Source organism: Pinus tabuliformis, chromosome 8, assembly GCF_031772625.1.
Source record: "Pinus tabuliformis cultivar Carrire ecotype Pingquan chromosome 8, CPIR1, whole genome shotgun sequence".
NCBI lineage: Eukaryota > Viridiplantae > Streptophyta > Pinopsida > Pinales > Pinaceae > Pinus > Pinus tabuliformis.
This window is the reverse complement of record NC_142294.1, coordinates 271,335,819-271,407,907: the sequence shown is the minus strand read 5'-3', so window position 1 is coordinate 271,407,907 and position 72,089 is coordinate 271,335,819.

The following is a 72,089-nucleotide window of genomic DNA, read 5'->3' as shown; positions in this document are numbered from 1 at the left end:
AGAGTAAGAGGAAGAAGTCCATCAGAGGAGCAGAGAGGAACACATCATCGTAAGAGTAGTTATCGGAAGTCATAAGAGCAAAGGAAGCCAACAAGAGAAGAGAAGAAGGTTATCGAAAGTAGTTTAATGGAAGCAATTTATAGGAGTAAAATAGTGTTATCAAGGAGTTACGATATCAGAGGAACTAAGAATCCAATTCGAGAAACAAACTGTGGAAACCTCTTAACAAAATTCCACAACGCACTGAAGAAATTATATTAGAACTTTATCAGAGGCTTTATTATGAGCCACATTGATATCTCCTATTGCGATAAGCGCATTACGGACCTAATAGGACTATCGAAACAAGTTCCATGTGATATCGCATCTGCCTTAATATAATACACCTCCACCTTAATATAATAGGCCTTAATATAACAATGATATTGAAGGATTATTGTACACTCATTGGTTCCATTACAATATGTCATACTACAACATCACATCGTCCACATCGAAAGGTATCGCGAAGTCTTAAAGGTATGTCCAACCAAAATCTGCAATTGCGATATGATTGCAAACTCGAAACAGGTTATAGTAACAACCCTATACAATATCACATCCATTGCATAATCGCAAGCCATAAAGGGATGTTTTGTTCAAATATGCGGATTGTAATATATATGTGAACCCGAACGCTCCATTAGAATACACCCTTATATCACGTCCACCTCATTGGGAGTCATATCGCAAGTCTTAAGGGTTGACATGGCCAAACTGTCGATTGCGATAAAGGTTGTGGACCCGACAAATTTGTTAACGAATTTTTAATATTATATCACATTCGCTCCATCAAGGAATCAACTATGTTATGTGTAAGCCTCTGAAAGTTGCGATTGCAATTAAAACTATGACGTGGCATGTGGAGACCTCTATTAATGTGGATTTTCGTAAGGTTGTGATTGTGGGAGTCTTATGAAATTATGATTGCGATAAGGTGGTAGACCCAAAGGAGTTATTAAAACAATTTTTTAAGTATCACATCCACTATGGGGTGATACTTGAATGTCGGTAATGTTGATATCTGAAGACAAAGCATGTGCACACTTGAAAAACATTTGATTGTCATGAAGTTGTGATTGTGGGATTAAGGGAACGACTGTGATTCTCATGAAGTTGTGATTGTGGGATTAAGGGTGATGATGTGGCATGTGGGACCTCCATGTGGACATATCCTCTCTTATATGGTTTCCATGAATAATAAAGTCCATGGATGAAAGACTCTCCGATATATATTTTTAATATACAAGTCGACATCCCTCTAATAGACATGTTTTTTTCGTATTGGTGAAACCCATATAAATACAAGTCAAAAGGTTCACCTCAAGGATCGATCTGGGGTATTGAACACAGAAAGAATATTGGCATCAATAATGGAGAAGAAAAATAGTGAGTGTAAGCCGAAGGTTGAATGAGCTAAAAAGAAGCCGAAGGTCGAGCGAGTGTAGAAGGAAATCGGATGTCCAACAAAGGAAGAAGAATGAACAAGGTCGAGCTTCTATTAGATGTGTTATTCATTAAAAGCACTGGACTTATGATGAATCAATTAAAGCATAACCCATGATCTGTTACAAGGACTGTATAGACAAGATTGTTTCTAGTTCAACACAAAATGTGATACCATGAGAGCTAATCCTTGTAGTAGTTACCATGACAATAAGAGAAGAGGCTTGAAACAAAGAATTGTTTTTGTGTAGACATTGAGGCTTAGCATAAATATCTTGTTGAAAAGCTTCAACAAATATTGGAGACATTATTGAGATCATGATTCCTATTTGAAATCATCATGAGGTAACTTTGCAAACTCTGTTTGGGAAATATGAAGAGTTGTGAAGACTCCTTCATATGAAGGCAGGTTGTCATTTATGTAGCAATGAAGTTGCAAGTAGACAGAATTCAGTGAAGAAGATTTTGCGAGCAAAGAATTACTATCAAAGATATCTAGAAAAAATATAAGGTCTAAGCCCTTGGGGTTAGTGCCTCATAATTGGAAGGATTGGTGTGCTTGGATTTGGCACTCCGAAATCCAAGGTTGGTTCCTTGAAAAGATATGATCAGAGCCCTGGAGGTTGGGGCCTCAAAAAAGACCAGGTTGGTGCTTGGCAACAGGTTGGAGCCTGCAAAATTGAATATCGGTTTTTAATCAAGCATTGGAGCCCTATAAATTGTACTTTGTTCATTGTAAGATTATATTAATAAAATAATTTATTCCTTTTTCTTATTTTGTGTTCTAAATATATTTGATTTAACTAGTATAAGTAACAATTGAAAGGGAATACTGATTCACCCCCCTCTCAGTATTTCCAACAATTGGTATCAGAGCTAGTACCTTCACACAAAGCCTAACAGCTTGAATGTTGATCAATTAGAACACAAATGGAAAAGCCAAGGAAGAAGCTCTCCAATCCTCCTAAAGATGTGTCTCCCTCAACTACTAAAGTTGAAATCAATCAATTTGTAAAGGCTCCATATCTCAATGGAAACTATCATATATGGGAAGCAAGAATGAGTAATTTCTAAAAGACTTAAGGCATTGAAGTTTGGAAATTAGGAAATCAGTGATTGTTGATAACATGATGGATGAAGAATCCAAGGAGTACAATGAGAATGCAAGGAAGGCAATCTTGAATGGGCTACCCAATTCTATAAGGGACAATTTAGAAAAGTGTTCATCAACAAAGAGTATATGGGAAAAACTTCATTACCTTCACTCAAAAGGAGCATTGACCATCACCACTAGTCAAGAAGATGAGGGAAAGCAAGAAGGAAATCGAGAACCCATCTTGGAAGCTGAAGATAAGAGTGATAACATCAAGGCTAAAGAAGACCTAGAAGATGAAGAGAATGAAGAAGATTTTGAAGAAAATATCTTCACTAAATTTATGGCTTCCATGGAAGAGATTATCAGTTTGAAAAAGGAAAATGAGGGACTTAAGAAGAAAGCACTAGCTGGTGACCAAGACCAAACAAGGAAGGAAGTTGACCTTGCCAAGCTTCAAGTACAAGAGAGGGATGGAGACCTTTCGAGGCTTAAGAAGGAATTTGACCAAACAAAAGAAAGTATCATGCATAATTCATATGGATGACAAATCAATTGGATAAGGAAAAAAAACAGGAAGATAACTTGTCAAGCCACCTTGAACAAAGGCACAAGATCTTGAACAAACTTGAAGCAAAGATTGGTTAATACAACAAAGAGATCTCTTCCCTTAGATCATAACTAGAAGAAGCAAGGAAACAAGCACAAGGAACTGAGAAGACAATGGAAGGATTAGTAATCATAGAAGGACAGGTTGATGAAGTAGAAAGGGATAGAAACACCATGATATGCCAACTAAAAGCAAAGGATGAAGAAATATTAAAACTAAAATCTGACCTCAACCTTCTCAAGGAAGAAAGATGTAAAGCTAGAAGGATCATGGAAGAAATGGAGAGCAGTCTAGCTAAGGAAAATGAATAATTTTTCATAATGAAATTAGATATCATCTCTCTTAAAATAGAAGCAAATGAAGCAACTTTTGTCAAGGAAGATATTGAGAAACAACTTACAAAGAAGAATAAAGACTATGAAATATTGGAAGAAGAAATTGTCTCCCTCAAGAAAAAGGTAGAAAGGATGGACAAAATTTTGAAAAGCTATGAAGCCTTGGATCAAATTCTCAGCCATCAAAGATCCTCATTTCATAAATCAGGTTTTGGTTATGAAGGAGAATCCTCAAGAAAGAACTATAATGCTTCAAACAACAAGAATGTGAGAAATCCAGAAAGAAATATTAATGCTCCCAGTTCCAACAAAGGCAAAGATAAGAGTCAGGAAAACAATGAACTAAATCCTATTCCAAGAAGAAATGTAGATGATGTCAAGGATGCAAGAAGAAGTGGTTATAACTAAAGGATCTCAAGGCAGAAAGACTTCAGAAATACATCAAGGAAATCTCTGTCTCCCAGGTACCAATTTTATTTCTTGGTTATTCTTATGCTTATACAAACTTTGGACACATGGAAAAATATTGTAGGGCATATCACAAAGATAAATATTATGGTCCCTGACAATCTCTGAGGAGCAATTTTGCAAGAAATCATGAATTATTATTCATGAATAGCATAGAATGCTTCAAGTGTCATAACATTGGTCATATGGCATGTGATTGTAACTTGACTTGGCCACCTACACAAGATAGAACCATGCCAGAGAAGAAATTTACACATGTATGTAGAAGAAAGCAAATACAACCTGAAAATTTCCTGAACTCTCCAGCCAACAACACATGTTGTTGATTTAATATAGATATCCTTGATATTCTGGGTGTTTGATGATGGGATTCTGCCAAAAGGAGAGCATGCATACAGTTAGGGGGAGCTTGTGAAGATTAGGCATTTTTTCAGAAGTTATTCATGAATAGAGCCTTAAGAAATCCCTGATGAGCTATATTGATAATCATTATTTGATAATGTCATTTCTCAGGAGCACTCCATTGAATAAAATGATCTCCTAACTATCCAATGGATTGGTGTTGAAGATGTTTTCCATTTAATCACTAATTGAAATTGGAGCAACAGTGAAGGCGATCTAATGCTAATAAGGAAAATAACTATGTTGTTGTTATTACAGAAGTTAAATGTTTCAACTTAGGGATTTTATGTGATAATTATGGACACAAATAGAGGCAACCTTAAAAAAAACTGATACATCTGGGAATGGAGCTTGAATTAAGAGAAGTTGGTAGCATCTAACATAATTCAAGCATTGCAAAAAAATTTCAACCTGTAGAAAGAATTTAAAAGACAGTCACAGATTGGATATCAAAAAAATACGAAATCTTTAGCAGAGATAACTTGCAGAGATAACTTGCAAGAACACAAGGAAAAGATGGCTCATCAAAAGAACTGTAAAATAAAGAAGAATGTTGTGCTGTCGAATATCGCTCAACAACTTAAGTAGAAGCACAAAGATACAGAGGAACTCATATTTGAAGAAAGATAGCGAGAATGAAAAGTTTATTGGCATTTTTCTCTTGATTCAGACTATGAAGGCCTCTTAATTCTGACTATTGTGACAACCGAATATGGTAAAAACTTGGACTTGGAAATTTGGTGTATGACTATTGGAGTCTATTTGGAAGCATTGAAGTGGAGCATATTTGAGCATTGTTGGAGCCACGATATAGAAGCTTTGAGACATGAAGAGGGGATAATCTGCTAGCTAATGTTAAGGCAATAATCTTTTTATCTTGAGCAAAAAGAAGAGCACCATGACAAGAGGAGCAGTTTGACAGGGGGAGTAGTTCGACACGGGAGTCCTTGTGCACTCCTTTCCAATTGATGTCAAAGGGGGAGAGAAAAAGAATATTTCCATCAATGACAAAGGGGGAGATTGTTGATCTAGATTTTCATTGATGTCAATATGGAAAGATTTTGGATGCTAAATGATTATGTGAATCCAAGCAGAGCAGATCTGTGAAACAACATGGGCAGGAAGCCAAGGAGGAAATCCATCAGGGAAGTCATTGGAAATCATTATAAAGCCAAAGAGGAAGAGCAAGAAGTTCATCGAAGGAGCAAAGAGGAACACATCATCGGAAGAGTCGATATCAGAAGTCATAAGAGCAAAGGAAAGCCAGTAAGAGAAGAGAAACAAGTTATCAGAAGTAGTTTATCAGAAGTCGTTTATAGGAGTAAAATAGTGGTATCAAGGAGTTAAGATATCAGAGGAACTAAAATATTGGAGGAAATAAGAATCCAATTTTAGAAACAAAATGTGGACACCTTTTATCAAAAGTCCACAACACATCTGAGAAATTATATTGATGCTTTATCGATGGCTTTATTATTTGTCACATTGATATCTATGATTGTGATCTGATTATCATGGACCCGATAGAAATATTGACACAATTTTAATGTAATATCACATACGCCTTAATATAATATGCCTATGTCTTAATATAATACGCCTTAATATAACAATGATATCAAAGGAGCATTGTGGACCTGTTGGTTCCAATACAATGTGCGGTAATACAACATTGCATTCACCACATCGAAAGGTGTCACGATGTCTTAAAGGTATGTCACACCAAAATCTACTATTACGATATCCATGCGGACTCGAAACAGGTTAAGATAACAACCCTATAGAATATAGCATTCTTCGCGTAATCGCAAGCCATAAAGGAACGTTCCATTCAAATCTGCAGATTGCAATATATATGGGGACCCACCACTCCATTAGAATACACCCTTATATCATGTCTCCCTCATTGGGAGTCATATCACAAGTCTTAAGGGTTGAAACAGCCAAACCGCCAATTGCGATAGAGGTTGCGGACCCGACGAATTTATTATCAACTATTTAATATTATCGCATCCGCTCCATTGGGGAATCAACTATGTTATGTGTAAACCTACGAAAGTTGTGATTGTGATAAAAACTATGACATGGTGTGTGGGCACCTCTATTAATGTGGATTTCCATAAAATTTCGATTGTAGTAGTCATATGAAATTACGATTGCGATAAGGTGGTGGACACAACATAGTTATTAAAATAGTTTATTAAATATCGTATCTACTATAGGGTGATATGCGAATATCGGTGATGCTAATATTAGAAGAAAGAGCATGACCACACTTTTATAACCTTTGATTTTCATAAAGTTACGATTGCGGGATCAAGGGAATGACTCTGATTGTCATGAAGTTGCGATTGTGGCATTTAAGGTGATGACTTGGCATGTGGGACCTCCATGTTGGTATAGGCTATCTTATATGGTTTATGTGAATAATCAAGTCTATGGATGAAATACTCTTTGATATATATTTTTAATATACAAGTTGGCCTCCCTCCAGTAGACGTGTCTTTTGGGTATTGGTGAAACCCGTATAGATACAAGTCAAAAGATTCACCTCAAGGATGGATCTAGGGTATTGAACACAGAAAGAATCTCGACATTGATAAGAGAGAAGAAAAATAGTGAATGTAAGCTGAAGGTTGAATGAGCAAAAAATAATTCGAAGGTCGACCGAGTGAAGAAGGAAACCAGAGGTCGAGCAGAGGATGAAGAAAGTCGAAGGTTGAGCTTATGTTGACTGGGTTATTCATTAAACAGATCGGACATATGATGAATCTATTAAATCACAACCTATGATCTATTACAAGGACTACATAAACATGATTGTTTCTAATTGAACTCACAACATGATACCGTGATGGTTACTCTTGAAGTAGTTACCATGACAATAAGAATAGGGGCTTGAAACAGAGAATTGTTTTTTTGTAGACATTGAGGCTTAGCACATATGTCTTGTTGAAAAGATTCAACAAATCTTGGAGACATTATTGAGATCATGATGCCTATTTTAACTCATCATGAGGTAACTTTGTAGACTCTGTTTGGGAAATATGAAGAGTTGTGAAGACTCCTTCATATGAAGACAGGTTTTCATTGATGTAGCAGTGAAGCTATAGATTGAATGAATTTAGTGAAGAATATTTTGGGAGCATAGAATTACTATCAAACATATCTAGACACAATATAGGGTTTGAACCCTTGGGGTTGGTGCCTCAAAATTCGAAGGATTGGTGTCCTCGGAGTTGGTGCTCCTAAATCCAAGGTTGGTGTCTTGACAAGATAGGGTTAGAGCCCTTGGGGTTGGTGCCTCAAAATTGGAAGGATTAGTGTCCTTGGATTTGGTGCTCTTAAAGCCAAGGTTGGTGCCTTGACAAGATAGGGTTAGAGCCCTAGAGGTTGGAGCCTCACAAAATACCAAGTTGGTGCTTGGCAATAGGTTGGAGGTTTGGGAATTTAAGATCGGTGCCTTCATCAAGGGTTGGAGCCCTATATATTGTACTTGATTCATTATAATGATTATATTAATAAAATAATTTATTCCTATTGCTTATTTTGTGTTCTAAATATAATTGATTTAACTGGTATAAGTAACAATTGAAAAGGAATACTGATTCATCACCCTCCCAGTATTTCCAACACACATGCTATAAGAGACCATGGGAGCTAGGAAGAAGGCTTAAACAATCTATTTTGTGGTACTAAAGATTGTTGGTATGAAAGAAATGGATATTTCTCCTTATGCAATTCTCACACCATATAACTATTCATAATGGATGCCAAAGATTATACTTAAACTCATAAGTAAAGGCTTAAGTCAAATAGCACTGACAACATATTTTGAACCAAATTCTATACTTGAAAAATCTAAATAGTTCAACTAATTGGAGGAGGCCTTCAGTCTCCATAATTATTGCTTCATGTTGAAACATGCACCACTTTTGAGACACTCTTTGGAAGTAGGATAGGGTCACATCCTAGAAAATGAACTCAACTCATTAGATCCAAGCCAATTTTGAAAACAATCAATATTTATTGACAAGGTTCAAAGCCTTGTTACTCGAGTTTAAAAAATGCAAAATCGATAAATCTAAACAAGCAAACAAATTAATACTTACCATGTCAAAATTGGGTCAAGAGTATGTTATATTTGTCTACACTTTTCACATAGCTAAGCTTCCAATAGGTGAAACTTGGAGGATAACCACACTCGATTCTCTTATTGAGTGCCTGATACATGAGGAATATAAGCTCATAATGATTGGCACAATGAAAATTTCCAAAGCTAGTGCATTTGATGTGCATGAAAGGGGGAAGGCCAACTTGAAATCCAATCGGCAATACAATAGAAAAGAAAAGGAAATATTGTTGAGCAACTTGTCATTGAAGTCAAAGGAGAGTTGTCATTAATTTCAAGAGTGTGACGACTGTCATAAGTATTTGACATTAAAGAATCATTATGCATGTAGTGGATCAAGTTATGGTGCATAATTGTATGATGGTTGGATAACTCTTGTTGAGTCCTTTCCATCCATATGTGGTACATCACGTAGTTCCTCATGGTGGAGGAGATATGCCCTCCTAAAGTTAATTCCCTAAATCGTGGTCAGGGTTGCCCAAATGAATGGTAGAGGAAACACTATATTTTGTCCAAAAATGTGCCATATATCTTAATAATAGTAAATTAGGCATGGGATAGACCTTTTTTAAAAAATAATGGTCATTTCCACTATATAAAGGGCCTCCCCTTCAACAAAGCATTCTTAAAATGTTGACTAAGTCAACTCCTTAAGAAGAAGAATTTTCATTTTGAAAATGGTTTAAAAGGTGAAATTAAATCTTGTGTATAGGTCGGCTCCATAAAAAGGGGCTTTAAAATTATTTGTTTGGGATAGGTCCGCCCCCGTTAGTCCATTAGTCCCTCTTGATAAATATAAAATGATACACCCATCTAAGCATCAATATATCACACATTGTAGCCTTGAATTTCTATGGTCATGGACTATCATGAAAATGTAATGCAAGACAATTATGGTGACAAAGAAGCTTCTCCTTTTTGGTTTAATTTTGTTCTAACAGAGGTGGGCATAGTTAAATATGAACCTACTTTCCCCAAATGCAATGGAGACTGCTATTTATGGTGTGATTGGGCATAGTTAAATATGAACCTACTTTCCCCAAATGCAATGGAGACTGCTATTTATGGTGTGATTGTGATGCATTATGCCTTAATTTTATAATAGTGTGCGAGCTTCTGTATATCCTTTTGACAAATTATGACTTACATATTACCTGTGCGATTAAGTCGAGGAGAAATTGGAATTTGGTGTGCATTCTATAGCCAATTAAACCTGTAGCACGCAATTTGGAGTGCACTATTCAATAGAATGTTTTCTTCAAATGATTTAGTCTCATTATGAAGAGCGAAAGACTCGGTTACAAGTGTTGTGCAATTTGATGCATAATCCGATGCGTGTAATCTTAGTCACTTGGATAATGGATCGGAAGTTTGAGAGTGTTGTGCATGAGATATGGCTACCATATTGTTGTGTGCTCCAATATAATGCTTGCATATTATTGAGAGACTTTCTTATGGATCCATGAATATATAGTGTGATCGAAGATTAAATGATTACCCATATGCACTAAATCATTAACGGGTGCCTCTGTGCTCTGGGGTTGATGTATCAAATGCATTGAACATATGACTATGTTATAATGACGAAGAAATTTTTTATTGGTTGCACATTGGGGATGTGACCAATTTGTTGGTTGATCTGCGTTTTAAAAGAGGCACGATTGCATAGACCCATGTGATGTTAGAGTGAAATCCTGCATATGGAGTGATCATGGGAATTTCTTATTGGCTTTGCGTGGAAGAGTGTTCATCCAAAAAAATAGACTGATTAGTATCCAACGTATACATATGTATATGGAGTGTGGTTTGAAGAATTAATGTATACACATGTAGCTGGGATGTAATAGTAATGCACCGGAGAGATTGGATCCTCGATGTATTTTCTCTGCATGGAAATTAATACACCTATGGCCTGGGATCATAGTTCTTTATGAATGGTAGAGTATCAAGTAGATCAATTTTAATGTTCACTCTTGAAGTGTGATAACGAGCCAAATGCACTTGTGTGTTAGTTATTAGATCTAATGTATTATACAATTGGAGTTGCTTCCTGTATAATTTTGTAGAGAATTAATTTATCTTCAATATCTATAAAGGGTTGATTGCATTATTTGTGTGACAGCGAATTAAGATTAGAGGACATGGTTTATTGCTGCTAGAATTAGTTTGAAGGGGTTGGTATGCATATCATTGTTACAATGGATAGCGCGATTAACATTGTTGTTTTAATAGAGGTTATAATGTCCATTATGTTGATATTAGATTGTATGCTCTTGTACCTATTATACTATCAGAAGGGTTTCTATTTCCATGTCTATGAATGGCTTATGTATTGATTGTATAAGCTTTGTATTCCATGTAGAAGTGTAAGAGAGTGTTGTGTGGTTGTAGGGTTGATGTATGTCAACATTTGTGAGGATATTTTTCTTTTGTATTCAGTATCTTGTTTTTGCAGAGCTATTGATGATGAGTTTGTCAGAAATGTATTGTGTTAGATGGATGTTGAGGTTTTTTGTTAGTGTTTCAAAGTGTTGATGTATTAAGCAGGGGTTTATGTGGTTTTATTTTTTTTTATTGATTTTGAGCAGTGGTGGATCGAGTATGAAAATAGATGAAATGAGGTAGGTCAATTATTTTAGGGAAAGTGGGGGATTTCTAGTCGAGGAGTAATGGCTTCCTTCAAGTGGGTTCCTCAGAACAACTTCTGGTTGGAACCTCCATCAAATCAATGTTTTCTAATATTGTAGCATGTGGGGTGTTCAATCCGTTTAGTACTTGAAGTGAGTGGGTTCTCATTGATGATGGAGGTTGGTTCCTCACGAGTTGGTACTTGCATACTGGTTGGTGCCAATACATTGTAAAAGAGTATTGAACTAAGAAGAAAATTAAGATAAATGTCCAATAGTCGTTATCCCATAAGAGTTTCCACCTAAAATTTATGTCACACGTTTATTATTTTCATGGCTCTGTTACTGGAAAATCTTGTAGAGATCTAAGGGGAGAAAACTTAGGGACAACTACTAGACTAAGTGACAACAATGGGACAAAGGCCCACCTTCACAAAAACAAAGATCCCATGCCCTTTATGGACTTTAACTGATGGGAGGAGTCTTGTATGATTGTGATCACCTATAATAGATATTCTAGGTTTGTAGGTTCAAGGTGATAGAGTTAGATATCATTTGAAGAGAGGCTCAATAAAGGTACGAGGCTTCAAAGAGGAAAAATTCTCTCTAAAATAAAACCCTAGAAAATAAGGCAAAAGACTTAGGGCTTTGATGTTTCTTGATGGTAACAGGCATTCACAAGGTCAAGGCTCGAGAGAAGAAAGGAAATATTATGATTCATTCCAATGAATACTAAGCTCATACAACCCTCAAAGAATTCCCCAAGGTGAGAGAGAAGGATCTAGATTTTCCCTCAGAATAACACCTAGGGCAAGAAACTTTATGGATGAAACTCACGTGGATGCCCACCAAAATTTCAGCATAGATAGCATAGACCTTGAGATTTATGTTTGGACCCATGGATTCCTTTGGGATATGAAGTCCTAGATGCATTATACTAGCGAAATTTGTCCTCAATAAAGTTAAAATTTTATGCCATAGCTACCAACCTTCAACAATTACCTACTATGAGAATATGGAGTTTCATGATGAAAAATAACATTTGATCACTAGGAACGTTCATTGTATGCTATATGATGAATAACATAAGCAAGAGCCAACCAAACATCTTTCAAAAATTATTCAACAAAATTATGGCACAATAACATTTACATTAGTTGCAACAATTACATACATTAGACATTTTCAAGAGAAATATTTCATCAATAAAAAAATTACAAGATAATCATGCAATATGTCCATCCATATTCAAGAAGTAGCTCCAAGAAAACATAAAAAATCACCTCCAAATATCATAGTGCATCCAAGGTACTCCAATATATTCTGAAGAAAAAGTGAGTTATTTTACAAGAGAAGAATCCAAGTGATGATGATGATCTCTCACAAATGAGAGTGAGTTATATTTATATGAACCTCACTACATTGAATTAGCATAATTAGTGACCAAAAAATTAAAATAATGGGCAATAAATAAGCCATGGTCACAAGCTAACTAGGTAGATTTGAAAAATTACGAGTTGGCCATCCAAATGCTAACCAAATTCATGATGTCATGTTGATGTAGGGCCATTTGGAGGGGCACATTGATTCCTCTTTGTTCCAAAATGTGAGAGAGGGCTCTATAAAACCTAGACAATGGGATGACCCCTTAGTCTCTATGCAAGTCATCATGTGGGGCCCCAAAGTGGATTTGGGGCACAAATACTGGTGTCATGGGTCTCCTGGTGATAGAATAGCCTATATAGAGTTCCAAATGAGTGGTCTAATAATGGTTCCTGCCCTCCCATGTCCCAAGGGTGAGAAAAATATCCTTTGGGCCTTGGATCAACTACCATAATATGCTAAGCCATTCGGGTAAAATGGTTCAAGTGAATCATATTACAAATAATGTGGGGAAATGAACAGATTGTTGAAGACGTTGAAGACCCCCATTGCATGAAATGATGCTCTAATACATGATGCAGTCCCATGCCTCTCAATGGTCCCTATGGGGGTGTGAAAATGATCCTCTACTAGGCTCGAGCCCTAGTTAATATTCCCAACCCGTGATGAAACCACCTCCCAATTACATATAATGTCCAATGCACATGCTCACCTTCAGCTACCATAATTCATTAGTACATTTAAGCGAACAAATCTTGTTTATCAAGGGCATAGTGAGACTTCATACGGGGTTTCCCTCCCAAATTTGGGGATTTGAGCTCGAAGTGATGTTACCTCCCTAGGTAGAGGTGGTTAATAAACAAGCCTATTAGGTGTTCCTAACCCATAAGGGGAAAGATGGGCCTAAGGTACATCCTTCATGTGATATGGGTCATGTGAATAATGATGAGATGGAAGGGGACAAAGGGGTTTCAAAGCCAAATTACATGGATACAAGGGGGCGATAATGAGGAATATCCACATATTGGGCATACAGATGTAAGAGGGTGAAAGCGCGGATATATGATCTACCCTGGCATTTTTTGGCATTATGGCTAATGTTTTGTCCTTGCTAGAAAAATACTTGAAAGAGATGTACTTGATGTCAAAAGTGTGATAATATGATGAAGGAACTAAAGCAGATAAGTAGTACAAATGTTACAAATTACGTGGATAGAGAAATTTTAGTTCAAGTACATAAGGATGCAAAATATGAAGTTTGAGAAAGTATATGTGTTTCTTGTGAAGAAGGGTTATGTGCATATGGAAGTCTTATGAGTAAAAGTCGTGTATGGAATCTCAACCATGGAAATCTGGATATTAGGGCCATTACCATGGTATTGGCCCATAGTAATTGGAGTGGCAACTAGCGTTTGATCCTTTTGACAAAGATTAATGAAATTACCAAAGCATTTACCTAAGGAATTGTCTAAGGAAAAATATACATAAGCAGATAGAGATCAAGGTGTTAAGGGTGAAAGAAGATGGTTTATCTGTGTTTCATTTGATTTGGAGAAGGTATGCAGCAGGGAGCATGGACATGGCTCATATATGATAGATCTAAAATTAATACATAGTTCTTGATTAGTTTATGTGTGTTTCTAACAATGATAGATATATGATGATGATATGATATGCATATAATGGTGTGTGATCGTAATAGTATATATGTCAAGATTTAGCTTTTACACATGTTGTGATATGTAGAAAAGGTATGATTCAATGATTTAAGATTTGTAAATTGGTTTTCTTCTCGTTAGTCTCATACATATGCAGATGTGGTTCAGTGTTTTTGTATATAAATATTATGACAATTTATTTACTGTGTTTAAATATATACCCAAGAATTATACATGGTAATCACATACATACATTGATTTGTCTTGTATAAGTCATGTATATGTACTAGGGTTTGAATTGTTTCTTTTTGTTGATAGTTGATGATGTCTATTTGATTTGATGTTGCCTACCAATGGTGTCTTAATCATGTTGATCTCTATCTGATAATTTTGATTGGGTTGATGTAGTTGTGGATTGAAATATTGAACAATATTAATGTTGCAGAAGTGTGTCTAGGTATGGTTCCATGATATGTGAATGGTTTAGTACTTGATTTAGTGGTTGATTCAATGATCTAGTGTTTAGTAATTTGAGATATGTACACAAGTTTTATACAAAGGAAGCATGTATATATGCAGGTATGTTTCAGAACAACAACATATACATTCTGAAGTAAATTTGATCAAGGTTTACAGTGACAACATAATGTATGGTTTAGTATATTAATGAGTTGTTTTGCATTAGTATGATCTGTTTATGATGATTCAATATTGATTCAATATTCCTTGATTCAGTATGGTATCTTGGTTTGATCAATGATTGGATGATTCGATTTAGTATTTGGTTTCAGAATGGTTAATTGGTATTGATCAAAATGATGGGTGTGGGTCTAGTGTAAAAATATGATGAAAGGTGGCCTACAAGATTTTATGTTTTGAGAAAGGTGGGTCCAGTATGAAATTTTATGAGGTGCTAAGGTTTGGAGCCTTCAGTAAGGGAGTTGAATCTTCTTTCCAGTGGCATCTGGTAAACTTTTGAGGGGGTAGGCACTCCCTTCTTGTAGGAGGTAGTAAATGAGATCAGGGGGTTATAGTTCCCTTCTAGTGGGTGCTAGAGAATGAGTAGATATTGGTAAGAGTTTGCGTCAGTAAATGATGTAATGAATTTTTTTCTATAATAAAATAAGAAGATAGAGACAACAATGGTGGTGTTTTTTTCCCACATTGGGTTTCAACCTAAAATCCTAGTGATCTGTGTGTTGCCAGTGTGTTGTGATTTATTTTTTCTTCACTACATACTGAATGGTTAATGAATTAATAATGTAATGGATAAGCTAACTCACTGATGGAATTTATGATAGATTAAGTAATCTTGATATACATTGTTTTCACTCACTAGAGTCATGTCCATACGTTGGCTGCATGAAGAACAGTAGCATAAAAAATTAAAAATATGAAATGAAAGGTTAAATTGCATTAAAAGTATTGATTCACCCACCCCCCTCTCAATATTTTTGTTAACAACTGGTATGAGAGCAAATTACTCCAGAAGAAGCTTAACCACTTGAGACTCAAACAGGGACAATGAGAAGGAAGAACAAGAATAAGGCAACACAAAGGAAGAGATCAATTCAGGAAAGAAGTGACAGTGATGCATCTGATGATGTGGAGACACTTGCATTTAAAGATCAGGAACAATTTGTAGATGGAGGAAATTCAAGTCATACAAAGGTATGTTTATGCTTATTGATGATAACTATCAGGAATGGAAAGAAATGATGAATTCTAAGTTAATGAATCTTGGATCTGATGTTTGGAATTTAGTATGTAATGGTTGCACTAAAACTCCTCCATCAGATGAATAATTAGAAAAGAATAATATGGAATTAAATGAAACCATTGATAACATACCTGATTCAGCATTTGGAAAGGTTATGCATTATGTAACTGCAAAGGAATTATGGGATAATCTATAATAAATCCATGAAGGAAAAATTGAGGAAGATTTTTCATTAGGATAACTGAGTAATCTTGTTTGTAAAGGAAATAATGATGTATCAAAAGATGAATATGGTATGTCAGATGGAGTTATTGATTCAAAAGAAGACAAGTTAGAGAAAGCACCTAATCTTATAAGAAAACTTTCTTTTTCTTTGAAAATGATTAACAACCTTAAGAATAAGTTACAGGCATTTGAGAATAGAGGTCATGATAAATAAGTAAATAGTGAAGTAGAATCTAAAAAATATTGTGAAGGAATTGAAGCTCAGATTGCCTCTCTAAGATTAGATCTTAAAAATTCAAACAAATTAAACGAATATATACTCTAATTATTTTAAGAACAATATAATCAGATGAAGGAAGAAAATATTGAATTAAAAGAGAAATTGTAATAAGGAAGAAATGCTAAAGAAGGAATGAGGAAGAAGTACCAAGAAAAGGAAGAACAATGTCAAAGACTGGATGTTGAGGTAAACATTCTAAAAGGTAAATTAGAAGAAAAGGATAAACACTTGAGATTTCAATTTTGAACTAAAAATTTGGATAACATTCTTAGTGGTCAAAGGTCTCCCTCTGTTAAATCAAGTCTTGGTTTTCATGAAACTATAAAAGGAGAATCTAGGTCACAAGATTGTGCAAGAAATTATGAAATTAACAAATCAAACTATGAAAGTCTCAAGGAAGAGATAATAAGTCAACCAGATTAAGATCCAAGGAAAATATTTTTTCAAAGGAAATCATTTTCTCCCAACTATGGAAGTATCAGTTGTTTCTCTCTTCTAAACAATGGTGTTGAATGTTTTACCTATCATAACTTTGGATACTTTATAGCCAATTGTAGAAGAAGATTCACAAGAAGATCATCAACTCTTGGGTACTCAAGTTTCTTTAAGGGATATTATTTTCCTTGCAACATGTTTGGTAAAATTACATTAATTTCAATAGGAGGAATATGAAACAAACATATCATGATTCATCTTTTCCTTTTTCTAGTCATGTAAGATGTTATACTTGTAAAAATTTTGGGCATGTAGCAAAAGAGTGCAAGAACAATTTAATGGATCTTTACAAACAAAAAGGAAATAAAACGTATAGGAATATTGTTTCCAAAAGACCTGAGAAATATGGATCCACCAACACTTCTCATACTAAACAAAAGGAATAAGAAAAAATTAAGTGTGGCTTTGGTCTATGTTCATTTCATGATGAAGATGAATGGTACATAGGCAGTGGATTCTCTCATCACATGTGTGGAGATAAGAAAAACTTTGAATCTATCAAGAAAAAAAAATATGGTAACGTTATTCTTGAAAATAGTTCTCCAACAAAGGTTATAGGAAAAGGTAGAGCCAAACTTGATAAGTATACAAAAGCATTTGATGCATTATTAGTCCAAGGGCTAAAGCAGAATATTCTAAGTGTAGGTCAAATAACAAGAAAAGGACATGTAATTTTGTTTACATCAACTAAATGAAAAGTTATAGAAGAAGAAGCTGGAGAAGTTATAGCAAGAGGATTCAGAAACATAAATAAATTATATGTGGTAGTAAAGAAGAATTGTAACACCCTTTGGGGTAAATTTGCATATAAACAACATAATAGGAACAAAAATACAATAAACATATCATCCATCAAAATCCATATATACTTCAGTACATTTACACATGAAAATCAAGGGAATGAAATTTTCATTAATAAATGCAATGAACCAACCGATGATGGGACTACCACGTTCCACTTGACCATAGATTGGCTCAGCCAAGTCTCTCTTAAGCCAATCACCCCTGTGCCATATTCCAAGCATGAATGTGGGACTCATAGAAGACATCAAAAACACCAATCAATGTGGATTCCTTCGGAGTTATCTGCCTACACCGTGAGGAATTTGAGTGCCTCCTAGTGTCTCAGGCTTTACCGTGCATCTGTGGTCTAATCCAGGGATCACTAGGCCCTACACTGAGACATACCCTCCAAGTTTTACCATGTATTCCATCCTGAAATCACTAGGCCCAACGGAGAGAAAATCCATCTCTTGGCTTTACCGTATATCCTGCCATTCACGAAGAAGGATTCCTAGGCCCACCGAGGCACATAATCTGGCTTTATCGCAACCCATAGTTTGGTTCAGGGGTTACTAGGCTAGTGGCTTCATGCATCCTCAGTTTGGTTCAGGACCACTACCACCATGTGTTTGTCAATTCGGAGATCCACCCAACTTAGCTTCGAATCCAATCTGGCCATCCCCCACAAAACACATGAGAGAACCCATCACATGAAAGCTACCAGGAAATGGCAAGGCTAGGCTAGAAATATTTTCAGACCTGGAAAAACCCATGCCATGGTAGAAGATAAACACATGCAATTGCATTCATGCAAAATATAGTAAGGAAAATACATATGCAAGTTGATACTTTCAATGAAGCTTGTTGTAGCTGCGTGATCCTACCTTTCCCTACTTGATCTTTGCTTCCTCTTACCTTCTTTGCCTTTCTTACTCCAATGCCCAAAGTTTTCCAAGAAAACTCTAAGTGTCCAAGAGTATGAGAGAGAGAGAGAATAATGAGATAGCTCCAAAACTCAACTGACCAAGTCTTGCCCACTAATCCTTAGAAGCCTTTTTATTAATGAGGCCTCTATTTTCTTCACTTTCCATTATTTTCCTTCAATTTCCTCCTCACATGAAACATGTGACCTTTCACCTTCCTTTTCTCCTAATTTCCATTATTTTCATAAATAAATATCCCAAAAATGCCATTTTGCCTCTTTGATGCCTTAGCCATTGCCTTTGCCAATTTCCTTAGCCATAAACAATCAAATGAACACACACTAGGATGTATTTACCACCATTCAGCTTGGAATGTGTGTCCTATCATCCGTGTTATTTATATAATTCTACATGGAATTTTCACCAGGGTTGTTACAGAACTCTCCCCTTGGGAGAACACCATCCTTGGTGATCAATGACACATATAACCAACATGATTGTTGAAAACAAAACATACTGCCCATGGAGATTTATAACACAACACGTTGCAGCATTTACAATGAAACATCTACTCAAAATCAAAACATCATGAGAACATGTAAACATACCACATACTGGAGCTTTATAACAAAGCTCATTACGGTATTTACAATAACAACATATACACATATGCATATTTTCTCAACCAGCAAATAAAAGAATATGATGCCTGCATCCACAACAAGGGAATCTAGAGGCTCAAACCTCCACCCTAAAAGTAATACCAGGAGCCACCTCCTTCCTAGGAAGTCTAGGATCCACTGCATGATCAAGTCTGCATCTAATGTCCAACGCTATAATCTTTTGCCACTTGTCCTCTCGGTGAACAGTTACCGACTCATTCTCGTAGGGCGCACTCCCAATGTGCATCTATTTCCATTTGGCAATGCTAATGACCAAACCAAATCCATTTGTGACATTCCCTTCTCTGCTACATAGTCCCTCGAGAATCCGATCACCTCTTCCATGCAATCACTCACCTTCCAAGTTACGCAGGCACCCCCATCTTGGGCAGTCCATCCCTTGGCAAGGCTTCCTCACATTAGAAGATTCAAATACTAAGGCATATACCTACCTCAAAACTACCATACTGGTCATAACATGCTCATGGAAATCAAGGGACAATATTGGGTACCAATTCCCCACAATGACCCTGGTCCTGAAGTGGTTGACCAACATACTGCTACATGTTCCAATTTCTTTCGTTGTTGCTGCTAATTCTTATAGTTGATTTCAACCACCCAACTGGGCATGTTCATTCTTCTTGTACCAAGAACATAACTTCCATTAGATTCAAACTAAATGGAAATAAGTTCAAATCATATCTCATTGGTAGTTTGTCAGTAAGGTACACTTGGAATCACGTTTGCTTCTTGTCACAAGAAGTCACACTAGCATCCTTGACCAAATCAACATGTATAAAAATATCACATCAGGTTAGCTCAAAACACAACCATCATAGATCAAAATCATAAATCACATGTAACCATCATAAACCTTAATCATAGATCACATATAATCATCATATACCATAGTCATAAATCACATGTATAATAAAATTGAAATAAAATTATGATACTTATCCTTTCCGCAATCCTTAGCTTCTACCTTTGTCTTTGTTCCATGCACACTCTGGATCAGTTGCTACACTCAACAAACACCCAGTGCCTTCTCCTCAGTCATGTGCATAGACACATAGTGTGAATCACACACATACAACCACATCACATACCACACCATGCAATACATGCATCTATACCTGACATACAACACATAAACCTACACCCAATATATGCAATACAATGCATCCTTTTGTACCTGATGTGAATTACCACCCAATACATGTACCTACATAGAGTACGACACAATGAATACACATGCCACAATACCATGACTACATGATGCACATACATAATACCACATTCCCTCAACACAACAAGTATGGCATGCACACAATACCACACATGCACCAATACAATATGTACAACATGTACATAGTACCACCTATACATAGAACAACCTGCACATCGTGTGCAAAAAATCACATGTACATGTACATAATGCAACATATACACTACACCACTATACAATGTGTACACAATACCACATGTACACGGTACCACACCCACGATGTGTATGTGACACAATATGTACATTTGATCACATGCACGACATGTACACAACATCGCATGCTCATAGCATCCTATATACAACATATAGACATCACCACATGCTCACAACACCACTTGTACAATCATGCACACAACACTATATGTAGATAGCACCACATGTACAACATGCACGCAACACCATGTGTACATAGCACTGCATATTCAACATGTACATAGCATCATTCATACACGGCACTACATATACAACATGCACAGAGCACCGTATGCACACACATTATATATACATCATGAATATAGTACAATATGTATACAACACCCCATATGCAGTATTTTCACAACGTTATTTGTACCATCCTATACATAACATTGCATAAATAACATGTACACATGATTTGTATACACAACAACAAAAGTTCACACATCATAGATGCAACATGTACAACATAAAGAATGTATGCACAACAATAGTACCACACATCCAAAACCACACTATCCTTACCAAGAAACCTTGCTTCTGGTATCTCATCCATGCTTATCCTAGCATGTCACAGACCACGCTGCTTACAGTTGGCTGATGTATCCTTCAAAATTACCTGTCATAACATAAACATAGGCATAATAAAAGTATACAATAACAAATCATATCCACATGATACTAACCTCATATATTTTTCATGACTACTCTTCCCAATTGATTCCTCATAGACCAGGAACCTCTTCATGTCGTTCTCTTGCATAAGCAAATATTCCTCCACAAGAATTATCCCTAAAAAACGAGTTAGATGGTAACATAGACATGGGTACATACAAACATATTTAAATGTTAGCATAAAAAAAACATGATCCTGTCAGACAACGACATTCATACATATATATTATGCATACATATATAAACATCACAAAATCATGATCATAACATAATTACCACATAGCATAAAGTCTAGGTTAAGAGAACCTCCTTATTTATGAAACACATGTGCAACATTGAGAACAACAATTCCCAACATAGCTAAGGCATATGATGCCTGAAATCCATTTACTTTACCTTTTCTTGTTACCTTCTCATGACTATACTGCTACTGTCCATTTACCACAATCAATCCAACTAGTCCAACTGGTTGTCATATCCTTACCTTCCGCTGCACTTACTCATGCAAAAAGGTTCATATTAATCTTACATTACCTTTCATGTACCACACATTTCTCCTCGAGCTACATTAACTTTTCTCTTTCCCAACCAATTCCCCACACTTAAAACAATAAAAAATAAGACAAGAAGAAAACGAAGAAGAAGACCACAAAAACCGATAATGATATGACACTGCAACAAAGTGGCAAGGCCTTGCACTAGACATAAACGAAACCACAAATCAAGATCAAAAGACCAAAAGCACAAGACTGACACCATGACTCAATCCCCATGGTTCCCAAGGAATCACAACTAGAGCCTTCTTCAATATTTTATGGCAGTCTCTCTTGACATGCAATTGCTTACATCATACTGCCATAAACATTGTCAATGTATAAATAAACATAATCTAGTAGTTACCTCATCTTATTCTGCCAAGAACATCTCTTACAATTGAGCACATCCACACCATCTCTCAAAGGACTCAAATCCTTTAATAGTTCCACTTGTAGCTAAAGACTAGCTAATATACCTGTCAAGTACATGTTCATGAATATAGCACATATCCACATAATGTCGTACAAAATCAAGGTTACGAAGACTTCCTGTGTGCAAAGCACTCATTCATTCGAAATTAGGGTTTCCAAAAAGAGCCAAAGGAGTTCTTGCCCAATTCCTTTCTTTTACCTTTTTACCTTGTTGGAATCGATGCTTACTATGTGTTGTCACACCACCCAACTGTTAGTTATATAGACAAATCAACTATTACCTTTTCATGCTAACAACAAGAATAATACCCTTCAACCACATGTTCAAAATATCAAGACAATCATATCTATGAATTTGAAATCAACCATTACCAAGACTCACAATCATGTCATAATCCATAGTCAACTCATAGTCATCAGTGATAATACTAGAACTATCAACTACATTCAAGTACATATCAACTGTCTCAACACATATATGTTAGTACAATCATCTTAAAACAAAAACATTGGAATGCATACTCATATTATGCAATTCATCAAACATTCAACCAACTCGTAAACATACCATGTTAAATAAATCAGTTAGATGACATAATAGGCACCAAATACTCAAATAACAAATAGAAGAAATAATCTACTATGAAACACCAAGTATAATACATAAGAAAAATCATACCATAGTGTACCTCAGGGGAGGCGATCTTGTCTTCACAATCAATCCTAGTTAGCACGATAAAAATTCACAACATATCAACATAAATCATGATATCCATAACAATAACTCATAAGCTCATAAGCATTTGTCATTCATGCATAACAATCACATATGTATGATAAGTCTAGATTAGTATGACACCATATCACAAATATGTTGACTCATACATGAATATCAAAACCATAACCATCTGCATAGGTCAAACCAGGTTAACACATTACATATAACATCAAGATCTTCAATGAAATGAGCATAACCATCATGTAAATGACGATTCCAAATTACAACATCAAGATCTCAACGAAATAACCCTAATCATCAAGTTAGTAGGATATAACAACAATAAGCTATATATCATGCTCATCAACAACATACAACATAATCATTAGGTTATCTAATATAAAACAACAATAGCAATGCATACAACTACAAGTTACTATCATTCTTGACTATCCGACACATATGCATATAACTACACTAATCAACTAACATCTATCATGAATGTAACCATAACATCAAAAGACATGTATGTAAACTTAAAGTATATAACCCTAATGCATATAAAAATCCTTAACTTACATACCTGCATACTGAACATACAATACCTGTATGACAATCTACTCTTACCCCAAAGTCCAATGTTGCAACCCCATTATAATGATCTTCATCTCCTGCGCTATCTCAACCAACACGTTAGCATCATAACATACCAATAGCACCATGATGGCCTAAATTGCATACAATGTCTTCACAAGGCGTTTTTTACCTATTATACATGCATACTATAACCAAGACCATACATGCCAAACAACTACATACAGACATATAACACATGACTGCAAAACCATATACACACCATTCTAGCTAGAGTCCAGTCATCAATGCATGACCATGTCAACTACACAAACCATGACCTCATGCATGAAAACATCCATTAATCCATTGTACATATTGCCACATGAAAACAACAATGTGCATAAGTAATGCCAAACCAATTACCAATATGCACAACTGCATGTAGTCGAACATAATCGATCAGTTCTTGTAATCAACCTATGAGACATATGCATGCAATCAAACCTACAATAATGTAGCCTACCATACAAGTATGTAAGTAGGTGACATAAATCAAAATATAAGTGACATATAATCCATATGCAGTTAGTCACATACTTATGGCAATGCATTCCACAAAATCAATATCAAATTATCCATGATAACCATACTATAACCATAATCAATAACCAAGCAAATGCAACAAGTATATAAGTGTAAAAGACACATATTAAAACCATTCAGTTCGAGAGTTGAACCATTCTCTGATAACACTCTGTAACGCCCTCGGGGGTAAATTTGTATATAAACAACATAATAGGAACACAAATAAAATAAACATATCAGCCATAAAAATCCATATATACATCAGTATATTCACACATGAAAATCAAAGGAATGGATTTTCCATTAATAAATGAAATGAACCAACCAGTGATGGGACTACCACGTTCCACCTGACCATATATTGGTTGAACCAAGTCTCTCTTAAGCCAATCACTATCATGCCATATTCCAAGCGTGAATGTGGGACTCATAGAACACATCAAAAACATCAATCAATGTGGATGCCACCAGATTTCTTCGCCTACACCATGAGGAATTTGAGTGCCTCCTAGTCTCTCAGGCTTTACCATGCATCGGTAGTCTAAACCAGGGATCACTAGGCCCTACACTGAGACATACACGCCATGATTTATCATGCATCCCATCCCGGAATCAATAGACCAACAACTCACAGTCTAGCTCAAGGGTTACTATGCCAGTAGCTTTGTGGATCCTTAGTCTGGTTCAGGGACCACTACCACCATGTGTTTGCAAATTCGGAGATCCACCCACTCAGCTCCAAATCAAATCCATCCATCCCCCACAAAATGCATGAGAGAACCCATCTCATCAAAGGTATTAGGAAATGGCAAGGCTAGGCTGAAAATATTGTCACACCTGGCAAAACCCATGCCATGGTAGAAAATAAACACATGCAATCCCATGCATGCCAAATCTAGCAAGGAAAATACATTTGCAGGTTGATACCCTCAATGAATCTTGTTGCAGCTACTCGATCTTGCCTTTCCCTGCTTGATGTTTTCTTCCTCTTGCCTTGTTTGCCTTTCTTGCTCTAATGCCCAATGTGCTCCAAGAAAACTCTAAGTGTCCAAGAGTATAAGAGAGAGAGAGAGAGAATAATGAGAGAGCTCCAAAACTAAACTGACCAAGTCTTGCCCACTGATCCTCAGAAGCCTTTTTATTAATGAGGGCTCTATTTTCTTCATTTTCCATTATTTTCCATCAATTTCCTCCGCACATGCAACATGTTAGCTTTCACCTTCCTCTTCTCCTAATTTCCATTATTTTCATAAATAAATGTCCCAAAAATTCCATTTTGCCTCTTTAATTCCTTAACCATTTCCTTTGCCAATTTCCTTAGCCATAAACAGCCAAATGAACACACACTAGGATGTCTTGCCCACCATTCAACTTGGAATACGTGTCCCATCATCCGTGGTATTTATATACTTCTACATGGAATTTTCACCAGGGTTGTTACAAGAATTCGGCTGAAATAAGAGCTATAGTTCCTCTTCATCATATTCCGAGTAAAAGAAGATGGACCCCATTGCAATCTATCTTTCCTTTCTACTAACAGTGACTGCAAAAGTGAATGTGAGGTACATAAAATCACAAGGAACTAGTGATGATCATTAGGTCCACGGGATTAGTGGTGTATGATCTTAGGGGGAGCTATGCATGCGTATCTTGATACCCTATGTTGTTTTGGATATTATTTTGGTGATATGTCTATTACTGACATTGCATCCAATAAAGTAAAAATGAATAGGAATATAGAGGACAAGTTTAGGGGGATCTGTGGTTATTAAAAATCAGCATTTTACATTACGTATGTTGTTCCTATGAAATACATTTGTGTGTATATATGATATTTGATCTACACAATCATGTATGTTTCTTTTTTATGAGAAAGAATCAGTAGATATTTAGGGGGAGATTCTCATATGCTTCCATTAGTTTATTATTAGCATTTTGGTTCTGATGTTGATTTATTACAAACTGTTAATGATGTCCATATGTTACTTAGGAATGATGTTGGTTCATCATGAGTATAGAAGTTGTTTCAAATTATCGCCACTATTGAAATTCTTTGGTGCATTTTCTTATTGATGAGATGGATATTATCATATTTGACGATGAACAATTGGCATAGGTATAGGTGAATGATACTTTATGTTTAGAATAGTTCATTATTGACATTATGGTTTCTTGAGCACTCCTTGTTTCATAATGGTGTTTATTTACACATTTTTTGTTGGCATATTTTATTAATAAGAAGAGATATATGTTGTTTTCATGGGTTACCAATGATGCATAGATTGCATGTGGTAAAGTTATGTGTTATGTAGAATCTCTGACTACGGACATAAGTATCCTCCCTAGGCCTGTTGGACTAACCTAGAACAATAGAAAGACAAAGAGAATAATTTTTTCCTTAAATTAAATAGATAGCATAATGAAGCCTACCTAGAATCTTTCATATGCTTCGCTCCATCCTTGACTTGAATTCTCCAATCCTAGCTCCAATTGTTATTATTAGAACTTGCACAATCAAATAACAGAAGCCAATGATCCATGGAATATATGTAGAATAATCTAATAGCTTTATTCAATAGATGAACATGGTATTGAAATATGTGAAACTATAACATCATATATAGGAAAACAAAGAACTTTTTTCAACAATAGAAATGGAGTGAGTTACAACCATAAATAGTTGTTGATCCTGCAAAAGAGCTCCTCCAAGTTGACTTGTCCTTTCCATGTCACAAAGTGAACCTCTAATAACCCTAATTCACGGAAATATATCCTTCGCATCAACATCATAAGGGTAGAATCACTCTCCAAAATCCAATCCCTTGCCTATGGATGGAAATAAATATATAGGTGAAGGAGGTAGTTCGTGAATTCTTATCCTTTTATCAATTAGGGCATGAGATCCACTCTTGATAGGAGGATAAGCTCAAGGGATAAGGGATGAAAAATTCAAGGTAGGATAGGATAGGATTCGAGACTTTTATCTGAGGTAAATGGTTACAACATATCCTGGAAACTTATGAAAGAAGAGGCTTCAAGATTCTGTCTCTTTTTATTGAATTTAAAGAATTAATGCACCACTAACATCGAGAAACTTGTTGGTCATCAAAATAGGTTTAGAGTAGAGAAACATGGTAGTCAACACCATCTAGTAGGAGGCTAGGGAGCGTTGGTCTTTAAAATGACTAAAACAAGGTGTTTTTTAGGTAAAAACTTAGGGATTAGAATGAGTCATTCTTAGAGCTTTGTGTAAGGATGATGAGAAGGAGGTAAAAGGATGTTGATTGATCTAGTTGAAGGCCTATTGACTAGATGTGGAAAAATTGCCTATAACAAATTTCCCCCTGAAGCACAAAGTCAAAACTGATAGTTGATGACTGAATTGCTTTACCTGTGACAAGTTAGGATCAAGAAAAACTGGCGAGATCATTATCTGCTACAATACATTTACATCATGATATGTTTGTAGAGAGAGGCATACACATACTCAACACAATCTAAAATTACATGTACAATTATCTAAATACATCTCCATGGATGACTTATGGTGGACCCATGATTGAATAAGTGTCTGTATGATCATAGCCATCATACATCGTAATATTTTATTACTCCTAAAATGGTAGCCTGGATGGATGAAACTACATCTGGGGTCTTCTATGTTGTTCACAAGACCAACCAATGTACGAGTCTAACTATGTGAATAAACAAGTTGGATTTGAACATCGTAGACACCATCCGATTACTAGCTAATGATGTAAGCCATTAACAGATGTGAGATAAACCATCAACGATGTTAATGGATCTCAAGGTACTCTAGTACAGTTTGTATTGTGTGAATAAATGAGTTGATGTGGAACACCACATAGAATCTTTCGGTTTAAGGCCAATGATGTAAAGCTATCGCCAAGAGCGAGGAACCTTACCATTGATGTATACACGCACTAAGGTACCAAGGGGTGTTTCTAAGTCAACTTCATGGATAATGATCTAATGTCAACATGAAGCGATCATAGGAGGGTCATGATGTATCCCCCATCAATGACATGAAATGCAAATTATGATTTAAGACATAATGATTAGAATGATGCTAATAAGGAAATGGATCAGGAAAGGGAGATAGAGAACGGAGGCTTAAGAGTATTGTAGCAAATATTAACTGAATCAGTTCTCTTGAACTCAGTGTTGACATTGAATGGAGTTGGTAGCATTAACTCAAAATAAAAAATGGATCCTTTGAAATGGTATGACGTTATGAAACCAGCTCCCAAAAAGATAGAAAAGATAGATCAACGCCTTATAATTAAACTTCTTCAAGGGGGAACCTCCTTTACATTACACAAATGAAAAATACTTGGATGATACAAATGAAAAGACCTCCTTTCTATATATAGGAGTCTAAGGGGTCATAATATAATCAGAGCTGACATAACAGTAATAATGTAAGGGCACAATAATAACAATAGTGGGCTTCTGTGGGGCACAATAGTAACAATATGGACACTACATGGGTACATCAACATAATAAGGGAGTTGTACTAATAACAACAAGGGGTTACACTAGTAGTATAGGGGCCTAACATGCCCCTCTCCTTCAAAAAGTGTTGTCCTCAATGCTTGAGTAGTTCTTGATGCTTCTGTATAAAATTCTTGTCCTCACATATGGAATCTTCAGTGGATAAGTTCTTCCACTTGATGAGATACTCTGAAATTGATCGATTTCGTAGTTATCGAGTTCTTGTTTCTGTGACTGCTCCAAGTTCCAATATGATTTTTTCCTTCCTCTTCAATTTCTAGCAATATTGTTTGAATTGAGCTCTTTTGCAACTTTTGAATAAGTGGCCATACTTCTTCGTCCTTCTTCCATTCATCCCTTGCTTCATTTATCCAATCTAGTTGGATAATAGAAATAGCACAAAACAATGGTTCCACATCCTCATCCTTTCTTGAGAGTGCATCTGCAACAAAATTTTGCTTCCATTTTCTATAGATGATGTCAAAGTCATAATCCAACATATTTGTGACACATTTTTTCTATTCTTCTAAAGATAATAGTTGTTCTAAAAAGTATTTAAGATTATCATGATCCATTTTTACCTTGAAGTGTCTTCCCATTCAGTAAGGTCGCCATTTCTTAAGTGCATGTAGTATTGCCAACATATCCTTCTTATAAATAGCTTGCTTGAGATGTAGCAGTAAAAATATCCAATCACCTACATCAAATTTTTTTTCACTATGATGTTGATCTACTTGTTATTTCATTCGATTTTGCACCAAAGTGGTGTTATCCTTTAAAAGTTGGAGAACTATGCTCGATGTGATCTTTCACTGCTTGAACCTCTTTCTTCTTGATATGTCCTTCTATCTTTAGAGTTTGAGGAGTGGTAATTTCCTCCAATCATTTACAAGATATGGTCGTATTCATTTCGTGATGCTTGATGTGACCTTTCACTTCTTAAACATTTTTTTTCTTGATATGTCCTTCTATCTTGATAGTTTGAGGGGTGGTAATTCCGACCAATGAATTACAAGATATGGTTGGATTCATTTCTTCTTTCTAGATCTGATCTTTCACTTCTTCCACCATTTTCTTCTTGATATGTCCTTCTCTCTTGAGAGTTTGAGGAGCAATAATTCTTGCCAATGCTTTACAAGATATGGTCTGATTCATTTCTTTTTTCTCTAGGGTTGGGTCATGGTGTATATCCTCTTCTTTTGATGTTTCTTGATCCTTTTCTTCATCCTCTTCATACTCTATGTAAAATAATTTCTTCTCAACACACTTATGACCTTTAATGCATTTCCTATCACAATTGTAACAAAGCCCTTTTTCTCTTTTTCTTCCAATTGTTGTGGTGTAACCCTTGTAGGTTGTGGAAGGCTAGAAGAAACAACACTTCCATATTTATAGTTGTGAGGGGTAGACTTCCTTGTTGCCATAATTTTACTTTCCACTATGTAACAAAGCCCTTTTACTCTTTCCAATTGTTGTGGTGTTGCTCTAAAGAAGGTGTTTCTCTTTGTATCCTCATAATGTGCTATCATTTCCTCCATGAAAATTGACCACGTAAAAAGTTGTTTACAAGAAAAAAGCCCTTTATACCATAGAAATTGATCTAGTTCTAAATATGAAGATGCAGTACATACCTTTTGTAACAGTGGTACACAATGTAGATCAAAATATTTCTCCATCTGAAGTATCCAATTTACTGGATCCTTGCCATCAAACTTCCTCATCTTGCTTTTTCTTGATTTTACAAGCTCGATCTTGAAACAACTGTAACTCTATACATTCATATCTTTAAATTCTGAAATTGTGACCTACAATAGCCCTCTGCCTCCTCTTTCCAATGCCACCAGTCTGATCCAAATTGGATTCTCCAAGGAAGAGTTATGCCAAATCTCCCACAGTGACCTGATTATAGACTAGTTCAGTAGAGCAAATTTGTACAACATGCCACGTGTCATTGTTTCAACCTTTGGCTTTGAAAAATATATAAGAAACTACAGTCCGTCCTATTTTTGTATCTTATGAAATTTCAATCCGATGCTCAGAGAGAAAGATATGATGATTTTCCCCAAGTCACCTGTTTGGAATGTAATTTAGGAGTCTACAAAAAGACCAACTTCCTCAAATCATATCTTTGTAATTATAGCGTGAAAAGCTCTGAAATTCAGAACCAAGGTTCAGTATGATTTTGTCTTAAATGGGTTTTTTTTTCACTTTTGAAACATTGTAGAAAAAAGTTATAGCGAAAATGCCACAATGACCTATTTGGAGTAGTGAAACCCTAGAATCCACAGCTCTAATACCAAATGTTATAAAACCAGCTCAAAAAACGATAGAAAAGATAGATCAACACCTTATAATTCAGCCCTTCAAGGGGAAACCTCCTTTACATTACACAAATGAACAATTCTTGGATGATACAAATGAAAGGACCTCCTTTCTATATATAGGAGTCTAAGGGGTCATAATATAATCAGAGCCAACATAACAATAATAATGTAAGGGCACAATAATAACAATAGTGGGCTTCTATGGGGCACAATAGTAACAATATGGGCACTACATGGGTACATCAACATAATAAGGGGGTTGTACTAATAACAATAAGGGGTTACACTAGTAGTATAGGGGCCTAACATATGATAAACTGAAAGACAAACAAATTTCCTAACCAAATAGAAATAGAGAAGAAGTGGAAGAGTGTTGTGTTCAAGAGTGACTCGTTTCCATTAGAAAAGTGGACTACCCTATTTTCCTAATTTCCCCAACCATACTGGTGAGAGCCTCTTTATTTTTTAATAAGCTTGCGGAGGATAACATATGCTTGATCTGTAAGTTCATCCTTTCGATGAATCCCTCTCAGAATATTTAACAAACCCAGAGAAGGAGTGGTTTGGTCACATCATGAACGATGAGTCCATCATTGTTTTATGTTTTAACTAATCCATCAAATTTATGACTCAACATATTTTTCATGTTTAGTGATTTTGAAAAAGATGCATAAAAGAAAACTCCAGATGTCCCTTTTTCTAGATAGTCCCTTAGGTATGAAAAGGTAGAAACTAATACCTAAGAGAACCTCCTAGCCATGTTAACTAATGTACTCATTTTTCGTAAGTATTCTATCTCAGTCCAGAAAGGGGTTTAACTTATACTGGGTAGATGTATTTTAATTTACTTTAACGAGTTCTAAAAAATAAGTGTTTGTCAATATCCTCCTATTTTGGAAGTCTGAAAAGAGTTTAAAGAGAACATCTTCTGGAGGAATGAGTGTTATAAAGGATAAAAATTGGTTCAAGTCATGATGGAATTTACCAAAGGATGCAAAGGCCAATAGGTTAGCTAATAAGTGCACTCATCGTAGTGGTTCCTCAGGAAAGGTAAAAACTAAGTGAAAGTGTATGATCAGCCAAGCAAATGGTGACGATGGAATGAGAAAGCTAATTCTCACCTGGAAAAATCAGGTTGATAAAAAATGGCAATCACGAGAGGTAAAGTGGAAATGGTTTCATTTTTATGCAAGCTTGAAACATGGAAAACTATTCTTGAAAATACTTGAAGATGGTTTCTTTTTTTCACAATATTGAAATAGAGAAAAACTATGCTTAACATAATTTTTCATGCCCCCAACATAATGAATCAATTCAAGGTACATGCCCCCCCAAGCTTCATTTCATTCACCTAAGTATACGACTCATTAATAATAGGTGGATGGAATAAAGGTTCATTTATGAGATCTAATCAAAGACTTGAATTGGAAGGGGATATATGTTTCATTGTTTAATGAGCATGACACAAGAAAAGAATTATGCTCATAGAACTTGTTTCATTTTTTAACGAGATTGACACAAGAGAAAGAACTCTTCTCATTAAACCTAGTTTCATTTTTTAACGAGCATGACACAAGAAAAGGAACATTGCTCCAAGGACCTTGTTTCATTTTTCAATGAGCTTGACACAAGAAAAATAACTATTCTCATGAAACCTTGTTTCATTTTTCAACGAGCGTGAAACAAGAAAAGGAAATTTTCTCCAAGGACCTTGTTTCATTTTTTAATGAGCTTGACAAAAGAAAAGGAATCGTGATCCAAGGACCTTGTTTCATTTTTTAATGAGTTTGACATAAGAAAAGGAATTGTTTTCCAAAATTATATCATGGCATCAAAGAGACCATGGATTCCAATAGGTTCTCATTAGATGGAAGAACAACGCTCTGGAATGGATACATATTGAAGGATCTAATAGAAATATCAGGCTCCAATATAAATATTAGGCTCCAATGCCCCCAATAAACTATTCACCATATCGCCTACTAGATCTAGGTCGAAAGAAGTTAAGCAGATAGTGAACAACTCATATTGATAAGTAGGTATGTGAAGGGATAGTTTTCTACCTAATTAATTTTTGGTGGGGAAGATAACACTTGCATATAGGTACCATTTACAAGATTTGGTTGATCGGCATTCAAATTAGGACTAGCGAACTAAAGCTAGTCAATAGTCACGATTCTTGATTCATGCGGGAAACACAACACATGAAAGAGTGAAGAGACAAGACCTCCCATGACATAAACATAGTCACACCCAAGGAGTAAATTAAAATCCAAAATTCCTTAGACTACCATAACATCAATATAGATAGTCTTTCCTCCGAATGTAATATACAATTGAAGAAGGATCCCTAACGGTTTACTAGTTCCTTTGTTAAAACCCAACATATTTTGGGTAATAGGAAAAGGTTGTGGAGAACATAAATCCTGCCAAGGAGTTGAAGAGAGAATACTAACAAATGCATCTTCCTCTATAACTATGCTACGTAGAGTGATATTATATGCCTGTAATATCATATAGAAGGGCACGTAAGGAGGAAGATGATATCCTTTCAGTTAGCCTCAATGAAAGGAAGTGACCATGCTACCTTGGGGGGGTGTTGTGGGAATGGAAGAAATTCTCCTTTCTGCTATGGGAATGGGAGAACTACCCCCTTGTACTATGGGAATGGGACATCTTCCCCCTTGTATCATTGGAATTGGAGGATTTCCCCCTAGTTCATCAAAATCAGAAGAAACGAGAAGAACCTGAGTGGTATGAAGCTCACTCTCTATGGGAAAGGTACGTCAACTGAAGGGGGAATCAATTCAATGATTATCTCAACCAATGGTTGTTTGGGAATATATTGATGGGATTCATGTTTAGAGAGAGCGGGATTGACTGGAGATAGATTATGATCAATCACTTCATCAACTAGTGGAGGATTCAGAGAAAGCTTTCGATAACCAGATGGAAGACGATGCTGAGAAGCTATAAGGTTTTCCAACAATTTTGAGGCTTCATCCATATAGGGAAAAAGGAGAATATGATGATTCCCATCACATGACCTATAGGGAAATTTAACTTTACCCTTTTCCCATGGACCTTAATATCATTAGTCGATGGTTTATCACAAACAAGATCTCTAGAGGATGATGAAAAAGGTTGACGTGAGCTTGTGGACCACACTTCTAATATTTTGGGAATACCAAAACAATCTCTAAAAAGGTTATCACCCTTACAAATAATTCAAGGTAATTTAACTTTACGGGGTTGATTGGAAGATTTTTCAACATCAGTTTCACTGGAAGCAATGGTTGCTTGGTTGCTCCCCTGCTTATTTTTCTTCTTCTTTTTCTTCCCCTGTTTCTTCTTCTTCTTATCCACCTGGTTACTAACTTGGAGGCTTTCACTAGATGAAGAGGAAGAAGAGAAAGATTATTGAATAGGTGAAGAAGGAAAAGGGTAAACTTTAGTGTCAACTTGAGGTTGATGTTATTCAGGTGGAGGAGAGCATGGTTGAGGGGCAGTTTGGGCATTCAGAACCATAATGGTTGAAAACAACCAAACTGGAAAACCAATGGAAAATCTGAGAAGGGACAACATTGCCATATCAGGAGCAGAAATATTTCCAAAAGAAGGAAAATGACCATGGTTCTCATCATATGGGTTTCCTTGACTAGTGGACTTAGAAAATGTTTCCATTAGTCTCAACCTAAGATCTACTAAGGAGTTTTTCCATAGCAAGGATGTTATTCCACTATCAGTTAATTGATTTTAGAAATTAACAACACAAAATAAAATAAAGGGGTAAAGTATGAAATTTTTTTACGAAGCAATCGTGAACTACAATATATACATTGCAGAACCAAGGACTTAATGTACGTGCATGAAATCTCCTCGAATATTGCTTTATGTGTATCACAGTATTCAAGGCGACTGACTCAGCTACCTATGGTGAGGATAGCAACCTATGGTGGACTTCCAAAATATACTCGATGCTATGTGGAAGTGTAGTCTGTAGTAGTGTTGTCTAATGTGTAACCATTCACTGAGAGTGTTCCCATATAAGTATCATTCATGGAGCACCATCCGATATACCCGAAGGTAAGTGGAGAACAATCTGGATACACTTATGTACGTGGAATGGGATCTCACCCCTGAATGAAACACTAGAAAAAAATGGCATCTCCTACATTTAGCGATGTTAGAACATGTCTCTAGCCTAGACCTCTAAACGCTTGTGTTAATGTTACAAATGCTCCTTACTTTGATTCAATAAATTTTGTTGTTTATCTTCAAATAAGTTTTAGTTTTGGGGCTCCCCATGAATGCCATCTGAATATCCTAAAAAGAAAACGAGCATGAGGAAATGGAATATTTCTCATTCAATGAAAATCTATCTAAGGAAGGGAAGGAACATAGAGTATGAAGCGAACAATATGCAACAAACAATGTCCAAAGTGCAATTCCCTTTTCAATGCAATTGTTCCAATTTCAATACACACACAAAACGCTAAATGACAATGAAAATATTTTTCTTTTCAGGTCACTTAATTTTCGAAAATGAAGAAAACTAAAATGCAATGTCTAATCCCTAATTCAAACAAGCTTTTCAGAACGATGACTAGAACACCAATCCATATAAGAACTCAATGATCATACAAAATTAGTTTGTAAGCAACCTAATATTAAGAAAAGGGGAAAATATTTAATCAAATCCATGCCAAAGGTATGAAAACAAAATAAAACCAAATGGAGGCTTTATAGGGACCACAAGACACACAAATACTCATGGAAGAGTAGCTGGAACAAGATTGATCAGAGAGAAAATCAAGGCAAAGAAAAACATGTGCATGAACAGGGCCAACAGAGGTGAAAAGGAAACACTAGTGCTATGCAGTACAAGCACAAAGAAGGATCATCTAGGGTGCAAGACTATATGAGAATACCACAGGGTGCGTTGGTCTAGGGATGCAAACTTCTAACACAAGGATTCCAATTGAGACTCAATGAAAGGTATTCCTAGGTCTATTATTGACTGAATAAGACAGTAAAGGTCTAGAGAAGACGTAAGATAAGCACAATGGACAAAGAAACCACCAAGGAAATACATCGATCCCCAATGGACTCACCAATTTGTTATACGGAATCCATGAATGCAGACAAAAGTATCTTCCCTAGACCTGGTGGATTGACGTAGAACAATAGAAAGACAAAGAGACTAATGTTTTCCCTAAAATAAATAGATAATACGATGAATCCTACCTGGAATATGTCATATGTTTTTCTCCTTCTTTGATTGAATGCTCCAATCCTAGCTCCATTTGCCATTATTAGAACCTGCACAGTCATATAACACAAGCCAACAATTCACAAAATCTATTTATCATGATCTAATCACTTTATTCAATAGACCAACATGGTATTGAAATATATGAAACTATAATAGCATATACAAGAAAGTAAAGAAATATTTGCATTAATATAAATGGAGTGAATTACAACCAAAAATAGGTGTTGATCCTTTAAAATAGCTCCTCCAAGTTTACTTATCCTTTCCTTATCACAAAGTGAAACTCTAATCACCCTAATGCATGGAAATATATCTCTCACATCAGAAGCATAGGGGTATAATCATTCTCCAAGAGCCAACCCCTTGCTTATGGATGGAAGTAAATATATAGGTGAAGGAGGTAGTTCATGAATTCTTACCCTTATATGAATTAGGGCTTGAGATCCACTCTTAATGGGAGGATGCAATCAAGGGATAAGGGATGAAAACACCAAAGTAAAATTGAATAGGATTTAAGATTTTTATCTTTGGTAAATTGTTACAATAGACCTTGGAAGCTTCTAGAAGAAGAGGCTTCAAGATTCTATCACTTTTTCCTGAATTTTTAGAATCAATGCACCCCCAACATGAAGAAACCTATTGGGAATCAACACAGATTCAAACTAGAGCAACCTGGTAATCAACATTTTCTAGCAGGAGGAATGGAATCATTGGTCCTTATAATGACTAAAAGATGGTGTTTTCAGGCAAACACTCAGGGGTTAGAATGAGTCACGCTTAGGGATTTGTGCAAGAATGATGAGAAGGATGTCAAAGGATGTTGATTGATCGAGTTGAAGGCCTATTGACGAGATGTGAAAAAATGTCCTATAACATTATGGATGAGATATGTTTCTTCCATTGCATCTGGTGAAGTTATTAATGGTATCCTAATCCTTCTTGATACAATTGATAAGGAAGCTATGTTTGTTATGATCTTTGAAGATGTTGCTTAATGATGTTGTTAATTAGTCCTATTATGTTTTGTGATGATGGAAATACTTCTTGTTTCCACATATGTTATTGAGGCATCATACCTATGGTATTTTGGTTCATGGTTATTCCTATATATGGAGAGAGAGTGATGACCTTTATCACTTGAGGTGAAGGGGATGAGTTGTTGATAGATCTTTATTGCACTATGTTATGCTTTTGTCATATTTGTTTTATGATGTTTGTAATCACAACACATTTCGTCACATATTGATGATATTGGAAAAATTGATGCTACATTTTCTTATCTTAAATGTTGCAGATGTTCATGTTGTTGTCTATGTTGTTGCTATCAGATGTTTATGTTGCAGATTCCTATATGGTGCAAGGTGACTGTTGATGACTATCATGGTCTTACTATCTCGTTGTTCAGGTCCTTGTTTTTCGTTATAAGTGTCATACATGTCTCTTGATGTAAATTTCACGTAAGGAATCATGTTTTAAATCATTGTAAGATTCAGTCATGTATGGGCTATTGGGATCAAGTTATGTTATAAATGTAATCCTATCAAGTTGGGACATTTATGTAAAATTTGGGTCAATTATGTAACCCCAATATGTTGGGTGGCTGATTTAATCGTGATTCATTAGTAATAGTAAAGGTCATATTTGGTTGTCATAAATCCATTTAATTTTATTGTATATCTTTATAAGGTTCAACATATGCTCAGGGGGAGCATGGTCAATATGAAAATTTCGTTTATAAAATCAGTCCTATAGTGATCAACACTACAAGTGAAATCCTTCATTCAGCCTAGATCAACCCTTTTTGCTTGGTGGCAAAGGGGGATAAAATCTTGGTGTTTGGAGAGAGGTTTTTATAGAGAAGTCTCGGTGTTTTACAGGTGGTGTCCAAACACCAAAGTTCTTTCCATCAAGTCGAAAGGGGGATATTGTTGGCATTATGGCTAAAGTGTTGACCTTGATGGAAACCTACTTGACAATGACGTACTTGATGTCAACGATGTGATAATATGTTTGTGGAACTAAAGAAAATAGCACGTAGATACATTACATATGATGTGGATAGAGAAATGGAAGTTTAGGTGCTAATGGATGACAAATGTGAGGTTTGAGAAAGTATATGTGTTTTCTATAAAGAAGGGGCGCATACATACGCAGGTCTTGTGAGTAAAAGTCATGTACAAAATCTGAACCATGGAAATCTGGATACCAGGGGTCATTATCGTGGTGTTGACCCATCATAATCAGAGAGAAAATGGTCATTTGATCCCATCAAAAAATACTAATGACATCAAGAAATTATTTACCTAAGGTATTGACTACGGAAAAAGCTATATAAGGATAAGGATATCAAGCTTTTAAGGTTGCAAGTAAATGGTTTATTTCTATATCATTTTCTTTGGAATAGGTGTGCAATAGCGAGCATGGATATGGCTCAGATATGATAGATCTAAAATGAATACACATTGCTTGATCTATTTATGTTTGTATCTAACAATGATATATATATATGATGATGATGATATGATCTACATATACTGATGTCTCACTGTAACAATATGTGTGACAAGGTTTTGGTTTTATAGAGGTTGCGATATGCAACGAAGGTATGATTCAGTAATTTAAGATCTATATGTTGGCTTTCTTTTGGTTAGTCATGTACATAAGCATATGTGGTTCAGTATTGTCATGTATAAATCTTGTGATAATTAATTTAGCATGTTGAAATATATACATGGGATTTATGCATGGAAATCACATACATACACGAATCTCTCTTGTAGAAGTTTCATATATGTACTAGGGTTTGAATTTTTGCTTGATGTTGACAATTGATGATGCATGTCCTATTTATTGTTATCTATCAATGATGCCTTGATCATGGTTATCTCTTTACAACAATGTTGATTGGGTTGAATTAGTTGTGGATTGAATTTGTCGGGAAAATGGCATTATCTAGATGGATATTTTTTTCAAGTTTGTTCGCATTGATGTCAATAATCATGTTGGGATATATGTTGGGAGTTCAAACTTTCTAATTTTTGGTAAGAGTGTTGGAATTGATGTTAACCAGAGAGCATATATGTTGATGGCAACAGATATTGGATTTGATGTTCCCTAGCCTAGTTGTGATGGTAATTGGGCTAGTTTGATGTGCTTGACGTGTCATGCTTAGGGGGAGACCCATGGTTGGTATAGTGTTTTGTAGAGAATGATCATAGTAGCAGGATTATTGGAGAAGCCACAAAAATATGACTATGATGGTTGGGAGTCCCAAACTTTGGAGGAGGTTCTTCCTGAAGAGATCAGCTCATATACTCTTCAATTTGGCACAGTTAGTTATTTCTTTGAAATATCTCTCCAATAGTATGTGGAACGTTGCAAAATTCCTTCAAAGAGCAGGTTATAAGCAAGAATATCCAACGTGGAAATAATGTCAAAGATTTTGCATCCATTTTTCATGAAGCACAAGGGCTTAGACCCTACATCAGACCTTCTCGAGGGGGACAGGTTATGAAAGATATTTCCAATGGTATGTTAAAGTACTTGAACGTGTCCCAGAATAAAAAGTTATTTATTTATGAAGTAAGGACCTTGAAAGTCCTTAGGAGGAGGAAAAATGTTGGACCCTGAATTTGGGGACATGGGAACCAGGGCAACAGGCAAAATCAAGACCTAATATCGAAAGGACTGAGAGGGTCCTACCTGAACCTCAAAATTAGATACCATTGGAATATCAAAGGATCAATAATTTGTAACTCCTTTATAATTCGGCTGAAGAAAAGTTATGATCTAATACCTAAGCAAGAGAACATCGGGACCCAATATCGTAACCTTGAAGTAGGAATCCATCATAACATCAGAGGCCTAAGAAAACTAGAACTTAGAAAGGTTGAGGCAATCAGAACCTCATAAGTCCTTATAAATTTTAGTTATTTGAAAGCACTGAGATTTGTGAGGAAGAGGAATTAACAAAGGAAATCGTTGAACAACCAAGGACCGATGCACTCTTTCTCTCTCCTCATATTGGACACATGGAAACAACTAATTCACCTTGGGGAGTTGACATGGAAGATGAAGTTAGCATAATGTGGTTGTAGGGTTGACATGCAGAAATCTCTTTCGACATTTGAGGTGGCCTAGTGGGGCTTCGATGGTGTCAAAACATGGTTTCCAGGACCCATAGAACCAAGGTCATATAGAGAAGATTCAACACCTGAGTGCTACAAGTATTTTAGAAGTTGGAATTTTTGAACTCCTTCGAAATTGAATTATGGAGGAAGTATTGATATAGGGAGCTCTGATGTGGTGGTACTTGGTCATGGGAGACCCAAAGGACCAAGGGCACAGAGTGGCGTTAACACCTAAGTCCTATGAATAATTTCAGAGATCAGACTTTTATAACTCCTCTAGAAATGATTTATGAAAATGTTTTTATGAAAGGGGATCTTATGTATCTAGACATAGAAATTCAAAGTAACCATGGGTGAGAGTAGCAAAAAATTGAAGATAGGCCCCTAGCAAGATCTGAAGGCTATAACACTATAGTGCTAAATCACTAGTCATAGCCCTCGATTCCATGGGCTAAGATAAGGAGCAGAGCAAAAGGAGCTAAAGGTAAAATCAGAAGCTTGTGATTTCTGAAGGTCATTATCATGAAGGTTACAACATGTAGGAGCTCTGAGATTTCGATACAAAGTAGAATGAATCTAGTGGTCATAGGAAATAGTCACACGGAGGAATCCGATAAAAGGCTAAGCAATAGGGAGGTAAATGTCAATCACAATTTTGTGATTTAGTAAGATCCTTTTAATAAGAAGTTAGGAAATGCAAAATATCTGATATTTATGTACAAAGGTGTATGAAGGTGTGTGAGGATGAATGGGTCAACAACTAAGTAAGTGTGTGCAGAAGGTTGGTGTGCAGGAGTAATGGCAACTGTAGAAATCTCTATGTCAAGACAGAGAGGACCATGATTTGCAGAGGTAGTATTCGACTCCATAATGGCCATGCTTTAGCTTTCTTTCTCATTAATGAAGAACTAAATGTAAAATACGTCTAAGTGTAGAGGTGTTGATAAAAATATAAGATAACGATGCTATAAATACACCATAATCTCTATGAGTAGTTAAGAAAGATGGAGAGCCATTTTATGCATGCAAACATAATTCATGTTTGGAGTCATTGGAGTGTGAAGATGGACTAAAGATTTAATTCTCAGTGTTGAGAATTCTTAGGAGTCCATTCTCATGATTTAATGTAGTGGCCTATTCATACATAATAGGTATACTCGGGTAGCGTGGTAATAGGAAGTAGAGGCAACATTAAGAAGAGTGCAGTAGAGGAACAAAACCTAAGAGCTCAAATGAGCAAAGTAGGAAAAGAAACATTATTGAGAGAGATTTTTTTGGGTGAGCTCAGTGTTGAGAGTGTGCTACTGGGTTTGAAACTAAGTGATATTGTTGAGTTTTGAAAGGCTTAAATTCCCTAAGTAGAAGGAAGAGACCCTGAGAGAGAGCCAGTGCTACAATGAGAAAGGTTGAAGGTGCATTTGCAGAGAGAGAATGGTAAGAGAGATTGTGCTATGATATAAGAGGCTGAGAGAGCCTAAGGAACCGAAGGTCGAGAGATGAGTATATGCTGACGAAGAGAAAATAACAAAATGTTGGTTGGGCTATGATGAGTAACTGTTGTTGAGAAGATCAGTGGGTTGCTACGAAGTGATTAGAGTGAGCAGAGTGATGCATGGGCCAAGGCCTGAAGAGAACATAATTGATATCAGGTAGAGTTGCTTCTAGTTACAACGAACATTAGTTCCTCATTGATTGTGGGTTAGAGCCTACATACAGGAAGTTGGTGCCTCCATATCTAGTGTGTTCTTAAGAACGCTTTAGGTTTGGTGCCTCCTGCAAGTTGGTGCTTGCAACAAATATGTGAAGTTGGTGCTTCACATGGTGCTTCTAGTAGGCTAGACATGTGTATACAAAAGGAGGGAGTAGGTGCTTTGTGTTAGTGGGTGTTATCAAACAATCAAAGGGAGTTGTTGCTTCATGTGAGTGGTGTCTCAGAAAACAGATTGATGTAATAGAGTAGGTACTCTTATTTTACATCAATAACAACAACAAACTTTGGTGGTTTTTTCTTGAAAGGGTTTCCACGTAAAACCTCAGTGCTTCATGTGTATGCTTCTCATGCTGTGTTTTTTTATGTTGATTTCATATTGCTGCCACTAGATATGTTATTGATGGTTATATGGATGGCTTCCAAGTTTGAGTAAGAAATATAATTTCGCGTAAAAAGTTAAAAGTACCCTTAATCTTTATTCACCCTCCCTCTGAATATTAAAATTATTTCCAACAATTGATATCAAAGCATGGTTCCTTCAAGAATAACTTAATCACTAGAAGGTAGATCAGAGGGAAACAATGTCTAATCAAACTTGTCTTACATCATAAGGAGTTCCATTCTTAAATGGATCAAAGTATGTATTATGGAAGGCTAGAATGGAAGCCTATTTAATTTCCTTGGATGTTGATGTATGGATATATGTATTCAATGGAGAAAAGATTGAGAAGAATGAAGAAGGCAAGGAGGTTATCATGAAAGGGTTGTCTAAGCCAGATGCTGAGAAAGTAAGGCACTGCAAGAAAACAAGGGAAATGTTGTAGAAAATACAATGTTTGTATGAAGGAGATAGCCATGTGGATCAAGAAGAGGATGATGGACCTAGTTTCTCAAGTAGTGGAGTAGAGCATGTAGCCATTGGTGATAAGAAGAGAAGGAATAAAAAGGAGAATTAATCTAAAAGGAAATATACTCATAATATTGAAGATATATCTCCCCTTGATAGACTATTGATCTTCACTACAAGGATGGTGAAGAAGAATATCTGGATGAGAGGCCACATGACTCTAAAGGTAAATTATTTCTTTGTGATAATTATAAAGATATAGGTCATTTATCCACTAGATGTAAATATTCTTCCTTTGAATATAAATATTGTCATACATATACTTGTTGTGAAGAGAGACCTACATTTGTAGCAGTAGAAAATGAGAGTACCTTAGAGGGAGAAGAGAGATATCAAGTGTGCTCATCCATAGGAGAAAATAAGAGTACCCCTAGTAGTGATGAAGAAGGGATACCCCTTAGATCCATGGATGACTCTATGGACACAAAGATGGTTTTATATCTCTATGGTGACTCAACTAGTATCACTAATTATGAAGAAAATCATTAAGATGAAAGGATCTATTTCAGAAAGAAGTTGATCTCTGATTTAAAGGAGATCAAGGACCTATGAGAGGAAAATCTCAAGAAATAGGAGCAATTAAAATTTTATGTGATTGAGGATGTAAAGTTGAGAAAAGTAATAGTTGATATAAATGATCAACAATAAGAGGCTAGTAGGCTAAGTGGCATGTTAACCAATCGGGAAAATGATAGAGAATCTTACTATGAGAGACTACAAAATGAAGAAGTGTCATTGAGACATGACTTAGAAAATTAAAATAAAGAGATGTCCCAATATGAGAAGATTGAGGAGAGAAATAAGGCAAAGGCTAAAGGGTCATCTATCCAAGTAAGGGTAGTTGAGGTTCCAAAAACAACAAGAGAAAAGTGGTTGTTGGACAACAACAATAGCAAGGAAAGAAGCAACAAGAATAGAAGAAGATGAAGTAACATAATGGTAAGCAACAACAATGAGGAGAGAAGCAAAAGAAACCCAAACAACAAAAAGAAGGAATGCAAGGAAGTAATGCAAACTTCCATGGATGGAAAATGAAGAACTAGTAGAAGTCCTTTCCTCCTCAAGGAAAAATCACTCAAAGAAAAGGTATCTTCAGCCCTCAAAATCCTTTTCATGGCAAATAATTTTCCTTCAATAATTTTGGACATAAGGCCACAGACTATAGATGGCATGCAAGAAAACAATATATTATGGGTAGCAAAAAACCAAGAATGTGTAATGTGGCTGGGAGAAGCCATTTTGGTAGGAGTAGTGGCCTTCACAAGATTCTTGTTAGTGATAACAATTCCTTTGCTTCATTCTTCAGCCAAATTTGTTTCTACATTCATGGCAATGTTGGGCACAAGGAAATGAATTGCAAACACAATAGAACGAAGCTCACTTCACATATGATGCATGAAAATGAAGCCCTTCGACTAATGATATTGATAACAGATAAAAGAGATTAGGGAGCCAAGTTTGTATTCAATTCTCTATGTCAAAAATAATTGCTAAATAAAGGAAGGAGACAGTTCTATGTGGTCTCCAGCTACAATGAGCAGAAGCTTCAGGTAAGAAAAGGGGGAAACAACAACCCAGTAAATCTTTCCTTGCAAACAACGAAAAAATGAAGCAAGATGATTTGGGTTAAGAAAGAGGACTTAAAGAAGAAGTTCCCTATATTCGTGTGCAACCAAGAGAAATCCCAAACATGGGAAAAGAAGAAGCTAGATCGTAATGCTACTATCAAGACTCGGAGTATGAAAGTTTGGAACAAAAGGACGATTATATGCCTAGGAGGAGTAGATCCTTTGTTTCTCTTTAGTAGAAGAATAGAACAACCTCAAGGGAGGTTGAATAAGTCAGATGCTGGAAGCAATAAGGAAATGACATAGAGGTGAATTTGATTTTTAAAGGTATCGTCGAGTCCGCTTGTTCATTATAGTAATCCATTTTTTTATTTAGAATATATAGGCATTGAAAGAAAGAGGACTCTAGCCATCGTGAATTCAGAGGGACTACACAACAATATCTTATGCTGTTAGAACAAGAAGATGGGTTGTAGGAGAAAGGTGATATGACAGAAATCCCACAGTCAAGTCAAGTCCACAGGATCAGTCCCCATGCAGAAGAAAGGAAGGAGTTGAAGGAAACATAGAGCATTGGCTAGGGGAGGCTACTTTGCTAAGTAGTAACAAGAAATAATCATTAACCTCAAGAAGAAAGATTTCTGAGTTAATGAAAGGTTTGCACCTTGGGTGAAATACCCTTATTTCATTTAGGTTGTGATTTTGATTATCCCTAGCAATCTTGTTTCCATGAAACATAATTGGTATAAGATTTACATGTCTCTTAACATTCAATTGGTATCGCTACATCAATTTGTAGTCTTCAGTTTAGGAGGAGAAAAGCTCTTTGTGAAAATGAGCATTTCTTTTGAGAAAAAAGGATATAATATTTTTTCTAATACATTATCCAATTTGTATCAAATATTTGGTGCAATTGGTATTACTGAAGCAACAGTCCCTATTGTATAACTATGATCTCAAGGGGAGAAGTGATTAAAATTCTTAGTAGAAGTGAGAATAGAGGATGAAGTAGCATCCTAAGGAATTCAGAACTGGAGAGAGTCAAAGAAGAGGAAGTATATTTTCAGAGGAAGAATATAACATATGTTTAATATATATATATATATATGTAGATAGACCCCTAGGGATTGCATGGTGAAGAAGTATGAATCTTTTAGACTTTTATATTGATTTCAAAGGAGAGGAGAATTTATAGACAAGTTATGATAGCCCATGTAGAGGAGAGAAATCCATTGGTGGCTCATGTTTCTAATAGTGTGGAAGCAACATGAGTATTGTCCATCTTAGTGAAATGACGAGGTTGAAGTGTTGCCATAAATGCCAAAGGGGAGATTTTTGGACATATTGCATTGTCTGGATGGCTAGTGGCTACAAGTGTGTTGGAATTTATGTGAACAATCATGTTGGGAGATGTGTTGGCAAGTTTGCATTGTCCAACTATTGGAAAGAGTGTTGGCATTGATGTCAACGAGATAGCATGGATATTTTTGGAAATAGATGTTGGATTTGATGTTCCCTAGCTGAGCTATGATTGTAATTGGGGTATTTTGATGTGCTTGATGTGTCAAGATTGGGGGCAGACTCATGGTTGTTGCAAATCTTTGTAGAGAAATATCATAGTAGTAGTATTATTTGAGAAGCAATAAAAATATGACAATGATGGTTCTGTGTCCCAAACTTTGGAGAAGGTTTTGCCTCAATAGATCAGCTCAAACACTCTTGCAGTTTGCATAGTTGGCTGTTTCTTTGAAATATCTCTCCAATAGTATGTGGAACCTTGAAAAATGCCCCCCAAGAGAAGGTTCTAGGAAGAAGAAGAAGAGCCAAGGTGGAAATAATGGTAGAGATGTTATAGCCATTTTCATGCAGTAGGAGGGCTCAAAGCTGACATCAGACCTTCTCTAATGGAAATTACTCTGAAAGAGATTTCCAAATGGATGTGGAATTGCTTGAACAGGTTATAGAATCAAAAGTTATTGATTCATAGAGTGAGGACCTTGAAATTCCTTAAGAGGAGGTTGAATTTCAGACTCTAAATTTTGGAACCTTAGAACTAGGGCAACAGGAAAAATCAAGAACCAATATTGGAAGGACTAAGTGGGTCTTATTGGAACCTTAGATGGTTGCAACCATTAGAATATCAAAGGTTCAGAACTTCCTAGCTCCTTTATAATTCGGTTGAAGAAATGTCTTGATCTGATACCTGAGCAAGAGAACATTAGGACCCGTTATCGTAACCTCGAGGCAGGAAGTCATCGAAAGATCTGAGGTCAGAGTAGACTAGAACATCGAAAGGTTGAGGCCATCAAAACCTTAGAAACTTGTAAGTCCTTATAAATTTCAATTTTTTGAATACACTGAGCTTTACGAGGAACAGGAATTAAAAAAGGAAATCATTGAAAAACCAAGGATCGATGGACCCTTTCTGTCTCATCCAATTAGAAAGATGGCAACAGCTGATTGGGCCTACGGAGTCAACATGACATATGACATTAGGATGATGTGCTTGTACAGTGGACATGTGGCAGTTTGATTCAGAATTTTCGGTGGCCTAATGGGGCTCTGATGGTGTTGATACATGGTTGTCGAGACCCATAGAACTAAGGGCATTGAAAGAAGACTCAACACTTGAGCGTTATGAGTATTTTGAAGGTAAAAATTTGGAAACTCCTCCAAAATTGAATTATGAAGGATGTCCTATATAGGGAGCTCTAATGTGGTGGTTCTTGGTCATGGGAGGCCCAAAGGATGACATGAATTAAGTGGGGTTAGCTCCTAAGTGCTACGAATGATTTTGTAGCTCGAAGTTTCGTAACTCCTACACAAATGCTTTATAAAAAAGTTATGATGAAAGGGGATCTATTGCATGTTGGTGTCTAGATGTAGAAACATAAAAGAACTAAGGGCCAAAGAAGTCAACAAAGGAAGAGACGCCCTTGGTGGGATCTAAAGGTCTTAGCACCTTAGAGTTAAGTCGGTGGTCACAACTCTTGGTTCCATGGTGTAAAGCAAGAAGGAGCTACGCAAAAGGTGCCAAAAGGTAAAATCAGAATGTTGTGATTTTGATAGTTCATTACAATGAAAGTTACAACATGTAGGAGCTTCAATATTGCAAAACATAGGAGAATGAAGTTGGTGGTCACAAGCAGTGGTCACTTGGAGGAATGCAATAAAAGGATAATTAAGAAGGAGGTAAAGGCCAATCGAGATTTTCCTATTTCGTAAGATATTTTTAATAAGAAGTTATGAAATGAAAAATCTCTAATATTGATTTATAGAGGTATATGAAGGAGTATGAGGATGAGTAGGTCAGAAACTAAGTAAATGTGTTCTGAAGTTTGGTGTCACAGGAGTAATGGCAGTTGCATAAACCATTGGGTCAAGACATAGAGGACCATGAATTGGATAGGCAACAGTCAACTTCATAACACCATGCTTGAGCTTTCAGGCACGCTAATGAAGAATTAAATGTGAAAAAAAGCTAAGTGCATAAGTGTTTATCATAGTACAGGAGAACCATGCTAGAAGTACACCCTGATCTCTATGAGAATTAAGAAGGATGTTGATCCATGTTATTTGTGTAGATACAGTTCATGCTTGGACTCAGTGGAGTGTTCAGATCGACTAAATATTTAATTCTCATTATGGAGAATTCTCAAGAGCCCATTCTCATGATTTAATGCAGTGACCTAGTGAGACACAATAGCACAATGGAGAACCATGCAAAGGTACAGTCGAGAAGTCTGGACATAGGTAGTAGAGGAAGCATTGATTAGACTGCAGTAAAGGAACAAGACCTAGGAGCTCAGATGAGAAAAGAGTGGAAAATAAACATTGTTGTGAGAGATATTTTTTTGGTGAGATCAGTGTTGAGAGTGTGCTTTTGAGTGTAACGCTAAGTTAACATATTCAACTGTGAAAAGTTGAGAGGGTCTAATAAGAAGAAAGAGACCAAGAGAGAGATCCAGTGCTATTGTGATAAAGGTTGAAGTTGCATGTGGAGAGGAAGAAGGCTGAGAGATCTTGTGCTGTTGTGTAAGAGATCAAGAGAGCATGAGGAATAGAAGGCTGAGAGTTGATTGTATGCTAATTTAGAGAAAAAAAAAAAGAGTGTTGATTGGGATGTGATGAGTGACTATTGTTGAGCAGATCAATGGGCTGCTACAGAATGAGAAAAGTGAGAAGAGTGTTCCGTGGGACAAGGGAAACATAAATAAAAGTTGATATCAAGTAGAGCTACTACTAATTACAGTGAACATTAGTTCCTTATTGAGTGGGGGTTGGAGCCTGCATAGAAGAAGTTGGGTCTTCCACTTCTAGTGGGTTCTTGAGAAGGCTTGAAGGTTGGTGCCTCCTACAAGTTGGTTCTTGCATAAATCCAAGGAGCTGCAAGTTGGTGCTTGCAAAAAATCCATGAAGTTGGTGTTTCACATAGTGCTTCTGGTAAGTTGGACATGTGTTTACTAAATGATGGAGTGGGTGCTTCCTGCTAGTGGGTGATAGCAAGCAATCAAAGGGATTTGGTGATTCTTATGAGTGGTATCTCTCAAAACAGATTGATGTAATAGAGTATTTTCTCTTATTTTACGTCAATAACAACAACAAGCTTTGGTGGTTTTTCCCCACAAGGGTTTCCATGTAAAACCTTCGTGTCTCATGGCTATGTTTCTCATGGTGTATGCTTGTATGTTGATTTCATATTTCTTCCACTTGATATGTTGTTGAAGGTTATATGGATGGTTTCCAAATTTGAATAATAAATATAAATTGGCATAAAAAGTTAAAATTTACCTTAATACCGATTCACCCCCCCCCCCCCCCAACCCAAGTATTAATATTGTTTCCAACAATTAGTATTAGAGCATGGTTCCTTCAGGAATGACTTAATCAAGAGAAGGTAGATCAAAGGGAAACAATGGCTAAGCAAACTTGTCTTTCATCAGAAGGAGTTCCATCCTTAAATGGACCAATGTATGTATTCTGGAAGGTTAGAATGGAAGCATATCTAATGGCCTTTGATTTTGACGTATGACACTCCATATTGAATGGAGAAAATAATGAGCAGAATGAGGAATCTAAGGAGGTTATCATGAAAGGTTTTTCTAAGCCAGATGCTATGAAAGAAAGGCATTTCAAGAAAACAATGGAAAAGTTGGAAAAACTACAATGTGTGTATGAAGGAGACAGCCATGTGGCTCAAGAAGAGGCTAAGGAACCCTGCTGCTCAAGTAGTGAACTAGAACATGTAGCTGCTAGTGATAAGAAGAGAAGGAAGAAAAAGGAGAAGGCATCTAAAAGGTAAGAAGCTCAAAATATTGAAGTTATTTCTTGTTGTGAGTAGACTGGTGATCTTCAATCCAAGGATGTTGAAGAAGAATACTTGGATGAGAGGCCATGTGACTCTGAAGATAAAATATTTCTTCATGATAATTGTAAATAGATAGGTCCTTTATCCACTAGATGTACATATTATTCCTTTGAAGATAAAGATAGTCATACATCTACTTGTTGTGAAGAGAGACTTAAATTTGTAGTAGTAGTAAATGAGAGGGCCTTAGATGGAGAAAAGAGATCTCGAGTGTGCTCATCCATAGGAGAAAATAAGAGTACCCCAAGTAGTGATGATGAAGGGATACCCCTTAGACCAATGGAAGACTCCATGGACACAGAGATGGTTTTATATCTATGTGGTGACTCAGCTAGCACCTCTGATAGTGAAGAAAAGGATCAAGATGAGAGGATCTATTTTAGAAAGAAGATGATCTCTGCTCTAAAGGAGATCAAGGACCTATCAGATGAAAATCTCAAGTAAGAGGAGAAATTAAAATTTTATGAGATTGAGAATGAAAGGTTGACGCGAACAATAGTTGATCTAAATTCTCAACAAGGAGAGGTTATCACATTGAGATCCATGTTGACCAATCAACTAAATGATAGAGAAGCTTATTGTGAGAGATTAGAAAGGGAAGGAGTCTCATCGAGACATGAATTTGAAAATTCAAATAAATATTAGTCTCAATACTAGAAGCTTGAGGAGGGAAATAAGGAAAAGGTTGAAGGGTCAACTATCCAACTAAGGGTAGTTTAAGGTTCCAAAAAAAACAATGGAAAAGAGGTTACTGGAAAAAATCAAGAACAAGGAAAGAAAGTGAAACAAGAGAAGAAAAGGAAGAAACATAATGGTAAGAAACAACAACGAGGAGATTAGTAGAAGAAATCCAAACGACAACAAGAAGGAATGCAAGGTAGTAATGCAAACTGCCATGGAACACACATGGAGAACTAGCAGAGGTCCTTTCCTCCATAAGCAAAAGTAACTAAAAGATAAGTTATCTTCAATCCTCAAAATTATTTTTATGGATATTGTTTGTCTTGCAATAATTTTGGAATGTAGATGGCATGCAATAAAAAAATATATTGTAACACCCACCTCCAACATCTACCTAAGAAACCGGCCAACCTAGTTAAACATTTGACAAGAGGCCACTATGATATGTTTCGACCTCCTAGGTCACGTTAAGGGAGTGGAACTGACAAAAACACACCATACATACATTCAACATCAACATTAGGACCCTCAAGAACCAATCCAACCTTTTTTCCAACCAACCCATAGGTCCCACTGAAATTTTGGATCACTTGACCTTTGGATGCTCTCATGTTATGGGCATTCTAGCGTCCAGAGACCTTTGGATGTTCTCACTGGCCTACAAGCTAGTGTCTAGGGACTATTTTTCGTAGTGTTGTTCCAATTTCCTTGGGATTTGAGCCACTTTATTTGGCCCAAAGCCTAGGTCACTACCCAAAACTGAATGACATCTTCATAATAGTAAAGTAACAAAGCAATGATAGTACAAATGTAATTACTTGAATAAGACCTTGATTAGACCCCTACTAGCCATGATAGGCATTGAGACATGACACATAAAATTCAAATACTGAGTTGTCTCAATACCATAAGCTTGAGGAGAGAAAGAAGGAAAAGGCTAAAGGGTCAGCTATCCAAGTAAGGGTGGTTGAGGTTCCAACAACAACAATAGAAAAGAGGTTGTTGGAAAACAACAACATCAAGAAAAGAAGCAAAAAAAATAGAAGAAAACGAAGCAATATAATGGTAAGCAGTAACAGTGAGGAGAGCAGTAGAAGAAACCCAAACGACAGGAAGAAGGAATGCAAGGAAGTAATGAAAAATTCCATGGAAGGCACATGAACAACTAGCATTAGTCCTTTCCTCCTCAAGGAAAAATCACTTAAAGAAAAGGTATCTTCAGCCCTCAAAATTATTTTCATGGCTAATGTTTTTCTTCCAATAAGTTTTGACATAAATCCATAGACTATAAATGGCATGCAAGAAAACAATATATTATGGGTAGCAGCAAGCCAAGAATGCGTAAAGTGGCTAGGCGAAGTCATGCAGGTAGGAGTAGTGGCCTTCACAAGATTCTTGTGAGTGTTAACAATTCCTTTGCTCCATTCTTCAGCCAAATTTGTTTCTACATTCATGGCAATGTTGGGCACAAGGAAATGAACTGGAAACATTATAGAACAAAGCTCGCTTCACATATGATGCATCAGAACAAAGCCAGTCGACCAATGATACTGAGAAGAGATAAAAGAGCAAAGGGAGCCAAGTTTGTCTTCAAAACTCTATGTCAAAAGTAATTGCTAAATAAATGAAGGAGACAAGTCTATGTGGTATCCAGCTACAATGAGCACAAGCTTTAGGTAAAAAAAAGGGGAAACAACAACCCAGAAAATATTTCCTTGCAAACAAAGAAAAACTGAAGCAAGATGATTTGGGTTAAGAAAGAGGATTGAAAGCAGAAGTTCCCTCTAGTCATGTGCAACCAAGAGAAATCCCAAACATGGGAAAAGAAGAAGCTAGATGGTAATGCTTCTGTCAGGACTCAAAATATGAAAGTTTGGAAGAAAAAGGAGGATGATATGCCAAGGAGTAGATCCTTCGTTTATATTTAGTAAAAGAACAGAACGGTCTCAAGGGAATCTGAATAAGCCAGATTCTAGAATCTAGAAGGAAATGATAGAGAGGTGCATTTTATTGTCAAAATTATTGTTGATGCCCCTTGTTGATTATATTAATGTATTTGTTTATTTCAAATGTATAAGCATTGAAAGAGAGAGGAGGAGCGCAACTGTCATGAATTTAGAGGGAGCACACAACAATATCTTATGTTGTGGGAAGAAGAAGATGGATTAGAGGAGAAAGGTGGAATGACAGAAAGCCCACAGTCAAGTCAAGTCCAGAGGATCAGTCGCCACATAGAAGCAAGGAAGGAGTTGAAGGAGACAGAGCATTGGCTAGTGGGCCTAATTTGATAATTAGTAATAGGCAATGATCATTAACCTGAGGAAGAAAGATTGTTGAGTAAATGAAAGGTTTGCACCTTGGGTGAAATACCCTTATTTCATGTAAGTTGTGAGCTTGATTATGCCTAGCAATCTTGTGTTCATGAAACACAATTGGTTTAATATTTACATGTATCTTAACATTCAATTGGTATCGCTATGTTAATTCGTAGTCTTCAGTTTAGGTGGAGAAAAGATCTTTGTGATAATGAGCATTTCTTTTGAGAAAAAAAGATATGCTATTTTTCCTTATACATTGTCCCATTTGTATCAAATGTTTGGTGCAATTGGTATTATTGAAGCAACACTCCTTGCTGTAGAACTATGATCTCAAGGGGAGAAGTGATTAAAATGCTTAGGAGAAGTGAGCATAGAGGATCAAGGAGCATCATAAGGCATTCCGAACTAGAGATAGTTGAAGAAGAGGAAGTATATTTTTAGGGGAAGAGTATCACATATGTTTAATGTATAGAGAAGCAGTTAAACTCTTGGGGATTGCATGGTGAAGAAAGAAGAAGATTTTATCCTTTTTCAATTGATTTCAAAGGAGAAGAGAATTTGCAGAGAAGTTAGGATAGCCCATGTAGAGGAGAGAAATCCATTAGTGGCTCATGTTTCAAATAGTGTGGGAGAAACATGAGGATTGGACATCTTAGTGAAATGATGAGGTTGAAGTGTTTCCATAAATGCCAAAGGGGGATATTGTTGGACATATGGCATTGTCTAGATGGCTAGTGGCTGCAAGTGTGTTGGAATTGATGCCAACAATCATGTTGGAAGATGTGTTGGAAAGTTGGCATTGTCCAACTATTGGAAAGAGTGTTGGCATTGATGTCAATGAAATAGCATGGATGTTTCTGGAAACATATGTTGGATTTAATGTTCCCTAGTCGAGCTATGATTGTAATTGGGCTAGTTTGATGAGGTTGATGTGTCAAGCTTGGGGGAAGACTCATGGTTGTTGCAACACTTTGTAGAGAAATATCACAGTAGCAGGATTATTTTAGAATCCATAAAAATATGACTATGATGGTTGGGAGTCCTAGACTTTCGAGGAGGTTTTGCCTCAAGAGATCAGCTCATACACTAGTATGTGGAACCTTGAAAAATTCCTGGTAAGAGAAGGTTCTTGGAAGAAGAAGAATAAGAGCTAAGGTGGAAATAATGGTAGAGAATTTGTAACCATTTTCATGCAGTAGGGGAGTTCAAAGCCTACATCGAACCTTCTCTAGGGGAAATTAATCTGAAAGAGCTCTCGAGAGGTATGTAGAAGTGCTTGAATAGGTTCTGGAATCAAACGTTATTGATTTGTGGAGTAACGACCTTCAAATTCCTTAGGAGGAGGTTGAATTTCAGACTCCAAATTTTGGGACCTCAGAACTAGGGAAGCAAGAAAAATCAAAAATCGATATTGGAAGGGCTGAGCAAGTCTTATTGTAACCTTTGAATGTTATGACCATTAGAATTTCAAACGTTTAGAACTTCATAACTCCTTTATAATTCAGTTGAAGAAACATTCCTATCTGATACCTGAGCAAGAGAACATCAAGACCCGTTATCGTAACCTCGAGCTAGGAAGTCGTCGAAACATCCAGGGTCAGAGTAGACTAGAACTTTGAAAGGTTGAGGCCATCGAAACCTTGTAACTTTGTGAGTCCTTAAAAATTTCAATTCTTTGAATGTGTCGAGGTTTATGAGGAAGAAGAACTAAAAAAGGAAATCATCGAAAAATCAAGGATCAATCGACCCTTTCTCTCTCCTCTAATTGGACGCATGGCAACAATTGATTGGGTCTGTGGAGTTGACATGAGAGATGACATTAGGATGACGTGGTTGTACGGTGGACACGTGGAAATTTTATTCGACATTCTCAATGGCCTAATGGGGTTTTGATGGTGGTGGTACATGGTTTTCGAGACCCATAGAACTAAGGGCGTGGAAAGAAGACTCAACACCTTAGCATCATGAGTATTTCAGAGGTAGGAATTTCGAAAATCCTCCAAAATTGAATTATGAAGGATGTCATATATAGGGAGCTCTGATGTGGTGGATTTTGATCATGGGAGACCTAAAGGATGAAGGGAATAGATTAGGGTAAGCACTTAATGGCTTTGCGGGTCCTGAACTAGGTTCATTGTTAGTTTTTCTAAACAAATCCCTACACTTTTGGCCCTTTTGGAATCAATCCATGGAACGTGGACTAAAGTCTCACCTGAATCAGTATGGGGGGTTCTGGAACCAAGTTTCCGCACCCAGAGATTAGTGTAATGCCTTTTTATGCCATAAACCTTCGTTCGTACAGATTGATAAGCGCTTAGGGCTTATCGATATAAATTCCCTTAATCATATTCTATACCTTCGTGAATGTTCATTACTGTATTTTGTAGACCCTAAACAGGTGAATCAACCACTTACACACCTCTTTGATTAACCTTAATCCTGTATTTTCCTAGATCAGTTCAAGTGTTCAATAACTTTAACATGCAACAAGATATGCTTCTCTTAAATAGTTATTATTACTTTCATTCATATGACAATATAAAAATTGTAAAATAACACATCAATATAGTATTAATTCATAAACCTATCATTCATCATAACATAATAGCACATTCATTCATACTAGAAGGAAATAAACAAGCACATGAATTTCTAGAATAATCTCTTTATTAATACTTCAGTTTTGCTTTTAGACTCAAGACTTCCCTATGCACTCAGCTGCAGGGGTCCGTGCACTCAGTTGTGGACTCTACTTTAAGCCTCTATGCACATAGCCATGTAGCCTATCTTCCACTCTAAGACTTCTTTTCTCTTCTCTTTATTGACCCATTACATTCAACTTCGTCATCACTTACTTGTTTTAGACTCTCTAAGACTCTCCTAATTATACCATCCCATGGTCCGTGGACCATGGGTAGATCTATAAAATATGACACAAGTTAAATAAAAGAAGGGTAAAACCCTTTATGAAACTTTACTATCTACATGCTTCGTGACCACAACTTGCGGAGACATTACACTTTATACAACAAAAATTGGGCTTTTTGCCCCAAAACGGACCCTAGGGGACCTTGTCCCAATAGGCACCCAACACAAAGATCGTGACTTGCTCTCAAGTAACTCTGCTGGTGCAAAGATGTTACTATGGAGACCTTCCAACTTGTCACACGGAATCTGTCAAGGGTGCGGACACGACTGACCTTCCTAGAAGTCTAAGACATTCTAATGACAAACAAGACAAAATGGAGTGATCTTTCTCTAAATACACCTTTTACAACATGAAAACTACAAGTGTTTAGGCTTACCTTATTCCAAAATGCTGTTGTTGAAGTCCGTTCTTGACGATCCGGATGAGCTCCTCCTTCAAGTCAATTCCTGCAACCACAAACAATCAAACAATTACCAAGCACTTGCATTTCATATAATAAAACATATATTCAACATGCAGACCAAGGAACACATGAAATAACTCATTAACACAAGCTATTGAGAAAAATAAACCAGTTTGTATTAATAACGAAACAAAGAAACTCTTACAACCTGGCCTTGGTGTTGTGCAAGTTCCTCCCAGGGTCCATCAAGGGTTTTCCTCTACTTTGACAAAGCTCACCCTCTCCCAAGTAGAATCAAGTGAAGACAATCTCTCCTCACAAAGGCTCTAATGGAAGACCTAAATCCTGCAGCATTTACCCAAAGAAAATGTATAGCTCCAACCTCCTCTCCTTCTGGCTCAATGCCTTTATTTATAGTGCTGTAAAGAGGTTATTCAGGTCCACTATCAATGGGATCATCCCCCTCTATGGGTGGGATAGCTCCCTTATTGATGGGATAAGTTCCCCCTTAATAGAGATACATGAACCAACTGGAGGCGCATCCATTTCATCAAACCGACCTCTAGAATGTTCTAGAAGTAACCACAAGTAACTTTTTCAAGATAAAACTCGCGCATTTTGCCTTTTACAGAGGGACGCACCTGTCCCTTAACATACAGAGCGTCCATGGACGCATATTTTGTGAACAAGGTCAGCGTCCCCGCAGGTAAGGCTAGAGAGAACCTGCGACCCCAGAGATAAACATAGTTTTTACAAGACTTTCTCTCTTCTTTGAGTTTGAGATGGATAACAGAGGCATGAGACTTGCCTAAGAGGGTAGCATGACTGTTGATTTGAGCCATACTAACTGTAAGTAGTCAAGGTGACATTTTTTAGTGTAACAGATTGCCCCCTAAAGTGCGAAGCCTGGAATAGAATAGGGTTTTGTAATTCTAGGAAGGGTGAAGCGCTTTATCATTTCAAGGATTGCCTTGTGGATGGCCTGGTTGGAACCTGCAATTTTCAACACAAAATACATGGATAAGATTATATCATCACTGAGGTAGGCATTCCCATACTCAGATTCAAAACTTTAACTAATGGACTAACTATTCTGATACAGGAATGATCTTGCAGTACATCATTTTTATAGACTTTTGTAGACACAGTATGGACGCAGCCATCTGTTTATGATTAGTCTACATAGATAATGAATACAAAACTCCTCGCAGCCTGGATGGTAGAAACTAGATCCAGGGTCTTCACTTCTACTTCCCGAATTGGTACGATTCTAGCCATGTGATTAAATGATTCGATGTCGAACATGGTAGAAACCACTTGATTACCAGTCAATGATGTAAACTGTTAACAAGCGTGAGAGAAACCACCAGTAATGTCAATGGTTCTCAAAGTACCAAGCACAACCCGTGAAATGTGAATAGATGTTTTGATGTCGAACACTTCACGGAATCCTCTGATCGAAAGTCAATGATGTAAACTGACGTCAAAGGCGAGAAACCTGCCATTGATGCATGCAGACTTCAAGGTACTGTCGATTCCTAAGTCATCTTTCTAGATAATGTGTCGATGTCGATAGAAAGCGACCCGTTGCAGGCAAGCCCGCAACACGAAATCATTGTTCAAGTTGAAGAAATGTTGCTGTAAGGACTGACTCAGGGATGGTCAAATGGATGACAAGTATTTTGCAGATGAAAGTTTTTTCTTGCAGACCTCTTGAACACATAACGACACAACAGATGGCTTGGTGACGAATAACTCAAAGTTAACCCCTGGAACCCGGTTAAAGACTTTCAAAGTGATTTGGTCAACTGTGAGGTAAAAGATTTCCCAACCCAGGTGAATGAAAAGTGTCGTGTTCAAGAGCGGTAATAAAGTTTCTTCTGAGACAAAAGGTGACAAATAGGTTCATTCTTCTCTTTTTTCCCCCACCATTTCTGGCAAGTACCTCTTTATTTTTAACAAGCTTGAGGAGGATAACATATGCTTGATTATAAGCTCATCCTTCGGACGAGTCCAACCTAGTTTAAATTCGAACCCTAGGAAGGAGTGGTTCGTTCCTGTTTGTAATTGAACAGGTCCTCTACTGTAAAAATTTAACGAGCCCAGTATAGGAGAAACTCGGCGTTTTTCATTTTTAGAGAGTCTGAAAAAACTAAAGGAGACTCCACGTTGAACTTTTTCGTATATTTGTGTCCCTCAAGCCCGAAAAAGTATAAAATAATACCTGGGGGAACCGCTTGATCTTGCGACCAAGGAGTACTTTCATAATAGTGTCGTTAACCTGAAAAGTAAAAAGCGATCAAGGACACGTCGTTTTATTTCCTTATCGAGTTCGAAACGACAAAAACCCGGCAATCTTTTCCTGATTTTGCGGTCAGAAAAGAGCTAAAAGGGGACCGTCTTTTAATTCCGTTTTAACGAGTGAAAAAGAAACACTCGGCGATCTTTTCATGTTTTAGGAGTCAGAAAAGGGCTTAAAAGATGACTCTGAAATTTTGTTTGTGAAAAATTACAATTTCCCTCGAAATCCCTTTGTCCTGCACAAAAGCGACACATTACTCATACCTGTTTAAAATAGGCAAAAATACATTCAAAAACATCTTTTCATGGTAAAAAATGAACTAATTCATCCAAAAAACCTATAAAAAGACCTTTTACCATGTCATTTTTACCGTTTCACTGTTGAGGTTGAAAAAGGAGCTTTTGACAAGAAACTTCCCGTGGTCGCTGCGGAAAATCTGACCGTCGGAATCGAACGCCGTCTCATCCAGGTATTTTACACATCCCACTCTGCATTTCTATCCGTTTAGAATCAATTTTTAGGTTTTAGTTTCATTTTTTGGGGGGGTTTTGGTTTTGGAATGCGCCTCTCGGCGGACGCAGGTGCCCTTCGGGTGACCTGCGTCCCCCGACTTTTTCTCATACGGGAAAACGGTCGGAAGACGCAGCCCGCCTTCAGGCCAGCTGCGTCCGGGCGCCCTGTGCTACAAAGCCGGGGTGCGTCCTCCGAGAAACGCGCATTTCAAAACCCCAACTCTCTCAAAAAACCACCAAAAATTCCCAAATTAATTTCTAATGCTATTTTTGATATGCAGGGCATTAATCATGTTAGACTGGAGAGAAAGAGAGCATGTAGAGGAAGATGAAGCTGCAATAAATCATCAACCTTCCCTGGATGCCCTAAGAGCATGCGGATTATACAAATATTGGACCATACCGGGCATGAGGGGCCAGGTAAGATTCTTGGAATGGCTGGTTGAGCGATGGAACGTACAAGAACAATGCTTTTACATAGGAGGGCACCAGCTCGAGATAGAGCCCTCGGATGTATACTTTCTCACTGGCTTGCCAAACAGAGGTGAGCAACTCAGTCTTGCGGGGACTAGGCCGGGTGGCCAATCCCTTGATAGTCTCCGCGAGAATTGGTGCACACCTGGGGCTCACCATTCAAAAGGCATAGAGATAAAACACATCACTCTGCCGGAACTCAAAGTCATAGCGTTCACGGTTACCAGAATTTGCGGCGCGGCCGCTTTACACATTGCTTCCGGATCCCAAATGCGGATGGCAATTGACTGTTACCAAGGCACCATTTTCAACTGGTGTGAAGCTGTGTCGGCTCATATGAAGAGCCAACTGACCAAGGCAAAGAACGGACGACTAAAGACTTTTGGATATGGGCCTATAGTCGTGAGCTTTGCCTTGGAGAGAATTCCAATGCTGATCCCTCAGCAACTCACTGTTGATATCTTGGGTCCCCAGCAGCCAAAGCTGATACGATGGGTTGCGGTGATGGCCCGGCATCCTGACGAGGGCGCGACAGTAGTTCGATTCTCAGATAGTTATTTTGACTGGTTAGAGGGCCAGCTTTTTGTGATACAGGACTTTCCGTATGCCGGAATGGATTTCAGAGGTGATCCGGACATGGTTCTTCCACAGGGAGAACAATGGGACGACAGAGGTACTTTTTATTTTCACAAGTTTTCTAGTTATGTATTTTTTGTATTTTTTATATATATCGTCTCAAAACTAATAGTAAATCTTTCAAAATGCAGATGTTGGTCCACAGCGTCCAGCCAACCTCCGGCCTTATGATAGACTACATCCAGCTGCACCGGTACCGGCCCCACAGGATGCGACAGCAGAAGTACTAGCTGAGTTGGAGCATGATCTAGAGCGTCTCACGGCAGATATACCTGAGACTACTATGGACGACATTCCTATCAGGCTTCAGCGCTTCGTAGTCGCGGTCCCTGGACCGTTTAGGAGATTTTTGCGTAAGGTAGCCCGCGCAGTGGTGTCGTACAGAGAGCACCACCAGTGATTGACTAGTCACTTTTGTAGTCACATGTGACATTTTTGACTTTTTGTACTATCATTTTGCCGATCATAAGGTGTTTTAAACCTATGATCGAAGACGATGTATATATTTTTTGACACACTTCTATCTATATATATCACTATTACCGGCTTATCTTGTTTAACATATGTGATGAAATGTTTTTAAATTTACTTGCATGATTATCGTAAATGTCTGTCCAACATTCGAGAAGCAATTGCATCTGCTAATGTATTCAAAGACCTTGGAATATGTTGATATTCAATGTAATCAAATTCACGTTCCAAGAGACGCACTCTCAAAAACAACCTTAATAACACAGGATTTCTAATGGCATAAACTCTATTAAGCTGTAATACAACAAGTTCAGAATCTAACCTCACTATCAAACGTCGAATTCCAAATGAAATAGATTCGGATAATAATTCAACCACTGCACTGTATTCTGCAATGTTATTCGTTGTTTGACCGAGGCTTACCCCATGCATAGAAACTAACTCGTCAGAGGGCGAATAGATAACCCAAGCTGCGGAAGAGATATTCCGTGTACTACGACAAGCACCATCAGCAAATCCAATGTATGTTTGGAGAGGCGTCGACATCTACAATATCAAGAGTAAAACCAAGATAAGCCAGAATAATGACGAAAAACCACACTTGCTAAGCTAAGCACACTGACTAAACTAACACACTTGCTAGCTAGAAAGAAAATCTAACCTATCTAAAAATTTCTCCATACCCATCATTTTAAGCATAATACCTCTTTAGGTAAAGTCCATTTCTGGGTTTACCCAAAGAGTCCCCATCAAAATCAACTAACTCATAAGCCCCTTTTGCTAGCTTTCGCTTTACAATGTAGGGCCCATGCCACATGGGAACGAATTTTCCGGCACCTAGCTTATCGTTAGCTTGATCATATAATAGTACTAGGTCTCCTTCCGAAAAACTTCGAGGGGTTACATTTTTATCGTACTGAGCTTTCATTCGTTTCGCGTGAGTCTCGATAGCTAAAGTAGCGTCACGTCGAGTCTCATCTAATTTAGCCAAGTATAATAACCGTTTCTCCTCTTCGGAAGTAGCTGGAAGTAATTCGACAGCCATTTGAAGTGATGGGATTTCGCATTCAATAGGTAACACAGCTTCTAAGCCATAAACTAGCTGGAAAGGGGTGAAACCTGTTGAATTTTTCACTGAAGTTCGATATGCCCATAGCGCCGAAAATAACATGTTATGCCAATTCGTTCGATGGATACCAATGATCCGTCGAATCATGATGACTAGAACTTTGTTGATTGACTCAACCAAACCGTTGGCTTGCGGATAATAAGGAGTAGAGCTATCGTGGCGCAAACCAAGCTGGCTTGTAAGCTCAGTCATCATGACGTTTCGAAAATGGCTCCCATGGTCAGTAATGATTGCTTGTGGGACACCAAACCTAGTTATGATATGATTGAATACGAAAACTGCAGCTGTCTTGCCGCTTGCGTCGAATGTAGGCATCGCCTCGGCCCATTTTGTAAAATAATCAACCGCGAGGATGATATACGCATGCCCCCCGGCCGAGTGAGGGTTACAAGTAATAAAGTCAATGCCCCATTTGGCGAATGGACCAGCGGCAATTATAGGGTGGAGAGGAGCAGGTGGAGCGCGCATCTTTCGATCAAACACTTGACAGTTGTGGCATGTTCTGACAGCAAGGATACAATCTTTAAACATAGACGGCCAGAAATAGCCAGCGCGCAACACCTTCTGAGCTGTGGCATACCCAGACATATGACCGCCACATGCTCCAGAGTGACAATCATTCAAAACTCTCTCAGCCTCTTCGTGAGTTAAACAACGTCGAAAAACTAAGTCTGCCCCCCGGCGATAAAGTGTATCTCCAATAATTCTGTATTGCTGGGATCGAAACCGAATTTTTCGACGGTCTTCCTTGGAAGCTTCAGGCCGAAAGGTTTGGGTTTGGAGATAGATGATTATATCCCCATACCACGGATCTAAAGTGCTAATAAGAAACAAAGATTCGTCCACAATGGACTCCTCTGCCACAGTCTCTGTGTCAGCACTCGGGAAATCACACATCAATTCCGCAAAAACTAAAGATTTCTTAGACTTGGACTTCTCGAACTCCAAGTCGAACTCTTGCAGGATAACAATCCATTTAGAGTACTTGCCCCCTAGCAGTTGTTTTGTCAAAATATAAATCATAGGGTTGCAATCCGAAATAACTGTAGTCTTGCGGAGAAGAATGTAGTGACGAAAACGCTGGACAGCTTGAACGGCTGCCAGGGCCAATTTCTCCACATGCGAATATTTTAACTCAGTGGGATTTAAGGTTCTACTAAGATAATATATCACATGCTCTGCTTTGAATTCATCTTCTTGAACTAACACCATTCCAATGGTGGAATGCGAAGCTGCGAGGTATAAGAAGTAGTCCTGGTTGTAGTTGGGAGGATGCAATAACGGTGCATGGGTCAACGCGTGTTTTAGTGCATCAAAAGATTGTTGGGCAATCTCGTCCCAAAAGAATTGTGCGTTCTGTTTCAACAACCGTGTAAAACCTTTAGTGACCTCGGCGTAGTTTGGGATGAATCGGCGTAAAAAGTTCGCTTTCCCTTGCAAACTTTGGAGTTGGCGCAAACTCGAAGGAGGAGGCAATTTGATGATAGCCTCGACTTTCGAGGGATCGACGCGAATGCCGGCTTTTGAAACAACAAATCCCAGCAATCGACCTGTTTCTATACAGAAAACACACTTGTGGGGATTCAACCGAATTCGATAATGCCTACACCTCATAAAGATTGCTCGTAGGTGGACAAGGTGATCAGCTCGTTGTAAAGAATGAGCAGGCAAATCATCGAGATAGGGTTGCACAATGTGCTTGATGTCATGAAATGCATAAGACATCGCCCGTTGAAAAGTGGCCCCGGCATTCTTAAGTCCAAAAGGTAATTTGCAATAAGCAAATGTCCCCCATGGACAAATGAATGCCGTTTTTGGTTGATCGGCAGGTAGAATATTGATTTGATTATAGCCTGAGAAACCATCCATGAAGGAAAACATCTCACTTCCGGCACAATCATCAATAATTTGATCGATATAAGGCGTAGGATAGTTGTCTTTTGGACAAGCTCGATTGATATCCCTATAGTCGATACAGATTCTTATTGTTCCTTGTTTTTTATTGACGGGAACAATATTCGATACCCAATCCGTTAACGGGATCGGATAAATGAAACCTGCTTTCAACAGCTTTTCGACTTCTGCTTTAATCGCAGCCGCTTTTCGAGGGTGAATCTGACGCAACCGTTGCCGAATGGGTTTAGCATCCGGGTAGGTTTTGATTTCATGAACAACAATGGCAGGATCAATTCCCGGCATTTCCTCGTAAGACCAGGCAAACACGTCGCGGAATTCTTGGAATAGGGCCTTGTAAGTTTGGATTTCTTCTTCAGTACATGCGGCACCTATATGAATGTTCTCCTCGATTCCGGGCTTCACTGAAATATCAATGGGAATAGTACGAGAAATATTCCCTAAATTCAGCTCTGAATCAGAATGTTTCGTTGGATCCTGAGCGTCTTTGACATATTCAGCGGTAAAGATAGATGAAAAATCATTTTCAAATGCATCATCCTTAGGTAAAAACGAAGATCTGTGATGGAGATCTTCCCATGGTAGATCATCTACACTTAGGATTTCGCGAAGTTGTTCGTCAGATGACACTTCTTCGGGAAACGTTATCCGTTCTAAGGGTGAGGTGAAAAGTGACTCTTCACTGACCACATTCATTTGGTCGGTTGAATGAAAGTCGGTAAAAGACATAAGAGCTTCATAAGCAATCTCATACGGACTCAACGGCATAACATCACCGAGTGAGTCTAGCTCAGAGTCAGAGGGAACATACCAAGGATCATCATAAATAATGTTTTCTGACGTGATCATATGAATTGTTGCGAACGAAGGGTCTGCATTGAGTGGAGGGAGAGGAAAAGTTCCCAGTAAACCGGAATCCTTAACTAAACCTACACCAATGTCCCTATAAGGGATTGTCGTTTTACCAACATGCTGGATAGTTTCTAAAGAGGTTGGGTCGGATGAAAAGTATGTCAGCTGATCAATAGTCACGATCTTACCGTTATGTGGAAACTTAATGACTCTGAAGACCGATGAAACGACCGCTGTCATAGCATATGACCAACTTCGACCCAAAAGAAGGTTGTAGTCTAGAGGGGCATCAACCACTTCCACATCCAGACTAACGGTTTTACCTTCGACCCCTATAGGCAATTCTTGTAGAATACCAAACGGACGGAACCCACGGCCATCAAAGGCCTTAAGGATGGTGGGGGATTGGTTCAACGAAGGAGAACCAAGCGATCTCCAACATTGAATCGACATAATACACGTAGAAGCTCCCTCATCAATCACAGTCCGATGAATAGGCCTGTTTTTGACTATCACTGGAATTTGGAAAGCCATTTGATGGGGGAGACGCGGTGTACTACTTTCTAGATCAAAGATCATTAGGTTCGGGTCCTGAACATCGACAGCTCCAATAGCCGACAAAAGCAATTTTCGTTGCGCTGGACATGATTGCAGCACTTCGAGTGCCGACATTGCTGAAGGTGAAACAGCTAAGTCTTCAACAATGTTGTAATTCTGGGCTGCTCTCGCATGTGGATTGAAAGCAGACCTTCGAAGTACACCCTTGGCGGGCGGCTTAATCACTAAGTCTGGGTTAGGTTTTTCGATCTGTAGTGGATCGGAACCAGGAGCTGAGGTTGATGGGTTAGAGTGAGAAGATTCTGCTTCCTTACCATCAACAGGAGCCTTACTACCATAATCTTGCGATCGAGTCGCAATCCTGACATGAGACATCATCAAAATGGGTTCTTCACTGGCATTCGAAGAAGAACCTATCATCTTATTCTCCTGCTCTGGAAATGGATTTTTTAACACAGCAGGAGTGGGAGAACCTTTGACTATTTTCACTACCTCGGCCCGATGAGGGCAGTCTCTCGTAAAATGATCTTCTTCACAAATAAGACAAGGATATCGAGGTTTGCGCTTTTCGTCATTGGTTTCCGACTTTTCCGTTTTCTCCTTTGGAGCCTTGTCTGCTTTAGCCTTCTTCTTTCCTTTCTTCTTTCCACCGTTTTTGGATTTGGCCGTAGATGACTCTACAGCGTGAATGTCGGCGGTAAGTTCAGGAGGAGAAGACTCTCCTGTCGGAGAATCAGGCAAAGTGATAATTGGAGTATTGGAGGCCTTGGAAGACTTCTTCTTACTCTTCGTAGTCACGATACCGATCATACCATCAGCGGCATGAGATCCCGAAGGAGCAGCAGCGATTTGGTTTGACTTTGGAAGATCCGGAATTTTCTCGTGTAACGTACCCGACTGAGTGTAAACTAAGTCAAGGTATTGTGCCTGAGCAATGACTTGCTCCTCAGTAACTACTCCGGCCTTAGCTACATCTTCAGTAATTCTTGGTAATAATGATTTGACAAACCATTCAGCTAAGATTTGGTCCGGGATAAAAACTTTCACTAATCTTCTTCGACGTCTCCACTCATGGATGTGATCAGAAATGTACGTGGATGTCGATTGTTTTAGCGAAGTTAATAATTCTGTACCATTATCGTATCTGACTGGTAACTGAAAATGAGTTAAGAACGAGGTAGCTAACTGGCTAAAGTTGTAAAAAGAGGCCCGTGGTAACTCAATGTACCACTTGGCTGCGAGACCAATGAGTGTACGCTGGAAAAGACGTAAGCGGATGGAATCATCTGAGATGGAATTTGATGCACACCAGAGGTGGTAAGTCATCACGTGATTAGACGGATCCTCTCCAGACTTACCTTCGAACTTGGGTATATCGCTGGGCAACTTATTTGGCATTGGCGGCCAGAACGGAAGATATTGAATTGGATCGTTCGTTAGGCGCGTCAAGTCGGGTAAATCTAAAGTTGCAATAAATGGTAACTGCCGGTTAGGATCTCTAAAACTCTGAGTCACAATACCAGCCCCAGGAGGAGGATATCCAGGATAACTAGGAACAGGAGTCGCATTGGGGATATTATATCCTCCTGGAAAACCAGGATTAACCGGACCGTACTGGGGTTGCTGAGGTGGTTGATAAGTGTACCCAGGATACGGTTGATACTGGTAAACCGGTTGTTGGGCAGCTTGCCCAGGTTGATACTGTCCCTGGTACGGAGGTTGAACAAATTGAGGTTGAGTAGTAACAACCGTACTTGTACCAGGTTGGCCTGCAGGCATCTGGACTGTGGTTTGAACCGTGGGTCCAGACAACGGTACAGATGTCTGAGGAGTGGTTACAGGGACAGTAGAAACCGGAGCTGCCGATACTCCAGAAGTAAGCATGGTAGATGAAGCGGTAGTTGCTGCAGCCGTGTGAGGTGGAGTACTAGGTGCAATTGGCGGCTGAGTAACTACAGAAGTTACAGGGGTCTGAACACTTGACTGGACAGGTTGCGGTTGCTGGGGTGGACCAGGAACTGCAGGTTGTCCTGCTTGAGGTACCGACTGTATACTTGGTTGCGACATCTGTTGACCCTGTGACGGATCCCATGTTAACATTCCAGGGTATTGACTCGTAACAGGTTGAGGATACTGAGATCCATAGCCGTATTGAGGATAGGGTTGATAACTGTAAGGTGCAGTCCCATATGATTGCCCTTGAGGTGGTTGATAACCTTGACCAGGGTATTGACCCGTAGGTTGATAACCTTGAGGTAAATACGAATACTGGGGTTGACCTTGACCTTGAGGTTGGTATCCTTGAGGTTGATACCCTTGGGGTTGATACCCTTGGGGTTGCCATCCTTGAGGTTGCCATCCTTGAGGTTGATACTGATACTGAGGTTGACTTTGGGGTACATATTGAGGCTGGGGTTGATACCCTTGGGGTTGATACCCTTGAGGTTGCCCCCCAGTCACGAATGAAGTACCTTGAGGTTGCCCCCCAGGCATTAACGAAGGTTGCCCCCCAGGCGGTAATTGGCCACCTTGAGGTTGGTTAATGGGAGTTGAACCTGACATCATATAAACTTCACCTATACTCAATGGTACATTACCACTGTTTCCAACTAATAACCCATGATCAACAGGTTGAGGAGATGCTCCCGCAAAGGTACCAGAAAGTGATTGATACCCAGTAGGAACAGAAGGACCGCCATGTAAAAATGATTCAGGACTTTGTGAAAACACAGATGACTGACCAGACATATTTACAGGAGAATGAATTCCTCTAGGTGGAACCGGAGTACGAGGTGTAGAAAAACCTACTGAGTTGTCTAAAAAATTGGTTAATGCAAGGTACCAAGATTCACTTCTAGGAGGACTGTAAAAGATGGATTCACGCTCCCTTAGATCAAGGGTAATTAGATCTTCAGAATCAGAAACGCCTATTTCTTCCTCTGGAACAAGTTCTTCTATAGCAATTAATCCAACAGGAAGATTTTCGGTGATAATTCTTTCTATTCTTGGTGAATCAGGAACACTAGGAGTTGGAGTAACAGGTTCTGAAATTTCAGGTTCTTCGCCTGTTTCACTGGCAGATGAAAAACTACCAGCAAGCTCGGAAACTGTAACAGCTTCGGGATTGTAACCTGTTTCTAAACTTTGGTAATCTGGATGGACTACCAAGGAAGATTCTCCTTCTTCAGGTGATCCTACTCTACTGCCACTAGGAGGAGTTACAAGGACCTTTAACCCTTCTAAATTACCTGGGTCGTCTCGAGGAGGGGATCCCCTAAGTCTACGGGATCTTCTCAACAATTCGGCCACAGAAACAACTTCAGGAGACTGGCCCGCAATTCGACGGGACCTTCTCGGTAATTCCGCCACAATTAAAGATTTTAACTACAACACACGAAAACAAAGTAAAAAATTTCAAATCAAACCACCTAAAGTCTTCTAAAGAACCAATCAAATTTGAAGCACACGCCTAAATAATCTAGAGCGTCAAACCACACACAAACAGTAGTCTTCCGGACCAAAAGCGCTAGTTGGTGATTAGGCCCAACCTCGCAGGATTCAGTACAGAAATAGTGGGTGGAACAGTTACCCCGGCAACCTGCTTAATGAATAGACTGGACCAAGTTCCTCCACTTTAACCGTCTCGAAGTGAAGCGAACCCCCCAGAAAATCCAAGTGAGTATAACCGACGTCTGCTCCAGGTACAGTGGGACCTTCCCTCCACCGTCACCTTGGGTAGAATCCTAGATATTATGGCCACTAAGGTTACCAATCACAACAATTACACCTGGGGGAACAGTCTAAACTCCGACAGCACGCAAGGGCAGAGTAGCAAGCTCCAATCCCCTTACCGGCTCCTTGACAACAATCCAAGGTTTACCGATAAGTGACCCCTGGCTCCTCGACAATGGTTAATCCGAGGTTTACCGTTTGTAATACGTACTGCCTGGCGTCGTTCCCAACGAGGGAGGAATGATCCCCTCACTGGTTCGGACACGAGCTCGTGTTTCTCCTTTAAGAGGAGCTTTCCCAGAATGTAACTGAAACAATTGGATTTGTTCTACTCAAGATAGACTATCTGTTTGGTTTTGTAGTCTTGGAGAGTTAAGTACTCACCTACTCCAAGACCCTAGCCTAAGCTATGTTGGTGCTTCAGAGCCCTAGAAAAATAAAGATTACTAGATTGATTTTAATTTAAGCGTTACTTTTAAGGTTGTTTCTTAAGTCAAAAGGTGATGGAAGTGAAACTAGTGGTGTGTTGACTCGACTCGAAACCACTACAAAATGCACCTAGAATGATTTATCCACTACTTTACTTTTTCGATGAATTGCTTAACTAAAAAGTTGAGAGAATGCAATCTTTATAAAAGCAACTTCTTAATTGAAGACAATCAAAGAAACAATTCGTTTTTCTTTTCCAAGCATAAAAACATAACCTCTCTTTACATGCACGAAAAAACTCTTTTCTTCTTTCGAAAACAAAAAGCTACTTGAAACAAGACTTTTTAAGAAGATGTTTTTGTATTTTTCTTTTAATAAAGCAAGTAAATCTAATATAACCAAAAAATCAATCTTAACAACTCTTAAAATCTATGAAAATGCACTCATAAGCAAACTAAAGGCAAATTTACTCTAAGCAATCTTAACGAGGCCAAAACTAACAATGATTATTTCTAAGGTGTTTTACTTGATCACAATCAAATCAAGGACTAGCTTATTGCAGAATCAAAAACTAGCCAAAACAAAACTCTAATCTTTTTGTTCTTTTTGTAAAATGGAAATCAATACTTTATAAACAAGTAATTCGAAATTTGACCCAAAACAACTCAAATGGCAAGTTGCTCACAAAAGGAGACTTTACGACAGGCCCGACTTCTAAGAAGGTTGACTAACCAGAGAGATCTAAGGCTGGACAACTTTCTACTATCAAAGTCACTACAAAGCCTTCCCAAAAATCAAACCCTAGGTCTAAACTTCGTTGAAAACCACTAAAACACTCAAAGCTCACAAAACTAGTTCAGGTGAAAATTCTTGACAGGGTACTAAAGGATCTGGGCAGAAAACACTAAGGAAAAACAAAATCTAAAAGCAAATTAAAGCAAAAATGGAATTTTCTTAAGTTTTACAGGAAGACGCAGGCAACCCGTTGTCACAGGTGCGGCCCCGCTCTGTGCAGACGGCAACAGCGCGTCCAAAGACGCACTGTGCAGTACTAAGAGGGTGCGTCCTTCTGGAAAAATGAAGAAAAACCAAATCTAACTAAATCTAAAGCTAAGCCACCCAAATACTAATTCTCACAGTCAAAAACCAGAAAATAAAAATGATTTTCTCAAAGCAAAGTTCATATAAAGGAAAAGACTCTCTCATTAATGGATTCCCCAGCGGAGTCGCCAATTTGTCACACGGAATCTGTCAAGGGTGCGGACACGACTGACCTTCCTAGAAGTCTAAGACATTCTAATGACAAACAAGACAAAATGGAGTGATCTTTCTCTAAATACACCTTTTACAACATGAAAACTACAAGTGTTTAGGCTTACCTTATTCCAAAACGCTGTTGTTGAAGTCCGTTCTTGACGATCCGGATGAGCTCCTCCTTCAAGTCAATTCCTGCAACCACAAACAATCAAACAATTACCAAGCACTTGCATTTCATATAATAAAACATATATTCAACATGCAGACCAAGGAACACATGAAATAACTCATTAACACAAGCTATTGAGAAAAATAAACCAGTTTGTATTAATAACGAAACAAAGAAACTCTTACAACCTGGCCTTGGTGTTGTGCAAGTTCCTCCCAGGGTCCATCAAGGGTTTTCCTCTACTTTGACAAAGCTCACCCTCTCCCAAGTAGAATCAAGTGAAGACAATCTCTCCTCACAAAGGCTCTAATGGAAGACCTAAATCCTGCAGCATTTACCCAAAGAAAATGTATAGCTCCAACCTCCTCTCCTTCTGGCTCAATGCCTTTATTTATAGTGCTGTAAAGAGGTTATTCAGGTCCACTATCAATGGGATCATCCCCCTCTATGGGTGGGATAGCTCCCTTATTGATGGGATAAGTTCCCCCTTAATAGAGATACATGAACCAACTGGAGGCGCATCCATTTCATCAAACCGACCTCTAGAATGTTCTAGAAGTAACCACAAGTAACTTTTTCAAGATAAAACTCGCGCATTTTGCCTTTTACAGAGGGACGCACCTGTCCCTTAACATACAGAGCGTCCATGGACGCATATTTTGTGAACAAGGTCCGCGTCCCCGCAGGTAAGGCTAGAGAGAACCTGCGACCCCAGAGATAAACATAGTTTTTACAAGACTTTCTCTCTTCTTTGAGTTTGAGATGGATAACAGAGGCATGAGACTTGCCTAAGAGGGTAGCATGACTGTTGATTTGAGCCATACTAACTGTAAGTAGTCAAGGTGACAATTTTTAGTGTAACACAACTGTACTTGCACCACTGCTACCTTAGTCGTGCTTTGTGTGGATGCCTGTTTGATTTGCTCCTCAAATTGCTCTGTTGTTGGTCCCATGCTGTCTTCCTTGATTTTTTGTTGCGTTATTTGTAGGCTTGCCAATTTCTCGTCAATGTTTGTGGAGATAATGTAGGCCTCATCCAACTAAGGCCCCAATCTAGCCTTGAGGACTACATCTTTCCTCTGTGCTGCTTCTAGCTGTTCAAGCAAATGTTTTACCTCATGTAGCTTGGTCAATCTTTGTGCTATAGAGACGGTGTACGCTTGTCGCTCTCGGTTCATCATACCATTTCTGCAATCCACGGGCCTCTATGTTTAACCTTTGCACGTTAGGATCTTCGT